Source organism: Arachis hypogaea, chromosome 10, assembly GCF_003086295.3.
Source record: "Arachis hypogaea cultivar Tifrunner chromosome 10, arahy.Tifrunner.gnm2.J5K5, whole genome shotgun sequence".
Classification (NCBI taxonomy): domain Eukaryota; kingdom Viridiplantae; phylum Streptophyta; class Magnoliopsida; order Fabales; family Fabaceae; genus Arachis; species Arachis hypogaea.
Window position 1 is genome coordinate 36,295,283 of NC_092045.1, and position 72,089 is coordinate 36,367,371.

General features: G+C 40.7%; 1 protein-coding gene across 1 annotated transcript; it reads right to left on the reverse strand.

Annotated features, from left to right (window-relative positions):
• Positions 1–21,902: 21,902 nt before the first annotated feature.
• LOC112717503 (uncharacterized) lies at positions 21,903–22,259 on the reverse strand. Its single transcript, XM_025769514.1, has one exon. The coding sequence runs from the start codon at positions 22,257–22,259 to the stop codon at positions 21,903–21,905; it is 357 nt and encodes a 118-aa protein (XP_025625299.1).
• Between the last annotated feature and the right edge of the window lie 49,830 nt (positions 22,260–72,089).

Here is a 72,089-nt window from a genome sequence, read left to right on the forward strand (position 1 = left end):
AACTCTTCCCCGCCTTCGTCCTCGGGTCCTCCTCCCAAGAAGCAGAAGACCTCTCAAGAGCTTGCGGGTTTTAATGATAAGGATTTTGATGCTCTTGGTTGGGTTGAACAGCATATTCTCCCTCAGACTTTTATTTCTACTGATGATGTGTCTATGGAGCACCATTTTCAGTATATGGCGCGGAGCTGTGTCCGGATGGCTAGTCTTCATGCCGCTATTGCCCGGGAGTTCAAGAAATCCCCCCTTGGTGCAACCAGTTCCCGACTTGAGAAGGCTCAGTCTGAGTTCGAGAAGATTAGTGAACTGAAGGCTGCTAGGATTACTGAGCTGGAGGCATCTTTGGAGAAAGAGAAAGCTAAAGCTACCGCGGCTGTGGCGGCAGCAAATGCATCTGAGGAGATGGCGAAGGCGGCGAGGGAGAGTTATACTCGGACATATGCTGAGCTTGTGGAGACAAAGGAGAGGTTGCAATCTGCTCAGGATGATTTTTACGAGCTAGAGGGTCATGTGGCTAAGGGTATGGATGCTATGTTTGAAAATTTGAAGGCTCAGGTCCGGGTTCTTGCTCCTGACCTGGATCTGAGCTTATTCAGTACGGATAACGTTGTTGTGGAGGGAAAGATTGTTCCTGCTCCCAACGAGGATGAGGTTCCGGTGTCTGACCCCAAAGTTCCGGTTGCGAACCCGACTTTACCTTTGGCCGGGGATGGATCTGGTGTGGAGGTTTTAAACCGAGATGACGGTGCCGTCAATGCTGTCCCGATTTCTATGTTTCCTCCGCAGCCTTCTGTCGATGTGGAGTCCGGAAAGGATCTTGATTCTCTGTAATCCTTTTATCTTTTGGTTTTTTGCCCGGCCTGTGGGCTCTTTTTTTTTTTGGATGGTTTCTGTGAATGTTTTGGACACCTTTTTGCTATTAGCTACTTGTAGTAACTTTTTTTAGCTTATTTTGCGGTGTTTGTTCGCGTTTTGACTTTTTGTTCCGCTTTTATGCTTTTTAGTTGTTTTTGGATAACAATCTTTTAGCTAGCGCTTTTTTTGAAACTTTGTTTTACCCTTTCCTTTGATTTCGTTTTTTCGCTTGTACTTTTTAGTTGTTTTTGTATAGCAACTTTTTAGTAAGCGTTTTCGAAATCTTTGTTTTCGCCGTTTTAAGGTTTCTTTCTCGGATCCGGGCTTTTTCTCGGACCTCGGGAGGGGCGGTCGAGTACTTCCTTTTGTTGGGTCTGACCTTGTCGTTGGTCGGCCTTTTAAGTTATTTTTGTAATCTCTTTTTATTTGGCTTTTTGAGCCTTTTCAGAGTTGCTTTATAACTTCTCACATTAATTTGAACCTCGTCGCTTTATCTTTGCCGACCTTGTGTGGTCTCTTGGCAATGATTTTTTGCGTTTTGCCGAGCATAAATTAATGCGCCTTGGCGGGGTACTTTCCAGGATTTGTTTCATCATGAGGAAGAAGAAGGAGAAAGAAAAGAGAAAAATTTGATTAGTATTAAAAAAGAAAGAATATTTACAGAGTGTTTACCCTTGGCTAGGTCGGGTGCCTTTCTTGACCGGGTGTCTCATTAAAAAACCCTTGTAGGAAAAAGAGTACACCTCGGGTTATATTTTTCTAGCTGTAGTATCGTCTTAGATTACAGGCGTGCCAGGCCCTGGGCAGCTCATTGCCTTCTAGGTCGGATACTTTGTAATAGCCTGTTCCTAAGACTTCTGTTACCTTGTAGGGTCCTTTCCAATTTGCAGCTAGCTTTCCTTCTCCCGACTTTTGTGTTCCGATGTCATTTCGGATTAGAATCAGGTCGTGAATGGAGAAGCTTCGCTTTATTACTTTCTGATTGTATCTGAGGGCCGTTCGCCGTTTTAAGGCTTCTTCTCGGATCCGGGCTCTTTCTCAGACCTCGGGGAGGAGGTCGAGTTCTTCCTTTTGTGCCTGCGGGTTACCTTCTTCGTTGTAGAAGATGACTCTGGGTGACCCTTCATCTATTTCGATAGGAATCATTGCCTCCATCCCGTAAGCTAGTCGGAATGGCGATTCTCCCGTTGTAGAGTGTGGAGTTGTCCGATATGCCCATAGTACCTGGGGGAGCTCCTCGGCCCATGCCCCTTTGGCCTCTTGTAGTCTTCATTTTAACCCGGCCAAGATGACTTTATTTGCGGCCTCTGCTTGTCCATTGGCTTGTGGGTGCTCGACTGAGGTGAATTGCTGTTTGATTTTTAGCTCGGCCACCAAGTTCCGAAAACTTGTGTCTGTGAACTGTGTTCCATTGTCTGTGGTGATGGAGTAGGGGACTCCGAACCTTGTGACGATGTTTTTGTATAGGAATTTGCGGCTTTTCTGAGCCGTGATGGTGGCTAAGGGTTCAGCTTCGATCCACTTTGTGAAGTAGTCGACCCCTACTATGAGGTATTTGACTTGCCCCGGTCCTTGGGGGAACGGGCCGAGTAGGTCAAGTCCCCATTTTGCGAAGGGCCATGGTGCGGTGACGCTGATAAGGTCTTCGGGTGGTGCTTTGTGAAAATTGGCGTGTTTTTGGCAGGGGGGCATATTTTCACAAATTTCGTTGCGTCTCTTTGCAGAGCCGGCCAGTAGAACCCGGCTCGGACTACTTTCTTGGATAATGCTCGAGCTCCGAGGTGGTTCCCACACATGCCTCCGTGGACTTCTTCGAGGACGCTCTTTGTTTCTGAGGTCGGGATACACCTAAGGAGGGGGTTTGAGAATCCTCTTCTGTATAATATGTCGTGAATCAGTGTATAATTCTGGGCGTCTTTCGTGAGTCTTCTAGCTTCCTTCCTTTCGGCGGGGAGAGTTCCCGATTTCAGGTAGTTGAGTATGGGGGTCATCCATCCTTGCTGTTGGTTAGATATGTTTAGCGCTTCTTCCTCTCTTAGCACGGAGGGGGATTGTAAGGTTTCCTGGAGGAGACTTCTGTTGTTGCCTCCGGGGTTGGTGCTGGCAAGCTTCGAGAGGGCGTCTGCCCGGGCGTTTTGTTCCCGAGGTATGTGCTGAATCTGTATTTCTGAAAAGTGGCGTAATTGTGCCTGTGTTTGGTCCAGGTATTTTTTCATAGTTGGGTCTTTGGCCTGGTAGCTTCCATTTACCTGTGATGTGACGACCTGGGAGTCGCTAAAGATCGTGATTTTCTGGGCTCCGATCTCTTCGGCTAGCTTTAGACCTGCTAGTAGGGCCTCGTATTCGGCTTGGTTGTTCGAAGCCTGGAACTCGAATTTTAGGGATAGTTCTATCCGCGTTCCTTTGTCGCTTTCGAGTATAACCCCGGCTCCGCTTCCAGTTTTGTTTGAGGACCCGTCGACATACAGGTTCCATGAGAGTGGGGTTCCAGGGGTCTCAGTGTATTCTGCGATGAAGTCGGCTAGATACTGAGATTTTATGGCAGTCCGGGTTTCATAGTGGAGGTCGAACTCGGACAGTTCCACCGCCCATTGCAGTATTCGTCCTGCCAGGTCTGTTTTTTGGAGGATGTGTCTCATGGGTTGGTTTGTCCGGACTTTGATGGTGTGGGCTTGAAAGTAGGGACGGAGCCTCCGAGCTGTGAACACTAGGGCGTAGGCGAATTTTTCTATCTTCTGATAGTTTAATTCGGCCCCTTGTAGTGCCTTGCTTACAAAGTATATGGGGTGTTGTCCTCGGTCATTTTCTCATATTAACGCTGAAGCGACTGCTCGATTTCCAACCGAGAGGTATAGTACGAGTTCTTCCCCTTTTAAAGGTCGGGTTAGGATTGGTGGCTGCCCGAGGAATTCCTTGAATTCTTGAAAGGCGTTTTCGCACTCCGGGGTCCATGAGAAGGGTTTCCCTTTCTTTAGGAGTGAGTAGAGAGGTAGTGACTTTATTGCTGATCCTGCCAAGAATCTTGATAGGGCGGCTAGCCTTCCATTCAGTTGTTGTACTTCTTTGACACACGTCGGGCTCTTCATATTGAGTATCGCTTGGCATTTGTCCGGGTTTGCTTCGATGCCCCTTTGAGTCAGCATGAAGCCTAAGAACTTTCCGGCTTCTGCGGCGAAGGTGCACTTTGTCGGGTTAAGTCTCATGTTGTGTTTTCTAAGGGTGCCGAAGATACTGGTGAGGTCGGTCAGCAAGTTTCTGTCTTCTTGTGTCTTTACCAGCATGTCGTCGACGTACACCTCCAACTGTAGTCCGATGTGCTCTGAGAACACTTTGTTCATTAGCCTCTGGTAGGTTGCCCCTGCGTTCTTCAGCCCGAAGGGCATTACTACGTAGCAGTAGTTTGCCCTTGGGGTTATGAACGAGGTCTTTTCTTGGTCGGGTCCATACATCGGGATTTGATTGTATCCCGAGTATGCGTCCATGAAGGAGAGATATCTATAGCCTGAGGCTGCGTCTACTAAGGCGTCGATGTTTGGTAGTGGATATGGGTCTTTGGGGCAGGCTTTGTTGAGATCCGTGTAATCGACGCACATCCTCCATTTTCCGTTGGGCTTTTTTACCAGGACCACGTTTGCGAGCCATAGGGGGTATTTTACTTCCCTAATGAACCCTGCATCTAGCAGTGCTTGTACTTGTTCTTCTATTGCTTGCATGCGCTCGGGTCCGAGCTTCCGGCGTCTTTGTTGGACAGGTCGGGATCCCGGGTAAACTGATAGCTTATGGCACATCAGGTCGGGGCTTATGCCTGGCATGTCGGAGGCTTTCCAGGCGAAGAGGTCGGAATTCTCCCTTAAGAGGGTTATGAGTTCCTCTTTTAGGCCCGTTTCGAGGTTTGCTCCTATGTTTGTTATTTTTTCAGGTGTGTTCCCGATCTGGACTTTTTCGGTTTCTCCCTCTGGTTGTGGCCGAAGATCTTCTCGGGATTGAACTCGTCCGAGTTCTATTGTGTTGACCTCTTTCCCTTTTAGGCTCAGGCTTTCGTTGTAGCATCGCCGCGCTAGTTTTTGGTCGCCTTTTAGGGTAGCGATTCCTTTTGCGGTAGGGAACTTCATACAGAGGTGTGGGGTCGAGACTATAGCTGCCAGTCTGTTTAGGGTTGGTCGCCCAATGAGGGCATTGTATGCTGAAGTGACGTCGACTATAATGTAGTCGATGCTTAATGTTTTAGATTGCTCGCCTCTTCCAAAGGTAGTGTGTAGCGAGATGTATCCTAAGGGATGGATCGGAGTATCCCCTAGTCCAAATAGGTCGGCGGGATAGGCCTTTAGTTCTTTTTCTTCAAGTCCGAGCTTGTCGAAGGCCGTTTTGAACAGGATATCCGCTGAGCTTTCCTGGTCAATCAGGGTTCGATGTAAATTGGCGTTTACTAGGATAATGGTGATTACCATTGGATCGTCGTGTCCGGGAATTATCCCTTGAGCATCTTCTCGGGTAAATGAGATAATAGGTAATTTGGGCAGGGGACTGTCTTCTCGGACGTGATAGACTTCTTTGAGGTGTCTTTTTCGCGAGGATTTGGATGTTCCTCCGCCTGCAAAACCTCCATTTATCATGTGAACATGTCTTTCAGGGGTTCGCGGGGTTTGTTCGGCCCGATCTTCATTGTCTCCCCGCCTTCTCTTCCTGGTCTCTTCTCCTTTCTCTGCTATGTATCTGTCGAGTTTTCCTTCTCTGGCTAGCTTTTCTATAACATTTTTTAGGTCGTAGCAGTCGTTAGTAGAATGACCGTAGAGCTTGTGATATTCACAGTATTCGGACCGATCTCTCCCCGCTTTCTTGTGTTTTAGCGGTCGGGGCGGTGGGATCTTTTCGGTGTGGCATACTTCTCTGTAGACGTCTACCAGGGAGACTCGGAGGGGGGTGTAGTTGTGGTACTTCCGTGGCTTGTCCGGGTTGGGTTCTTCTTTCTTCTTCTGTTCCCGATCCCGATCTCGGAGTGGGTAGGTTGATTCCTTCCTAGAAGAGTCTCTTAGCTGGGAGGTTTCCTCCATGTTGATATATTTTTCTGCCCGCTCCTGCACCTCGTATAGGGAGGTCGGGTATCGTTTGGATAGGGATTGGCTAAACGGTCCCTCTTTTAGACCGTTTGCTAGTCCCATGATGGCTGCTTCAGTGGGCAAGTGTTGTATGTCCAGGCAGGCTTTGTTGAATCGCTCCATGTATTCTCGGAAAGTTTCTTGGTTACCTTGTTTGATCCCGAGTAGACTGGGGGCATGTTTTGTCTTGTCCTTTTGAATAGAGAATCTTGTTAGGAATTTTTTGGTTAGGTCTTCGAAGCTGGTGATTGATCTTGGTGGCAGTTTGTCGAACCACTTCATGGCTGACTTGGTGAGAGTGGTGGGGAAGGCTTTGCACCGAATCGCGTCGGAGGCGTCGACTAGGTACATTCGGCTTCTGAAGTTGCTGAGGTGATGACTTGGATCGGTGGTGCCGTCGTAGAGGTCCATATCGGGTGGTTTGAAGTTTCGCGGTACCTTCTCCTTCATGATCTCTTGCGTGAAGGGATCGTGGTTGCCCTCGGTGGTGGTGCCGCGTTCTGTCCGGTCTTTCAGGTTGGCCTCTATTTTTCGCAGTTTTTCTTCTAATTCTCTGCGCTTTCGAGCTTCCCTTTTCAGATCTTGTTCAGTTTCTTTCTGCTTTTTTATGTCCTCTTCGAGTTGTTTTAGTCGGTCTTGTTGTGCTCGGACTGCTTCTAGAATTTCCGAGCTCTTCTCTTTTTCGGAATTTTGTGGATCTTTGTTTGGGAGTGATGTTTTTGGGCGATTCTGTTTGTTTCCTCCTGGAGTGCGTGGTGATAGAGGGCTGTCCGGTCGTTCTCCGGTGTCAATTTCGTCCTCTTGTTCAGATGCGGCGTGGTCATTGTTGAGAGGGTCGTCCGCCATGGTAGAGGGATGACTTCCAGGTCCCCGGCAACGGCGCCAATGTTCCGAGGGTTTACCTGAAACGTGCAGCTCGGTCGTCTGGAGAGGCCCGAGGTGGGGGTTCGGTGACCCGAGCTTGATATGCGGAATGGTTGGTGGTTGTACCTGCAATGACACTCCGATGCTTAAGTTAGCATGGGTCCAAGCAGATATGTGTAGATGTGGAATGAATGCCATACCTGGGTGCTCCAGTGTATTTATAGTAGTTGGCCGTGATCTTCCCTGGATAAGATATTCTTATCTTATCTTATCTTTGGGAGTTTTCTCTATCTTTGTGGAACCGCCTTTTCTAGGCCTTTTCGGCCTTTAGGTTTGGGCTGCGTTCCTTTTGATGGGCCTTCCTTGCTCTTTGTCCGAGGTCCGACCTTTAGGTGTGAGCTTTAGGACAAGGTCGGACCTCTTACGAATTTGCCGAGTTGGAGGACCCCGGTCAGGGTATGAACAACTACCAAAATTTTGGCTGGGATTTTAATGCTGCATACCCCATTCATCAAGGACTATCATCCCGTAATTGTCCAACCTATGCACCTCCACAAAATCTTCAAGAATTTACAATAGAAGAACTCTCCAAGAGATATCTCTTCATTGCCGAACTCAGTGAGTTCTTAAGGCAAAAAGTAAGAGAGGTGATTGAAGATATGGAAATCTCAAGGAGAAATCAAGAAGAGCAAATAAGACAATTGGCATAACATTTTGTTGATGAACCAAATAATGTCTTCCCGTGGCCAGGGAAAGAATATCATGCCATCAGTCTAAAGAGTGGAGAAGTGCTTAATGAGGGTGAAAATGAGAAGTTGGTAGAGCAAGAGAAAGAGATCCTTGTACCAAGTGAGCCACCATTCCAAGATGTTCTTGATAAAGAGGATACTCCAACTATCCCACAACACCCAAGTGTTGAAAACAAAAAAGTGAAGGAATTCAACAAAAGCACCAAAGAGAGGATGGTGACCAAGAAAAGAAGGATAATATCCATGAAGACGAGGTCAACCAAAAGCCATCCCACCCCTACCCCAACAAGCAAGTTCACTCAAGCTAACAACAAAAGCAAGCTTGTTGGGAGGCACTCAAAACAGGAGACATCAACTTGCTCTTCCTTCCTCTTGAGGTCATTCCTCTTAACAAACTGGAAGAAGAGGAAGAAAGTTGAGAATAACATGTCAAGCTAATGACATTAAAAGAGCGCTTGTTGGGAGGTAACCCAACCGTAGGTAACATTTTCTTTCTTTACTTAGTTTACTTTCAATAATTTGACATATGATTGCATTCTAAGTTTGGTGTTGTCATGCAACAATTTGATTTTCATTCTTCACTGAGTACTTGCTTCATTCTAAAATGAAAGTGTCATACTAAGTTTGGTGTTGCCACTTACCATGCGTACACCACTTATTAATGCAATCACATTGTCTCTATTTTTACTTCTTGTGCGCTTATTGTATCCTTATCTTTGCTTGCTTGAGCACATGCATTACTCACATTTCATTGTGTAAGACACTCACAACCCATCATAAACCCTATCACCACTATCTATTTGTTGCTTGAGGACAAGCAATCATTATAAGTTTGGTATGGGAAGGGAAAGAATAGGAGGAAAGTGACAACAACAATGAAGATGAACTATAAGGTGGTAAAGTTCCTTTTCCTCTTACTTATTTCCAGCACTTTAAATTTCATGATTGTCTTCTATTTTCTTTGTATGCATGTGTGATTACTTGTTGTGAATAAGCATAGCTTGATTGTTGAATTGTACATGTGCTATGACATTATGACTACCATCTTCAATTTTGTGAGTCAAAGTAATTAAGTATCATGATTATAAGTATTGGGAAGGTAGCATGATTATTGTTGCTCAATTGCATTTGAATTTGTGTAACTGAAGTTTTCATCTAGGACATTTTATCAAATTTTTGAAATCATGAAAACCTTAAAGAAGCAAATGCAAATAAGGCAAGAAAAGAAAAGGGAAAGAATGAGAAAGCTGAAGGCTATGAGTACCATTGACAATTCATTTGTTAAGTACTTGTGGTGTTTATGTATCAAGCAAAAAGTTTGAAAATAAAACATTTAGAGTCAAGGCTAGGCTCAAGTGCAAAGCACTCCCTTAAAGCTCAAGGCTCTGAGCATCAATGATTAGAGAGTAAAGAAAAGAAACAAATGAGCTTAAAGAGTCCTCTAATAAAATGCTTGTGGTGGTTATGTATCAAGTGGTAATACTTGAAAACAAAGCATTTAGAGTCGTAGCTTTCAACACATGGTGCAAAGCACCCAAAAAGTTAAGCTAAGAGAAGAATGAAAAGCTTGTTTCAAGGAAGGAACACAAAGAAAAAGATTTTATAAAATGAGCTAGATAGAAGCATCAATCATTTGAATCTCTTTTGTGATTGTAGCATGCATAAGAAACTAGCCAACCATGAACATAAAAATTGCTACTCTTCTCACCTTGGTTTGCCAAACTTTATTGCATGATTCTTTATTTGCTTGAGGACAAGCAAAGTTTAAGTTTGGTGTTGTGATGACTGCGTATCATGTACCCTTTTTCTTATCTAAAAAGATGATAAAAGAGTATAATCTCATTGAATCAATGCAATTTCAAGAACCAAATGATATATATTATGGTACATTGCTTTGAAATGGGTTTGTGCTAAATTTTAGGTGAAAAGAGTAACAAAAGGGGAAGGAAATAGCAAATAAAACTGGGTGTGTGAAGTTGCGCTTGCCACCTGAAGCTTTAGGCATGGCACGCCAAGCTTTTGCACCAACTCGCAACAATGGGCGTGCCACTTGAAGCTCTGGGCGTGGAATGCCAGGCCAACATTCTAGCAGAGAAGGTTGAAGAATTTTACATGGGCGTGCCAGTTGGAGCTCTGGGCATGGCATGCCAAGCTTTTGAAACCAATTCTCATCAATGGGCGTGCCACTTGATGCTATGGGCATGGCACGCCAAGCTTAAGTTCCAGAGGAGTTATTTTGAGCCCCACTATGGGCATGGCACGCCAAAGCATTGGCATGGCACGCCGGGGCATATGCCAGCCTGACCTTCTCTCACTCAAATGAAGATATCTTGAGCTACAAAACATCAAATGAGGTGCTTCTAGTTCCATTAGAAAGTAGATATCCAGGGATTTCCAACCATATATAACACATTATAATGGACACTGGAATGGAGGAAGATATTGACTCCAAAAACACAAAAAGAAAAATACGTCACTATAGAGTTACCAGCCTGACCTCTTCATCTTCAAAGGAACATAACCTGAGTTGTAGAGATCCAACGATATATAACAATTTATGGTTGGAAAGCGGACATCACGAGCTTTCCAACAATATATAACAATTTATGGTTGACATTAAAACTAGAGGTGCAAAAGGACATTATTCCAGCGGTGCAAAACCTGGGCATGCCACTTGATATCGAAGGCGTGGCACGCCAGCTTTATTTTCATAATGTGCCTGCCACTTGGAATTTGGGCATGGCACACCTATTCTAGTGGCTAGAGAAGAGATTTTAGTGCATCATTGAGGGCGTGGCACGCTAGTTTCACAACATATGTGGCGTGGCATGCCAGAAGTTCAAGTGGCATGCCGGGCTACCTGACAAACTGACCTAGTCACCTTCAAATGAGTATAACTTGAGCTATAGAGATCCAAATGAGTTGATTCCAATGGCATTGAAAAGCTGACATCCAGGGCTTTCCAACCATATATAATATTTTATAGTGAACATTAATTTTGAGGCCCAACCAACTTCATATTTTCAACATTGCAAAGTGGGTCATACCCCAAAGGGCAAAATCAAGTGGGAGTGGCACTTGGAACCACACGCCAACTTCTTCCTGCAACCCCCCAACCTTCAACCAAGCCTACTCCAACTCTCATTCAAGCCATAATTGTCAACCAATCAAGGACATAAGAATCATCTAGAATAGTTTATTTTCATTTCATTGTAATTTGCTTTTAATTTCATTTAAGTTTGTAATTTAAGAGAGCCTATATAAAGGCCTTAGTTTCATAGAATTGGGGAGCTATCTATTAGGCTAGACACATTTGGAGGAGTGAGTCTTCGGACCCTCCTTCCTACCATTCTCTTCTCTTCTTCCATTTTCTTACTTGTAAATATTTTAGTAACTCTTTCCATTGGGAAAGAGAGCTCTATTGTTTTTCAATGGATTGATTGTTTTTATTCTTCTTCTCCTCTTCATCTCTCTTTGATTTACTAGAAGGGATTTCGTTCTTCATTCTAGCATTCAATTATCTTAGAAAAAAGATTGAATGTATTTGGGTTTTAAGAGAACCTTGGAAAAGGAATCATAAAACCATGCTTGAAATCCTTTCTCACACTCGAGTAGGATCTGGATTTTGGTATTTGGATATGGTGACAAATAATTCTCCCTCTACTTGGACCTATGAGGATGTATGGTATAATCAGGGAACAAGCTTCATCTCTTCTCATGAGAAATTAAACTAAGGAATTGGCTATTGATCAAGATTTGAGGGATTGAGTCACCAAGGAATCGGGGCTCAATCAATCATGATTGCCAAGAGGTCAATGAGTTGCATGATTGAAGATGAAATGAAATCAATTAATTTAGAGAATATAATATCTCTTGATCCCAATATTTATTTTATCTTTCTTTCTTTTATTTACTTTGTGGTTATTTACATTTTCTACACTTTACATTTTCAGCACTTTACTTTCTTGTACTTTACTTTCCTTGCCATTTACTTTGTTGCGCTTTATTGCTTTCCTTTACTTTTATGTCATTTACTTTTCTTGTTGCTTATCACTCAAAATTGAATCGTCTAACTAGGATAATTAATCAAGTATCGCTTGCTTAATCCAATTAATCTCTGTAGATACGATCCCACTCCATTGTGGGTTATTACTTGACGACAATTTGGTGTGCTTGCGAAAGAATGGATTCATTATATGTCGGTAGTGAATTCCAGCCATCATGGAGATCCTTAATGCGTTGGTGGGTTGATCTCGGTGGTGCAGATGAGGTAGCAGAGATGCCCGCAGGGATGGTTAGGATAAGGTTACCAGTGTCCGCCGGGGGCTTGAGATATTTCCCTGTTGGAACAACATTTCCCTCAACTGGGACCCTGGCCCTCCGGTCCTTAGTCTCGCGTGAGACACCGGCACCGCTACTAACTCGGTCACCAAAGCGGGGAAGGGTAAGTTGCCCTTGGCATGGAGGCGTCCCATGGCTTGACGGATGAGAGATAGGACGTTAATTGGATTCTTGGTGAGAATGCACCAAATCAATAAGGCTAGCTCGGCAGTGATAGATGACCCGTGTGTGATAGGAAGCACATAATGGGCTAAGATTTTAGCCCATGCCTGAGCTTCCACAGTGAGATATCGTGCATCAATACCCTTGGGCCGGGGTCTCATACTCCCGCGGATCCAAATCTCATCCGGGATGGCAATGACCCGGATAGTGGCATCCCAATCGAAGACAAACTCAAAGTCATCGCGTTGGCGCAAGAGTTGTTGATAACTGTTCATACCCTGACCGAGCTCCTCCAACTCGGTGAAATCCATGAAAGGTCCGACCTCGTCCCAAGGCCCACACCTGAGGTCGGACCTCGGATAGCAAAAGCTAAAGAAGGCCCATCAAAAGGAACGCAGCCCAAAACCTAAAGGCCGAAAAGGCCTAGGAAAGGCGGTTCCACAAAGATAGAGATAAAACTCCCAAAAGATAAAGATAAGATAAGAATATCTTATCCAGGGAAGATCACGGCCAACTATTATAAATACACTGGAGCACCCAGGTATAACTCATACTCTAATTCTACTCAATATCTGCTTGGACCCATGCTAACTTAAGCATCGGAGTGTCATTGCAGGTACAACCACCAACCACTCCACATATCAAGCTCGGGTCCCTGACCCCCACCTCGGGCCTCACCAAGACGTCCGAGCTACTCGTTTCAGGTAACCCTCGGAACATTGGCGCCGTTGCCAGGGACCTGGAAGTCATCCCTTTACCATGACGGACGACCCTCTTGACAATGACCACGCTGCATCAGAGCAAGAGGATGAAGTTGACACCGGAGAACGACCGGACAGCCCTCTATCACCGCGCACTCCAGGAGGAAACAAACAGAATCGCCCAAAGACATCACTCCAAAACAAAGATCCACAAAATCCCGAAAAAGAAAAGAGCTCGGAAATTCTAGAAGCAGTTCGGGCACAACAAAACCGACTGAAACAACTCGAAGAGGATATAAAGAAGCAAAAGGAAACTGAACAAGAGCTGAGAAGAGAGGCTCGAAAGCGCAGAGAACTAGAAGAAAAACTACGGAAAATAGAGGCCAAAGGGGCATGGGCCGAGGAGCTCCCCCAGGTACTATGGGCGTATCGGACAACCCCACACTCTACAACGGGAGAATCACCGTTCCGACTAGCTTACGGGATGGAGGCAATGATTCCTATCGAAATAGACGAAGGGTCACCCAGAGTCATCTTCTACAACGAAGAAGGCAACCCACAGGCACAAAAGGAAGAACTCGACCTCCTCCCCGAGGTCCGAGAAAGAGCCCGAGTCCGAGAATAAGCCTTAAAACGACGAACGGCCCTCAGATACAATCAGAAAGTAATAAAGCGAAGCTTCTCCATTCACGACCTGATTCTAATCCGAAATGACATCGGAACACAAAAGTCGGGAGAAGGAAAGCTAGCCGCAAATTGGAAAGGGCCCTACAAGGTAACAGAAGTCTTAGGGACAGGCTATTACAAAGTATCCGACCTAGAAGGCAATGAGCTGCCCAGGGCCTGGCACGCCTGTAATCTAAGGCGGTACTACAGCTAGAAAAACTTACCCGAGGTGTACTCTTTTTCCCTACAAGGGTTTTTTAATGAGACACCCGGTTAAGTAAGACACCCGACCTAGTCAAAAGGGTAAACACTCTGTAAATATTCTTTCTTTTTTAATACTAATCAAATTTCTCTATTTTCTTTTCCTTTTCCTCATGATGAAACGAATCCTAGAAAGTACCCCACCAAGGCGCATTAATTTATGCTCGGCAAAATGCAAAAAATCATTTGCCAAGAGACCACACAAGGTCGGCAAAGATGAAGCGACGAGGTTCAAATTAATGTGAGAAGTTATAAAGTAACTCTGAAATGGCTCAAAAAGCCAAATAAAAAGAGATTACAAAAATAACTTAAAAGGCCGACCAACAGCAAGGTCGGACCCAACAAAGGGAAAGTTATAAAGTAACTCTGAAATGGCTCAAAAAGCCAAATAAAAAGAGATTACAAAAATAACTCAAAAGGGCCGACCAACGACAAAGTCGGACCCAACCAAAAGGAGGTACTCAAGCGCCCGAGGATCGAGAAAAAGCTCGGATCCAAGAAAGAAGCCTTAAAACGAAAGGGAACCAAGATTTCGAAAAACGCTTACTAAAAAAGTTGCTTTACAAAAAGCAACTAAAAAGTACAAGCGAAAGAACGAAATCAAAGGAAGTTCGGAAAATGCTTACTAAAAAAGTTGCTTTGCAAAAAGCAACTAAAAAGTACAAGCAAAAGAACGAAAGCAAAGGAAGTTTCGAGACGCTAGCTAAAAAGTTGTTATCCAAAAACAACTAAAAAGCACAAAAGCGGAAACAAAAAAGTCAAAACGCGAACAAAAACACCGCATAATAAAGTTACTTCAAGTAGCTAAATAAAGCAAAAGGTGTCCAAAGCGTTCACAGAAACCATCCAAAAACAAAAAAGCCCACAAGCCGGGCAAAACACCAAAAAGATTACAGAGGATCAAGGTCCTTTCCGGACTCCACATCAACAGCAGACTGCGGAGGAAACATAGAGATCGGGACTGCATCGACGGCAACGTCATCCCGGTTTTGGAACCTCCACACCAGACCCATCCCCGACCAAAGGTGAAGTCGGGTTCTCAATCGGAACTTTGGGGTCGGACATCGGAACCTCATCCTCGGTAGGAGCAGGAACAATCTTTCCCTCCACAACAATGTTATCCGTACTGAATAAGCTCAGATCCAGGTCGGGAGCAAGAACCCGGACCTGAGCCCTCAAATTTTCGAACATAGCATCCATACCCTTGGCCACATGACCTTCCAGCTCGTAAAACTCGTCCTGCGCGGATTGCAACTTCTCCTTCGTCTCCACAAGCTCGGCATATAGCCGAGTATAATTCTCTGTAGCCGCCTTCGCCATCTCCTCAGACGTCTTCGCTGCCGCCATATGCACGGTAGCTTTAGTTTTCTCTTTCTCCAAAGAGGCCTCCAGCTCAGTAATCCGGGCAGCCTTCAGTTGACTAATCTTATCAAGCTCGGACTGAGCCTTCTCAAGTCGGGAGCTGGTCGCCCCAAGGGGGGATTTCTTGAACTCCCGGGCAATAGCGGCATGAAGACTAGCCATCCGGACGCAGCTCCGCGCCATATACTGAAAATGATGCTCCATAGACACATCATCAGTAGAAATAAAGGTCTAAGGGAGAATATGCTGTTCAATCCAACCAAGAGCATCAAATTCCTTATCGTTGAAACCGGCAAGCTCCTGAGAGGTCTTCTGCTTCTTGGGAGGAGGACCCGAAAACGGAGGAGGAGAAGAAGTAGCAGGCCCAGAGGTCGGAGGATCCTGACTTACAGCTCGGAACTGGGGAGTCGGAATAGTCTTCGACCGAGTCTGAACACCCCCGGTAGTCTTCTGTGGAGAAGATCGGGCAGAAGCCTCCCCGGCCTCGATATTCCGAGCAGCCACAGACTTCTTCGTCCGACGAAGGAACTTCATGGAATCCGCCTGAGAAGACATCTCTGCAAGAAATAAAGAAAGGGATTACCACAAACAGAAATTCCACCAAAAAACAAGCAAAACCAAAGTACTAAAAAAGATGAATCTCGGAAGAGGTCGGGAACTACCTAACTCGGAACGGAGAAGGCTTGGATCCCCCAACATTTTCTTCGTGTCCAAGTGAGGTGCCCGACCCCATAAACTGCTCACCACACCCACAAAAGCCTGCTCCACCTCATCTAGACTCTCAAAGGTATACTTAGCAGACACTACATTCTCCTGCCAACAAAGAGGAAAAGAAGGCTCCCCACTCTCATCGAGAAAGAAAGGTCGGGCGTCTCCAGTAGCCCGGACCTTGAAATAAAAGTTCTTAAAATCGTGAAAGGACTCATCATACAGGGTACAAAACTTTCTTCCCTGGTTAGCCCTAAAAGAGACCCAAGATACCTTCCCTACACCCGACCCCGGCTTCGTCAACACAAACAAGTAGGAAAAAAGAGAAATAGAGGGAGCAACGCCCAAAAACTGACACAAAAGTTGAAACAGCTTTAAAAATGCCCAAGAATTTGGATGGAGCTGCGTAGGGGCAAGGTTACAAGACCATAACACCTCGGACTCCAGGTCGGTAAAAGGAAGTCGGACACTCAGCTTAGAGAAAAAACAATCATAAGCGTAAAAGAAGAGCTTCTCGGAACTATCTAAGGGCGGGAAGCAAACTCTCTCCTCGGAATCCGGGGCTACTAGTTCATAATCCCTCTCAGACTCTCTATCTTCACATATGCTACATTGCCTACGAAACCTAGCTAAATACTCAGAATCTACCACAGAAGGGACTCTTAGAGGAACAGGATCTACCCAACCAAGACCACTTGGAATCTTGGTCGACATCGCTTGAAGAACCTTTCGAGACATAAAATTCTTGCCTACAAAGAAGAATACAACAGCAAAGCAAAAATCACATAAAAGCAGACAGCAAAAACCCATCCAGCAAAGCAAGAAAACAAAAATCTTTTAGAAGAAAATACAGCAACCCGGAGCAAAATACCAGAGAACAAAAAAGAGTCCCTCCCCCATACAAACAAACAAAGCAATGGCGGCGCCTCTTTTCGGGGCAACCCAGGCATAGAGAAAAGAAACAAACAAAGAGCCACACAAAAGAAACAGAAGCATATGTGCACAAAAAAAGAGATGGGAACAGACCTGGAAGAAAGAAACGAGGACGACGAGCTCCGAAGCAAGGAGAACAGAACGGCGGCGCAGAGGAAACCCCGGAAAAACGCACAGAAAGATTCAGGGAAGAAGAACAAAAGAGAAAAGGAGAAAGCGATGCTCGAAAAAGAGATGGCGAAAACTCAGAAAACAGGAAGGGAACAGAATAAACGAAGAAAAGGAGGAGAGGGGCAAATAAATAGTGCCTTCACCAAAGCCCGAACGGAAATCGAGGAGAAACGGTACAATGCAATAAATGCAGGAACGGCCACCTTTTGAAATTTGAAAAACTACTATGCCCGAGCTCGACCTCTCAAAAAGGACGAACTCGGGCAGGGGCACTGTTCATACCCTGACCGAGCTCCTCCAACTCGGTGAAATCCATGAAAGGTCCGACCTCGTCCCAAGGCCCACACCTGAGGTCGGACCTCGGATAGCAAAAGCTAAAGAAGGCCCATCAAAAGGAACGCAGCCCAAAACCTAAAGGCCGAAAAGGCCTAGGAAAGGCGGTTCCACAAAGATAGAGATAAAACTCCCAAAAGATAAAGATAAGATAAGAATATCTTATCCAGGGAAGATCACGGCCAACTATTATAAATACACTGGAGCACCCAGGTATAACTCATACTCTAATTCTACTCAATATCTGCTTGGACCCATGCTAACTTAAGCATCGGAGTGTCATTGCAGGTACAACCACCAACCACTCCACATATCAAGCTCGGGTCCCTGACCCCCACCTCGGGCCTCACCAAGACGTCCGAGCTACTCGTTTCAGGTAACCCTCGGAACAATAACCATCCATATTCTCCGATATCGGTGGGACATTGAGCACTTGCCGAATAGCCTCCTCGGTCACCGGTACTTGCTTTCGGTGCATGTACATCGACTGAAGGGATGCAAGGTGGAAGTTAGTGTGAAACTCCACCACCCAAGACAAGTTGGCCTCCTGTGGCTTTCTCATGAGAGAAACCCTACTACCGTCGCTCGATGCGGGGTATCACGAACGGAACAACATGAGCCGGAGGTGCAAGAAGAGGCTCCGCGTGATAGTTCCTTTCAATCATCATGGGGTATACGAGCTCACAGTACCGATTGGGAAACTTAGTTGGGTTCCTCGGAGGGTTATCCTTCTCTAGTGCATTGATATTGACGAGACTCCATGGCTTCTTGAGGAAGGGCTTAGCTCTATTGGTGGCTCCGTGAGGTGCCTTCATAGTGACCGGTTTCTTTGGTGCCTTGCCTTTATCCTTTTTGATGATCATCCTGTAAAAGTGGGGAAAGGAAGAAGCGTTAAGCTCAAGGAAGCACCTAAAATGGTAATCATGCAAGTGAAGAAGTGGGCCATAAGAGAATAAGTGTCTTAAGTACATGGCAGATGCAACATGTAATGAAGACAACAATGAACACAATGGCAAGTCACTAGCATGTAATGTAAAAGTGATATAAGCATGCAATTAAATAGCACGAGAAGCATATAATCAAACATCAAGGATCAAGAAGCAAGTTTTAAGGAATGAGCATGTAAAATGAAGGATGAGGGATGGGCTGAAGGCATATAGGAGTGTGCAAGTGAGTGAGAAAAAGCACTAGTGGAAAAGCATGAAGTCAAATTTGAAACAAAAACTCATATGTGCCATTCATCAAACACTTGGTGTGCATCCTGATGAGAGTAATATTGTGTGGTCTAGAATTTCACAATTGAAATGTCATTGCAAGTATAGTTTCTAAACTAACAATAGTCCTTTCATACAAACATTTGTTTGTCACAAGTAACAAACCCCTAAAATTATAAACACAAGTATTCAAACCTTGAGTCGTTCTCCCTAGGAATTGCAATAAAGTGTCTTGCTATTGGTTATGAGTTATGTTTGGGGTTTTGATAAGAGACATGAAAGATAAATGGCAAAGAAGTAAACTAATAGCTAAAAGGTCTTGGCAAGGGTTGGTGGTCAAGGATCTCTATCCTAATCACTAACCACAATATGAGAATTGGCAAGGATCAACCCCATTAAATCATCCTCTAACTAGTAAAGGAAAGTTAAATGAGCTATATCAATTCAAGTCCATAGGTTCTAGCTCTCCACTAATTGAATTAATGAGAACTAGAGTCAATGGCTCCCAATCATCAATTACTTGGACATTAGCAACTCAAGAATTCCTAAGTTACCTCTCCAAGCTAAGAGCATAAAATTCTACTCTAAAATCCATCCAAGAATTTTATCAAACACTTTGAAGGTATAAAGGAAAAGCATAGTAAATCAACAACAAGAATAAAATCTAACAACAACTAATTGCAAAGAATTAACAACAACAATCAAAGAAAATAAGATCTACATGAATTACCTCAAATGGCATTAAAGGAAAATAGAAGAAGGAAGAGTGCATCAACAATAAAGTAAATAATTACAAGAATGAAATACAAAATTAGAGAGAGGAAGAGCAGAGAAACAAGAAATTGTAAAGAAAAAGTAAATCTAAGCATGAATTAAACCTAGATCTAAGATGAGATTAACATAATCCTAAGCCTAATCCTAATCCTAGAGAGAAAAGAGAGATTCTCTCTCTAAAACTAACTTTTCCTCCAAAACTAAACTAAACTAATGGTAAATAACATCAGAAATGAGTTTGATTGGGCCCAAAATGCTCCAGAAATCGCTGGCCACGAGTTGCACTTTAGTGAGTCACGTGCAACATCGGTGTGTATGTGAACAGTGCACGTACGTATCCCTAGACGCGTGGCAACTATCGCAAATCTTTTATCATTTTGAAGCCCCAGATGTTAGCTTTCCAACGCAACTGGAACCTCTTCATTTGGACCTCTGTAGCTCAAGTTACGGTCGATTAAGTGTGAAGAGGTCGGGCATGACAACTTTTCAATTCCTTCATTTCTTCATGAGTTCTCCATTTCTACATGCTTTTTCTTCATTCCCTCAATCCAATCTTTGCCTCCTAAACCTGAAATCACTTAGCAAATACATCAGGGCATCTAATGGAATCAAGGTGAATTAAATTTAGCTATTTTAAGACCTACAAAGCATGTTTTCACTCCTAAGCACAATTAAAGGAGAATTTACAAAACCATGCTATTTCATTGGATACGTGGGAGAAAAGTTGACAAAACCCTCTAAATTCAACACAAGATAAACCCTAAAAATGAGGTTTATCACATCCCTTAATTAATGAACAAATGGGGGAAATGGAACAATGTAGCATCCCACAGAGCATTAGCAATCATCATAGAGCACCACATATGGCAAGAAAATCAAATACGACAAGTTAACCCACTAAAGCAAGGGAAATCTTGACCCACGACACCCATGAAAGTAGTGAAAGGAAAGAAAAACAAACAAGTAACTAAGCATTAACAAGAAATTAACTAAGAAAGAAAGCAAGAAATGCAACTAAAGAAAGAAAGAGAAAGAAGTAAAACCGAGAAAAAGGGGAGGTAAGAGTACCTTGAGAGGGAGAGGATGGTGATGGGGAATGTGAGTGGGAGAGGAGAAGAAAAGTGGAGAAGGAAGGGGAGAGATGAGTGTGGGACCGCCGGAAGTGGTGGTTGCCAGATGTGGTGGCCACCGGAGATACGGCGGAGAAGGTTGATAATGGTGGTAGAGGAAGTGGAGAATGTAAGAGTTGAAGAAGAAGATGGAAATAAGAGAAGAGGGGGTGGAGAGTTTTGAAACTAGGCGCGCTATGATGTGTTTACGTCGAAAGATCGACGCGCACGCGCGGTGGGCGGAAAGACCCATTGATGGGGAAGCGTTGGCCGTGCAGACACGCAGAAAGCAAGAGAGGGATAGACACGGACGCGTGAGGTGCGCGCACGCGTGAGTCTGGTTGTGCTGGTGGCACAATGCTGGCCCAAAACTTGCTCAACTCTCGGGAGAAATGTATCAAGAATTGGCAGCAGCAGGGGCAACGTGTTCGCGCACGGTGCGTGTGCGTGCGGATTAGTTTGAAGCAGAGGGGCATGCAAGTGGCAGGTATGCCTGCGCATCGGTGAAGGCGTGCGACTAGCATAAGGTTGGCGCAATGGTTGCACAACTCTTGGGAGAGTTGTACCAAGATTGCGAGTGAGGCAATCGGTGCGGACACGTCATGGACGCTCACGCGTCGATCCGCAAAATAGCAGAAGGGCGCGGATGCGCAAGGTGCACGCACGCACGAGCAAGGTTAGGCGCAAGGCATAATGTTCGCCCAAATTTTGCCTAACTCTCGGGAGGAATGTGCTAAGGATACAGGCAGCACCATTGACGCGTGCGCGCCAGGTGCGTGCACGCGTGGATTTGTATGCAGAGTTATTGACGCGTGCGCACCAGGTCTGCACACGCGTGAAAGGGTTAGGCATGGGGCTTAGAGCTGGCTCAAGTGTCGCATGACTTTCTACATGAATGTACCACAGGCTGCAAAGGCCATCAACGCGGATGCGTCTAACACGCGCTCACGCAGATCCCCGCCCCCCTTTTTTTTTGGGTGGTCATGAAGACAAGCATTTCTATCATAAATCAGTGGCCAAGCAAGCCAAAAGGGTCAAAAACACCCAAAACTCTATGCAATACCTAAAAATGGGGAGTTTTTTGCCACACAATCCATCCACCTACTCAAATCAATGCAAGTTTCCATGAATAACTTATCTAAAACAACCAAAATCAAATTCTATCCAAACAATTCTATAGCTAAGCAGCCACAATCAATAAAGAGTTGAAGAATTATATACAAGGGAGATAAAAAGGTAGATCTCACCATGGTGGGGTGTTTTTTACCTAGCACTTTTGTTTAACATCCTTAAGTTGGACGGTCACTTGCTCAATTCTCTCTATTATGAGGTGCATCTTCCAAAAGGAATATCTCAAGTTCCTTGTTGCAGTTCATTTGTTCACCATGATACAACTTTAGGCGGTGCCCATTTACCTTGAAGATGTCGGAGCTCGAAGGATGGCACAAATGGTAGACTCTGTACGGTTCCGCTTTCTCTCCCCGATAGGGTCCTTCCCATCTTGACCTAAGTTTTCGGGGCAACAATCTTAGTCTTGAATTGTAGAGATGTACTAGTTCTCCGGCGCTAAATTCCCTTATCCTTATGTTCTTGTCATGTAGGACTTTCATCCTTTCCTTGTAAAGTCGAGAGAGCTCTCATAGGCTTCTAATCTCAAACATTCCAATTCCTCCAACTGTAGCTTTCTCTTAGTTCCGGCCCTTCCTAAGCTTGGATTGCATTCCTTGATGGCCCAATATGCCTTATGCTCTACTTCCACTGGTAAGTGGCAAGCTTTGCCATATACCAACCAAAAGGGGCTCATGCCAATTGGCGTCTTGTAGGCCGTTTGGTAAGCCCATAGTGCATCCGAAAGCTTGGCACTCCAATCTTTTCTACTAGGTTTCACAATCTTTTCCAAAATGTGCTTTATCTTCTGATTGGAAACTTCGGCTTGGCCGTTCATTTGTGAGTGATATGCCATGGCTACTTTATGTATGATGCCATATTTCTTGATGAGTCCGTCCATTCTTTTGTTGCAAAAATTTGAACCTTGGTCACTCACAATTGCTCGTGGTGACCCAAAGTGACAAATTATATTATTCCTCACAAAAGAAAGGACTATATTAGCATCATCCCTCCGGGTGGGTATTGCTTCCACCCATTTGGACACATAATCAACGCTAAGTAGAATGTAGAGAAAGCCATTAGAGTTTGAAAATGGTCCCATAAAGTCAATGCCCCACACATAAAAAATTTCACAAAATAGCATGGTTTGTTGAGGCATTTCATTCTTCTTGGAGATATTACCAAATCTAATACATTGAGAATAAATTGACAAAAGAGAGCGGAATCCTTGAAAAGAGTTGGACACTAAAATCCACAATCTAGGATTTTTCTTCCGTCCTTTGGGGTCTATAATGACCACCTCCCTCGGAGGAGTGGCAAGATTCCAAGATTAATTGGAATTTGATTTGTGGAATGCACCGCCGAATTACTTGATCCGCACCACATCTCCAAAGGTATGGGTCATCCCACACATAGTATTTGGATTCGCTTTTTAGCTTATCCTTTTGGTACTTGGGAAGATTAGGAGGGAAGGTGCGTGATACCAAGTAATTGGCTATTGGCGCATACCAAGGAATGACTTCCGAGATTGATTGCACGCCGTCAAAGGGAAAAGAATCATCAATAGGAGTGGTATTGCCCTTGGTGTGTTCAAGGCGACTTAAGTGATCCGCCACAAGATTTTGCGAACCACTCCTATCCTTAATTTTCAAGTCAAATTCTTGCAACAGTAAAACTCATCTAATCAATCTCGCTTTCGATTCCTTTTTAGCCAACAAGTATTTTAATGCCGCATGATCCGAGTACACTACCACCTTGGAGCCAAGTAAGTAGGCTCGGAACTTATCCAAAGCAAAAACAATACTCAATAGCTCTTTCTCGGTAGTAGTGTAATTGGATTGTGCTCCATCCAATGTTTTTTATGCATAGGCTACGATATATGGACTCTTACCTTCACGTTGTGCTAACGTGGCTCCCACCGCATAGTTTGAATCATCACACAATATTTCGAACGGCCGACTTCAATCCGGCCCTCTCACGATGGGAGCTTGGGTCAATGCAACCTTGAGCATGTCAAAAGCCATCATGCATTCTTCACTTAGGTCAAATTCAACGTCTTTTTACAACAATCTTGATAGTGGCAAGGCTACCTTACCAAAGTCCTTTATAAATCTTCAGTAAAAACCTGCATGTTTGAGGAACGAACGGACTTCCCTCTTGGAGGAGGGGTAAGACAAACTAGATATAACATTGATCTTTGCTGGATCTACTGAGATACAATCTTTGGAAACAATATGTCCTAAAACAATGCCTTGCCTAACCATAAAATGACACTTCTCAAAATTTAAGACAAGGTTTGCTTTAGTGCATCTTTCCAAAACTTTCTCATGGTTATCAAAGAAATGATCAAAAGAGTCCCCATAGACACTAAAGTCATCCATGAATACTTCGATGCATTGCTCTAGATAGTCCGCAAATATGCTCATCATGCACCTTTGGAAAGTCACCGGTGCATTGCATAAGCCAAAAGGCATATGGTTATAGGCATAAGTTCCAAAGAGGCAAGTAATTGTTGTTTTTTCTTGGTCTTCTAAAGCTATATGTATTTGGAAGTACCCCGAATAGCCATCTAGAAAACAGTAGTGAGATTTACCGGATAACCGATCAAGCATTTGATCGATGAACGGTAGTGGAAAATGATCCTTTCTAGTAGCCGTGTTCAACCGTTGGTAATCAATGCACACCCGCCAAGCATTTTGCACCCGTGTGGCTATAAGTTTCCCGCTTTCATTCTTGATGATGGTCACCCCAAACTTCTTTGGCACAACTTGGACGGGACTTACCCATTCACTATCTGAAATGGGGTAGATGCTGTCCGCTTCTAATAACTGGGTTTTTTCACAACCTCCAAAATTGTAGGATTTACTCTTCTTTGAGGTTGTCGAACGGGTCTAGCTCCTTCCTCTAGGAATATCCGGTGCTCACACACTTGGGGGCTTATGCCCACTAAATCCGCCACGCTCCAACCTATGGCCCTTTTATTCTTCCTCAAAACATGGAGCAACTTCTCTTCTTGTTGAGGACTGAGTTCCCTTGCAACAATCAGTGGGAACTTGTGGGCTTCATCAAGGTAGGAGTATTTTAGGTGGGACGGTAGAGGCTTCAATTCAACATTTTGCTCTTGACTTGATACTTGAACTTCCGATTGGGGTGGGATGTTTTCTTCATTTGACTCTTCAATCATATTCCTCTCATATAGATTTGCATAATGCACATCGGCCACAATGTTGTCAATTAAGTCACATCAGAATATGGAATGATTCTCTGGTGGGTTCCTCATTGCTTCATCTAGGCTAAAACTCATGACTCTTCCATCGATCTCAAATGAATAAGTTCCCGAGTGGGCATCCAATTTGAATCTAAAGGTCCTCAAAAATGGCCTCCCAAGTAGTATGGATGATTGGTGCACAAAATTGTGATCATCAATGGCGCCATCAACATGGTATGCTCAATTGCAATCTCAACTCTTTATCACAACTTCGCACAACTAACCAGCAAGTGCACTGGGTCGTCCAAGTAATAAACCTTACGTGAGTAAGGGTCGATCCCACGGAGATTATTGGTATGAAGCAAGCTATGGTCATCTTGTAAATCTCAGTCAGGCAGATTCAAATGGTTATAGATGATTTATGAATAAAGCATAAAATAAAGATAGAGATACTTATGCAATTCATTGGTGAGAATTTCAGATAAGCGTATGGAGATGCTTTGTCCCTTCCGTCTCTCTGCTTTCCTACTGTCTTCATCCAATCATTCTTACTCCTTTCCATGGAAAGCTGTATGTTGGGCATCACCGTTGTCAATGGCTATAGTCTTGTCCTCTCAGTGAAAATGTTCAACGCGCTCTGTCATAGCACGGCTATTCAGTTGTCGGTTCTCGATCATGTCAGAATAGAATCCAGTGATTCTTTTGTGTCTGTCACTAACGCCCCACAATCGCGAGTTTGAAGCTCGTCACGGTCATTCAATCCTTGAATCCTACTCAGAATACCACAGACAAGGTTTAGACCTTCTGGATTCTCTTGAATTCCGCCATCAATTCTAGCTTATACCACGAAGATTCTAATTAAGGAACCCAAGAGATATCCACTCAATCTATGGTAGAACGGAGGTGGTTGTCAGGCATGCGTTCATAGGTGAGAATGATGATGAGTGTCACGGATCATCACATTCATCAAGTTGAGGAACAAGTGATATCTTATAACAAGAATAAGCTGAATTGAATAGAAGAACAATAGTAATTGCATTAATACTCGAGGTACAGCAGAGCTCCTCACCTTAATCTATGGTGTGTAGAAACTTCACCGTGGAAAATACATAAGAACAAGGTCTAGGCATGGACGAGAGGCCAGCCCCCAATAATCTAAGAACTAGACGTCCAAAGATGATCCTAAGATCTAAAGTGATCAAAAGATGTATAATACAATAGCAAAAGGTCCTATTTGTAGAGAACTAGTAGCTTAGGGTTTACAAAGATGAGTAAATGACATAAAAATTCACTTCTGGGCCCACTTGGTGTGTGCTTGGGCTGAGCATTGAAGCTTTCATGTGTAGAGGCTCTTCTTGGAGTTAAACTCCAGCTTTTATGCCAGTTTGGGCGTTTAACTCCCATTCTTGTGCCAGTTCTGGCGTTTTACGCCAGAATTCTTAAGCTGACTTGGAACACCTGTTTGGGCCATTAAATCTCGAAAAAAGTATAAACTATTAAACATTGCTAGAAAGCCCAGGATGTCTACTTTCCAAAGCAATTGAGAGCGCGCCAATTGGGCTTCTGTAGCTCCAGAAAATCCACTTCGAGTGCAGGGAGGTCAGAATCCAACAGCATCTGCAGTCCTTTTCAACCTCTGAATTAGATTTTTGCTCAGGTCCCTCAATTTCAGCCAGAAAATACCTAAAATCATAGAAAAACACACAAACTCATAGTAAATTCTAGAAAAGTGAATTTTAACTAAAAACTAATAAAAATATAATAAAAACTAACTAAAACATACTAAAAACAATGCCAAAAAGCGTATAAATTATCCGCTCATCACAACACCAAACTTAAATTATTGCTTGTCCCCAAGCAACTGAAAATCAAATAAGATAAAAAGAAGAGAATATGCAATGAATTCCTAAAACATCTTTGAAGATTAGTATTAATTAGATGAGCGAGGCTTTTAGCTTTTTGCCTCTGAACAGTTTTGGCATCTCACTCTATCCTTTGAAATTCAGAATAATTGGCTTCTATAGGAACTCAGAATCCAGATAGCGTTATTGATTCTCCTAGTTAAGTATGTTGATTCTTGCACACAGCTACTTTATGAGTCTTGGCCGTGGCCCAAAGCACTCTGTCTTCCAGTATTACCACCGGATACATACATGCCACAGACACATAACTGGGTGAACCTTTTCAGATTGTGACTCAGCTTTGCTAGAGTCCCCAATTAGAGGTGTCCAGGGTTCTTAATCACGACTTTATTATTATTTTTTCTTTCTTTTTCTTTTTCCTCTCTTTTTTTTTTGCACATAATCTCCTTTTTTCTTTTTTTTTTTGAATTCACTGCTTTTTCTTGCTTCAAGAATCATTTTTATGATTTTTCAGATCCTCAGTAACATGTCTCCTTTTTCATCATTCTTTCAAGAGCCAACATTCATGAACAACAAATTCAAAAGACATATGCACTGTTCAAGCATACATTCAGAAGTCAAAGTATTGCCACCACATCAAAATAATTAATCTATTATAAAATTCAAAATTCATGCAATTCTTCTCTTTTCCAATTAAGAACATTTTTCATTTAAGAAAGGTGATGGATTCATAGGATATTCATAACTTTAAGGCATAGACACTAAGACACTAATGATCACAGGACACAAACATAGATGATGAACATAAGCATAAAAATTCGAAAAACAGGAAAATAAAGAACAAGGAAGTTAAAGAACGGGTCCACCTTAGTGATGGTGGCTTGTTCTTCCTCATGAAGATCTTATGGAGTGCTTGAGCTCCTCAATGTCTCTTTCTTGTCTTTGTTGCTCCTCTCTCATGATTCTTTGATCTTCTCTAATTTCATGGAGGAGAATGGAATGTTCTTGGTGCTCCACCCTTAGTTGTCCCATGTTGGAACTCAATTCTCCTAGGGAGGTGTTGATTTGCTCCCAATCGTTTTGTGGAGGAAAGTGCATCCCTTGAGGTATCTCAGGGATTTCATGGTGAGTGGGATCTCTTGTTTGCTCCATCCTCTTCTTAGTGATGGGCTTGTCTTCATCAATGAGGATGTCTCCCTCTATGTCAATTCCAACTGAATAACAGAGGTGACAAATGAGATGAGGGAAAGCTAACCTTGCCAAGGTAGAGGACTTGTCCGCCACCTTATAAAGTTCTTGGGATATAACCTCATGAACTTCTACTTTCTCTCCAATCATGATGCTATGAATTATGATAGCCCGGTCTATAGTAACTTCAGACCGGTTGCAAGTGGGAATGATTGAGCGTTGGATAAACTCCAACCGTCCTCTAGCCACGGGATTAAGGACATGCCTTCTCAGTTGAACCGGCTTCCCTCTTGAATCTCTCTTCCATTGAGCGCCCTCTTCACAAATGTGTATGAGGACTTGGTCCAACCTTTGATCAAAGTTGACCCTTCTAGTGTAAGGGTGTTCATCTCCTTGCATCATGGGCAAGTTGAATGCCAACCTTATATTTTCCGGACTAAAATCCAAGCATTTCCCCCAAACCATTATAAGCCAATTCTTTGGGTCCGGGTTCACACTTTGATCATGGTTCTTGGTGATCCATGCATTGGCATAGAACTCTTGAACCATTAAGATTCCGACTTGTTGAATGAGGTTGGTAAGAACTTCCCAACCTCTTCTTCGGATCTCATGTCGGATCTCCGGATATTCACTCTTTTGTGGTTTGAAAAGGACGTCAGGGATCACCTTCTTCATGGCCACAACTTCATGGAAGTGGTCTTGATGCACCCTTGAGATGAATCTCTCCATCTCCCATGACTCGGAGGTAAAAGCTTTTGCCTTCCCTTTCCTCTTTCTAGAGGTTTCTCTGGCCTTAGATGTCATAAATGGTTATGGAAAAAAAAAAAGCAATGCTTTTACCACACCAAACTTAGAAGGTTTGCTCGTCCTCGAGCAAAAGAAGAAAGAAGAGAGTAAAAGAAGAAGAAATATAGGAGATAAAGGTGGCTTTGTGGTTCGGCCAAGGGGGAGAAGTAGTATTTTGGTTGTGTAAAAATGAAGGAGTGAAGATGGGTTTATATAGGGGTGGAGAGAGGGGTAGGGTTTGGTCATGTGAGAGTGGGTTGGGAGGGCAAGTGGTTTGAATTTGAATGGTGAGGTAGGTGAGGTTTTATGAAGGATGGATGTGAGTGGTGAGGAGAATAGTGGGATTTGATAGGTGAGGGATTTTTGGGGAAGAGGTGTTGAGGTGATTGGTGAATGGGTGAAGAAGAGAGAGAGTGGTGGGGTAGGTGGGGATCCTGTGGGGTCCATAGATCCTGAGGTGTCAAGGAAAATTCATCCCTGCACCAAGTGGCGAGCAAAAATGCTCTTTATGCCAATTCTGGCATTAAACGCCGGGCTGGTGCCTATTTATAGCGTTTAACGCCAGCTTCTTGCCCTTTCCTGGCGTTTAACGCCAGTCTGGTGCCCCTTTTCTGGCGTTAAACGCCCAGAATGGTGCCAGACTGGGTGTTAAATGCCCATTTGCTGCCCTTACTGGCGTTTAAACGCCAGCAGGATTTTCCTCCAGGGTGTGCTGTTTTTCTTTCTGTTTTTCATTCTGTTTTTGCTTTTTTTTTCAATTGATTTTGTGACTTCCCATGATCATCAACCTGTAGAAAACATAAAATAACAAAGGAAAAATAGATAAATATAACATTGGGTTGCCTCCCAACAAGCGCTTCTTTAATGTCAGTAGCTTGACAGTGGGCTCTCATGGAGCCTCACAGATACTCAGAGCAATGTTGGAACCTCTCAACACCAAACTCAGAGTTTGAATGTGGGGGGTTCAACACCAAACCTAGAAGTTGGTTGTGGCCTCCCAACACCAAACTTAGAGTTTGACTGTGGGGGCTCTGTTTGACTCTGTTTTGAGAGAAACTCTTCATGCTTCCTCTCCATGGTTGCAGAGGGATATCCTTGAGCCTTAAACACAAAGGATTCTTCATTCACTTGAATGATCAATTCTCCTCTGTCAACATCAATCATAGCCTTTGTTGTGGCTAGGAAGGGTCTGCCAAGGATGATGGATTCATCCATGCACTTCCCAGTCTCTAGGACTATGAAATTAGCAGGGATGTAATGGTCTTCAACCTTTACCAGAACATCCTCTACAAGTCCATAAGCTTATTTTCTTGAATTGTCTGCCATCTCTAGTGAGATTCTTGCAGCTTGCACCTCAAAGATCCCTAGCTTCTCCATTACAGAGAGAGGCATGAGGTTTATGCTTGACCCTAGGTCACACAGAGCCTTCTTGAAGGTCATAGTGCCTACTATACAAGGTATTGAGAACTTCCTAGGGTATTGTCTCTTTTGAGGTAATCTCTGCCTAGTCAAGTCATCCAATTCTTTGGTGAGCAAAGGGGGTTCATCCTCCCAAGTCTCATTACCAAATAACTTGTCATTTAGCTTCATGATTGCTCCAAGGTATTTAGCAACTTGCTCTTCAGTGAAATCTTCGTCCTCTTCAGAGGAAGAATACTCATCAGAGCTCATGAATGGTAGAAGTAAATCCAATGGAATCACTATGGTCTCAGTGTGAGCCTCAGATTCCCATGGTTCCTCATTAGGGAACTCATTGGAGGCCAGTGGATGTCCATTGAGGCCTTCCTCAGTGGCGCTCACTGCCTCTTTCTCCTCTTCAAGTTCAGCAATGTTGATGGCCTTGCACTCTCCTTTTGGATTCTCTTCTGTATTGCTTGGAAGAGTACTAGGAGGGAGTTCAGTAACTTTCTTACTCAGCTGACCCACTTGTGCCTCCAAGTTTCTAATGGAGGATCTTGTTTCAGTCATGAAACTTTGAGTGGTTTTGATTAGATCAGATACCATGGTTGCTAAGTCAGAGTGGCTTTGCTTAGAATTCTTTGTCTGTTGCTGAGAAGATGATGGAAAAGGCTTGCCACTGCTAAACCTGTTTCTTCCACCATTATTGTTGTTGAAACCTTGTTGAGGTCTCTGTTGATCCTTCCATGAGAGATTTGGGTGATTCCTCCATGAAGGATTATAGGTGTTTCCATAGGATTCTCCCATGTAATTCACCTCTTCCATTGAAGGGTTCTCAGGTTCATAAGCTTCTTCTTCAGATGAAGAATCCTTAGTACTGCCTGGTGCAGCTTGCATTCCAGACAGACTTCGAAAAAACATATTGACTTTCTGAGTCAATATTTTGTTCTGAGCCAATATGGCATTCGGAGTATCAATCTCAAGAACTCCTTTCTTCTGATTCGTCCCATTGTTCACAGGATTCCTTTCAGAAGTGTACATGAATTGGTTATTGCAACCATTTCAATGAGTTCTTGAGCTTCTGCAGGCGTCTTCTTTAGATAAAGAGATCCTCCAGCAGAGCTATCCAATGACATCTTGGATAGTTCAGACAGACCATCATAGAAGATACCTATGATGCTCCATTCAGAAAGCATGTCAGAAGGACACTTTCTGATCAATTGTTTGTATCTTTCCCAAGCTTCATAGTGGGATTCACCTTCCTTCTGTCTGAAGGTTTGGACTTCCACTCTAAGCTTACTCAATTTTTGAGGTGGAAAGAACTTTGCAAAGAAGGAATTGACTAGCTTTTCCCAAGAGTTCAGGCTTTCTTTAGGTTGTGAGTCTTGAGAGAGATGCTTCTCCCATAGAAGTCGGGAGTATGTGCAGTAAAGTCACCCAGCACCTTCCTTGCATTGTTGGCATTATTGTTGTTTTCGGCTGCCATGTCTTCTTCTTTGAAGAATTCTGCTAGGTCCTCTACAGAGAGTTGTGCTTTAACTTCTCTTAGTTTTTGCTTCAAGGTCCTTTCAGGTTCAGGGTCAGCCTCAACAAGAATGCTTTTGTCTTTGCTCCTGCTCATATAAAAGAGAAGAAAACAAGAAAATATGGAATCCTCTATGTCACAGTATAGAGATTCCTTGAGGTGTCAGAGGAATAGAAGGAGGAGGTAGAAGAATTAGGATGTGAGAAGAAGGGAAGAATTTTCGAAAATAAGTTAAAAAGATTTTAAAAATATTTTGAAAAATTGAAGAATGATTTTTGAAAAATATGATTGGGAAAGAAATAAAGAGATTTTTGAAAAAGATTTTGAAATTAGAAATCAAAAAGATATTATTTGAAAACTATCTTGAAAAAGATGTGATTAAAAAGATATGATTGAAAAGATATGATTTGAAAAACAATTTAAAAAGATTTGATTTTTAAAATCAATGACTTGGCTAACAAGAAAAGATTGATTCAAACATTAAACCTTTCTCAACAGAAAAGGCAACATACTTGAAATGTTGAATCAAATCATTAATTGTTAGCAAGTATTTTTGAAATTGGAAAGAAATTGATTTTGAAAATATATGATTGAAAAGATATGATTTGAAAAAGATTTGATTTTGAAAAATTATGAAAACTTAAAAAAAATTTGAATTGAAAACAAAATCTTCCCTCTTGTGCCATCCTGGCGTTAAAGGCCCATAATGGTATACATTCTGGCGTTTAATGCCCAAAATGCTACCCTTTTGGGCGTTAAACACCCAGCCAGGTGCCCTGGCTGGCGTTTAAATGCCAGTTTTCCTTCTTTACTGGGCGTTTTGAACGCCCAGCTTTTTCTGTGTAATTCCTCTACTGTATGTTCTGAATCTTCAATTCTCTGCATTATTGACTTGAAAAGACACAAATTAAAAATTTTTTTGGATTTTTAATGATGAGGAAAAATCAAAATGCAACTAAAATCAAATGAATAATGCATGCAAGACACCAAACTTAGAAGTTTGTATACTACTGACACTAACAAATTGAGAATGCATATGAGAAACAACAAAACACTCAAGACAAGAGAATTTAAAGATCAGAGCAAGTAAATCATCAAGAACAACTTGAAGGTCAATGAAGACACATGATAAATGCAAGAAGAACAGAAAGATGCAATTGACACCAAACTTAAAATGAGACACTAGACTCAAACAAGAAATATTTTTTGGTTTTTATGATTTTGAAAATTTTTTTTTTAAAATTATATGGAGAAGAAAATAAAGAGATTCAAAATTTTTAATAAGAATTCCATGAATCATGCAATGTTAGTCTAAAGGAATTAGACATGGCTAGCCAAGCTTCAGCAGGACATTGCATTCAAGAGCTAAATTGATGAAGATCAATCAGCTTTGGTGATGATAAGAACATCACCTTGAAACACTAGAATTCATTCTTAAAAATTCTGAAAAATACCTAGTCTAAGCAACAAGATGAACCGTCAGTTGTCCAAACTCAAACAATCCCCGCCAACGGCGCCAAAAACTTGGTGCACAAAATTGTGATCATCAATGGTGCCATCAACATGGTACGCTCAATTTCAATCTCAACTCTTTATCACAACTTCGCTCAACTAACCAGCAAGTGCATTGGGTCATCCAAGTAATAAACCTTACGCGAGTAAGGGTCGATCCCACAGAGATTGTTGGTATGAAGCAAGCTATGGTCATCTTGTAAATCTCAGTCAGGAAGATTCAAATGGTTATAGATGATTTATGAATAAAGCATAAAATAAAGATAGAGATACTTATGCAATTCATTGGTGAGAATTTTAGATAAGCGTATGGAGATGCTTTGTCCCTTCCGTCTCTCTGCTTTCTTACTGTCTTCATCCAATCCTTCTTACTCCTTTCCATGGCAAGCTGTATGTTGGGCATCACCATTGTCAATGGCTACAGTCCCGTCCTTTCAGTGAAAATGTTCAACGCGCTCTGTCACAGCACGGCTATTCAGCTGTCAGTTCTCGATCATGTCGGAATAGAATCCAGTGATTCATTTGCGTCTGTCACTAACGCCCCACAATCGCGAGTTTGAAGCTCGTCACAGTCATTCAATCCTTGAATCATACTCAGAATACCACAGACAAGGTTTATACCTTTTGGATTCTCTTGAATGCCGCCATCAATTCTAGCTTATACCACGAAGATTCTGATTAAGGAACCCAAGAGATATCCACTCAATCTATGGTAGAACGGAGGTGGTTGTCAGGCACGCGTTCATAGGTGAGAATGATGATGAGTGTCACGGATCATCACATTCATCAAGTTGAGGAACAAGTGATATCTTAGAACAAGAATAAGCTGAATTGAATAGAGGTAAAATAGTAATTGCATTAATACTCGAGGTACAGCAGAGCTCCACACCTTAATCTATGGTTTGTAGAAACTCCACCGTTGAAAATACATAAGAACAAGGTCTAGGCATGGCCGAGAGGCCAGCCCCCAATAATCTAAGAACTAGACGTCCAAAGATGATCCTAAGATATAAAGTGATCAAAAGATGTATAATACAATAGCAAAAGGTCTTATTTGTAGAGAACTAGTAGCTTAGGGTTTACAAAGATGAGTAAATGACATAAAAATCCACTTTCGGGCCCACTTGGTGTGTGCTTGGACTGAGCATTGAAGCTTTTATGTGTAGAGGCTCTTCTTGGAGTTAAACGCCAGCTTTTGTGCCAGTTTCGGCGTTTAACTCCCATTCTTGTGCCAGTTTCGGTGTTTTACGCCAAAATTCTTGAGCTGACTTGGAACGCCTGTTTGGGCCATCAGGTCTCGGGCAAAGTATGAACTATTATACATTTCTGGAAAGCCCAGTATGTCTACTTTCCAACGCAATTGAGAGTGCACCAATTGGGCTTCTGTAGCTCCATAAAATCTACTTCGAGTGCAGGGAGGTCAGAATCCAACAGCATCTGCAGTCATTTCCAGCCTCTGAATCAGATTTTTACTCAGGTCCCTAATTTCAGCCAGAAAATACTTGAAATCATAGAAAAACAAACAAACTCATTGTAAAGTCCAGAAAAGTGAATTTTAATTAAAAACTAATAAAAATATAATAAAAACTAACTAAAACATACTAAAAACATACTAAAAACAATGCCAAAACGCATATAAATTATCCGCTCATCAATGATGTCCTTTCAGATCCACTTGGTGGCATCTCAATAATGTGAAAATCAATGGGGAATATCAAACCCTTTATGTTTACCTATACATCTTCCGCAATACCCGTCATTGTTATTATGCTTTTATCCGCTAAGATAAACCTAGCCGCCGACCGCTTCAATGATGGTAGCGTCAATAGATGATAAACGGAAAGAGGCATAATACTAATGCATGCACCAAGATCACACATACAATCAATGAATTGAACACCATCTATGGTACAGGTAACCATGCACAGGCACGGATCACCACATTTTTCCGGTAATGCTCCCATCAAAGCCGAAATAGAACTCCCCAATGGAATTGTTTCTAACTTATGAATTCTATCTTTGTTCATACACACGTCCTTAAGAAACTTAGAATATTTAGGTGCTTGGTGGATGGCATCAAAGAGAGGGATAGTTTCCTCAACTTTCTTGAACATTTCTACCATCTTGGGGTCAAGTTCTATACGCTTCTTAGCCTTCCTTGCTAGTGTTGGAAATGGGATTGGTTGAGCACTTTCATCTTCTACAACCTTCTGATCATTGGAGGCTTCACTTCTTGGTTGAGGAGCTTCATCTTCAACTATCTCTTGTGCCTCGTCTTCCTCTTCAACTTCTTCTATCTCAATTTCCTTCTCCTCTTGAGTGACTATTATGGGGCTTGGTTCCTTTGGCCTCCTCTGTTGTAATTTGGTTCCGGACCTCAAGGTAATGGCATTGATGCCACCCTTGGGGTTGGGTAGAGGTTGAAAGGGAATGACGCTAGAACTTGGGGCTTGAGGCATGGAGGTGAATGGTGGCTCTAAGCGAGCTTCAAGGGCTTGAAGGGTGGATGTAAGACCAATGACGCTAGAGGTAAGTGTGTTTTAAAGTTCTCTTTGTCCTTGGAGGAAGTGGAAGGATAAATGATTTGAGGGGCTTGTTGTTGATTGGGTTGAGGTGATTGTCTTTGATGTGGTGGTTGGTAGTTTTGATAGTTTCTTCCTTGGTTTTGTTGAGGGTATGGTTGGCATTGTGAGTATCGGTTTTGTGAATTATTATTGTTCCATCTTTGGTTGCCTCCATTGTCTCTACCTCCTTGTTGGTAATTATCACGCCACCCTTGGTTGCCATTATTTCTCCAACCTTGGTTATAATTGCTACCTCCTAAATTGGGATACCCTTAGTTGAAGTTGCCGCCTTGTTGGTAAGGACCTTGACTTGGGCGGTCATAGAAATTGTGGGTAGCCACTAGGGTATTATCTTCTTGGAGGTTGGGGCACTCATCCGTGTAATGCGAGTAACAAGAGCAAATCCCACACACACGTTGGGGCACCAATTGTTGACTTGGTTGAGATTGAGGTTGAGGTTGATATTGATGTTGAGGTTGTTGTTGGCCAAGTTGGAGTTGCTTAAGAATGCGTGTCATCTCACCCAAGGACTTTGCAAGGGCGGCAGTCTCACTACTATAAGATACTTCATTTACGGTCTTTGGATGGTAGGTCCTCCGTCTAGCATGGTGAGTGGACTCGGCCAAGTCGGTAATGAGTTGCCATGCCTCCTCTGCCATCCTATACTTTGACAAAGAACCATTGCTTGAGGCATCCAATAGTGTCTTGTCTTGTGATCTCATTCATTGACACACATAGCTAAGCAAAACTCGAGTATCAATCATGTGGTTAGGATATGAGTCTAGAAGTTTGCGAAACCGCTCCCAATACTCGTATAGAGTTTCCGTATCGTCTTGGACAATGCATGAGATCTCTTTTCTTAGCTTGTCCATCACTTCCACGGGCAAGAATTTACCTAGGAACTCCCTTCTAAGCAAGTCCCAATCGGAAACAACCTCACTAGGTAAAGTGTAGAACCACTCCTTGGCTCTTCCCTCAAGAGAGAATGGGAAGGCAAACAACCATATAGCAACCTCATCAGATCCTTCCCGCCTAGTTGTTGAGCACACACCATGAAAGTCCTTGAGGTGTCTAATAGGATCTTGTGCGGGAAGGCCGTGAAACTTAGGTAGGAGATTGATCAACGCGGTCTTTAGCTCAAAGTTTGCATTCAAGTTGGGGTGAAGCACATAAAGAGGTTGGAGAACAAAGTCCGGTGCACCCGCTTCCTTGAGAGTGACTATCCTTGGAGCGGCCATAATGTCGGCACCTAGATCAAAAGAAGAATTATTAATAGTATCAACGGAAGAGTATATAGTGCCTTCCTCGAATGACGATTCGGAATTGACCTCGGATATAGTTGGTGAATTGGTAAAAACCTTTTCACCTTCCTCAAAGGCTAATCGCCTCCGAGCTTGCCTAACGTGAACTAAAGTTCTTTCAATTTTTGGATCAAAAGGGGCTAAGCTTGGATCCGGTAGTGAACGCGTCATACAAGGAAGGGAATGTAGAAGTCAAGACAACAATTGAACTACATAAAGACTAATCCTAACTATCAATCAAACAAATAAACAATCAAGAGAGAATGTAAGTATTCACAATATGTACATATTCACACTAATCAATATCATGGCGCACTTAAATAATTCCCCGGCAACAACGCCATTTTGATGTTAGAACTTTGCTATGTCGATATAGAAGCATCAATAAATCTGACCGTGAGTATAGTCTAACCGACATGCAAAATTCACACCAAATAATTCTACAATCTATAACCGAGAGTGTGAGTCCTGAGTCGTCTTCCCTAGGAATTGCCTTAGAATGTACATCATTGATTAGGAAGTTCTTGGTGGTTTTGACAGTTGGTGTAAGAAATTGAGCTAACAAAATGAACAACAATCAATTATGGTAGAAGCCGTGGCCAAGGGTGAGCATTGGAAGTTCCATTACTATAACCCCCATCAATTGTATCAAAAATCAATCATTACTTCACTTAGTCAACTCCTAAGCATGGAGGAAGATTTAGTGATGATAATTAACTTGAATCACAAGTCCTAGCCTAACCTCAAGGGAGTCTAGATTGAGTGACACACAAGTCAATTAGCAAATCTCAATTGAGGATTAACAATTGATGTTGACTATTCAAGTATCTCCAACAACTCAACCCTTAAGCCAAGTAAGAAGAATTTACTCCATAACTAGGATTGGCATTTTCTCAAACAATTGGTGAGCAATAGTAAGAAACATTAGGAAATTAAGAAAAAAGGAAGTGAACTTAAGATGTCTATTTCAATCAATCATCAACAATCAAACAACTAAATGTAATTCATCAATTCATTGATTAAAATTAAACTACAAAGTCATAAGATCTAAGATTCAAAGCAATTGAAGTAAAAGAACATTAATTGGGAAGAGAGAAGTAGAATTACAACTTGAATTAAAGTGGAAAATGGAGTAACAATGGATCTCACCAAAGGAACTTAGGAGAAATTGAAGTAGAAAGAGCAAACCCTAGAGAGAAGTTAGAGCTTCTCTTTCTAGAAATGTAACTAACTTCCAAAAATATCTAGAATGAGTGTGCAATGAGTGAATGCCCCTTGATCTCTCAAGCCTTGGTCTTCTTAAGCTTGTTCCTGCCAAAGTTCTGCTCTAAAACAGGGTTTGTAACCCCCTGAAATTGCTAGTCACGTTTTCTCCTTAAAATCACGTGCGCATATTGTGTGCGTACGCGCCCCTGAAGCATCACAATCCACGCGCAGGCGTCAAGTGTGCGCGCGCATCCATGAGGATTTGGCTTAGCTGTGTAAATGCACCGGCTCAAGAATTTGCCTTCCTCGCGCCAATTTTGTAGCGCACATCCGCGCGTACATGCAAGGTACACGCGCGCCAGTGCTCAAGCTCTAATGCTCCCATTTTCCATGCTTCTTCCCTTTTTGCATGCTTCCTTCCCTCCTTCTAGGCCACCCTTGCCCTACAAGCTCTGAATCACTTAACAAATGGATCATGGCATCGAGTGGTAATAGAGGGGGATTAAAATGTGTCTAAATTAGTGTAAAAGAAGCATGTTTCCATTTCTAAAGCAAAGTTGGGAAAGGAACATAAACTCATGCATTTTTATATGGATAAGTGTGGAAGATCATTGATAAATCTCCAAAAATTCATGCAAGATAAACCCTAAAAACGGGGTTTATCATGCCTCTGCCCTGTCCCAGCGCCACCGCGAGCTCAACCGGGCCGCCACCGTCTCTGGGTGGCACTGCTGCTGTCTTCCCCCTTCCATCTCCCAATTTGGTTTTACTACCCCCAGGTCCCCTGCCTCATCATTCCTCCCCTGTTTTACTTTCTTTTCAATTAATTTTGTTGTTATTTAGTTAGATTAGCGATTAATTCTGTTTGTTAGGTTAGATAGGAATGTATGTGGTTAGGTAGTTAGGAAGTGGTTGGATGATCTTATGCCTAATAAGTGCTCTGTTCCTGTTACCTAAATGGCTTAATATTGTGTGTTTGTTGCATAATGTTGGTGTGATGTTCTATGCCTTCTTGTCACTGCTGTTTTGACTTCTGCTTCATATGGATTCTGTCATATGCTCTATTTTTGCTGCTATTTACTCCCGGGAACATCCAATTTACTGCCGGAATGCTGCCCGAATTTCTGGAATTAAACTGTTTTTAAACTTGCTACCTAGAATTGAACATAATATTTTTGAAAAATGAGATTCACTTGACTTCCCATGTTCAATCCTTAGGTCTTTGGTTGGCATTTCTGTGTTTACTTTATTTCCCGTGATATGCATTGAATCTTCACATGCTTTCACTTTTCAAGTTAAATCAAATGCCTTTTGACTCATCCTTAGCTTCCATTTGATCTTAACTTGCATTTTCGTGAATATGGTTCATTCTTTTACAATGATTGGTGCATTCCACTAGTGTAATCCCTTTTGAAATTGTCTTCAAATTACCTTTGACTACATTAGTGCATTTTTCAATCTTTCAACACCAATTATTGCGCACCTAGTGACCATGTGCATTGTTCATGACCTGCTTTCTATTATATGCTTTTATGAAAATTTTATATTTCATCGTCAATGTCTACATCTTCCTTATGAATGTGAGTGTGCTTGTTATCCTTGTTTCTACATTTATCTTGATTAAGCAAATAACCGTCATACCACTAAGTTTTGAACTAACTTTCTAACTTCTAACTTGCTTAACATGCTGATTTTTTTTTCTTTTTGGTTTTCAACTAACGCTTTTACCATTCTTTTGGGTATGATGCTTATTGAGCTTAATAAACAAGCATTGTGCAACTATCGCAAGAATTCTTGGTTAATGGCTTTGTTTTGATTTCTAATTTTTGTTGCCTACTTTCCAAGATCTCTTTTTCTTTTAACTCACTTCCTGCATATGTCAATCCTTACTTTCTATTCCTCTACTTGGCTTAATTGTTTATATCCTGCAATATCTATTTTTTAGGATGGCTGATAGAGGGAAAGCCAAGGTTACCACTAGAAAAAGGAAGAAACCTCAATGAAAAGGACAAAGAAACCTCTACTTTCTATTTCTCCTTTCGCCAATTATGCTAAGAACCCACTCAATGAAAAGGACAAAGAGAACCAGTAGCTACCTGCCACTGACACAGACAGGTTTCCTAACCTGTACTATGAGCTCCGCTTCTCGACCTATCAGAAGAAAAACTTCAACATAGAGATGAAATTGGCCATTCCTTCCGACCTTAGGCAATCCATTGAGACCTGTATTGAGGGACTAGGTCTAGGTTTTGTTGATAGGGAGCTGGGTAGGATAAACACATCATCGGTCAAAATTTTACTATAATTTCTTCAGAGCGACACTTAATTCGGTTTCCCTACGAAGTGGCCAAATATTGGTTACAAAGGCTGCTATTGAGGATGCACTCCATTGTCTGCCTAAGACCGGTGCCACAGATGCCTATGAGCAGGCGGAGGTGGAGATGCATTGTATGACTTTTGATTATGAGGCTTTGAGATTTGTTATTGCCCCCTAGATGCCCCTTGGGTGATGGATGCCGATAATAAGAAACCCAAGGGGATACTGTTTGCTCATCTATCGAGAGAGGCTAGGACATGGCAACAGATCTTTGCTACTTATGTCATGCCTACAACCCATTTTACTGAGATTCCGGTGGACATGCTCGTCATGATCGGTTGTGTTATGGAGGGGAAGAAGGTATACTTTTCCCGATTGATCAGGAGATATATGTGGCAAACACATGTCCGTGGCATACTTCTATTTCCCACTTTGGTCACCAGGATGGCTGAGCTAGCCGGTGCCCCTTGGAGGGTGGATGACGTGTCACCACTACCCCCAGACGACGGCAAGGAGGATTTTATTCCGTGGGGGACATGGGTGAACGAGAAGCCCCCATCTCGGCGTGCATTTAGAGCTCAAGCCAGAGCAGCAGTAGCAGCTGGACCTTCTTCTTCTCCAGCTGCAGCAAGACCTTCAGCTGCAGGAGGACCCTTAGTACCAGCAGCATCCTTAGCACCACCACCAGCATTCCAGCCGACTTATCTATTGGTACAGCGTTTCTTCCACTTCATGGAGCGTAGTGAGCACCGCATTATGCAAAACCTTGATAGAGTAGATCAGATGTTTATGGCACTGGGCATTGAGTTACCCCTTTTTCCTGACCCTTCTTCATCCGAGGAGGAGCAGGCTCAGCCAGAGGCACCTTCGCAGACACAGGCTACCCCTGAGGCACAGTAGCCACCTGAGGAGCCACAGCCCTAGCCTGAGACCCAGTAGCCAAATGCGACTGTTGACCCCCATTCCGAGCCCGAGTAGTAGCATCGAGGACGATGCTTCCTTCTAAGTGTGGGGAGGTCACTGTCGTCGCCGTCGGTGGAGTTATCATTTTAGGTGAACATTTTTGGACATTATCTCCTAGTTTATGTTATTTTGCTCTATTTTGCACTTTTTGGATTATTGTACATACTAGTATTGTGGATACTTTTATTTTAGTTGTTGCATACTTTTATTTTAGTTGATGTATTTTACACCTTAGAATGGATGCATTTCATATTTCTAGTTGGATTTTCTTTATATAGTTGTTTTAGCTTTTTGGTTGTGATTAGAAAAATATTTCAGATTGATGGAACCTAGTTGACCCTTTTTACACAAGAAATTGGTTTTGATTGAAAATAAAAAAGGGATAAACTAAGGAACTTTTTGATTTCTCAATCACAACATTGTATTTAGAATAAGCCTAGTCAAAACAATGAAATTTTCCAAAGAATTTATCCATAGGTCACCACCCCAATTGATTGAAAATTTTTTGTAAAACTTGCTTGAATTTTATATTTTGTGAAGCATGTTTTGAGCTAAGAACACAAGCTTGTGAGATTTGAGCCTAATGGTGTGGTTACATCTCATAACCACTTATTTTTCCTTCTTGTGTGCAATTGTTCTCTCTCTATGATTGTGATCCTTGATTTGTTTAATTCTATATGTCTATTATTCCTTAAATTCATGCACTTATATGATTGAGGCCATTATTTTATCAGCTCACTTATCCAAATAGCCTACCTTTTATCTTCCATTGTTAACCAATTTTGAACCTATGCTTAACCCAATTATTCCTTATTTTAGCACATTACAAGCCTAAAGCGAAAAATAATGAAAGTACCTTGTTTGGATCTTTGGTTAGCCTAGGTTGGTGAGAGTGTTTATTATTCAAGTTGGGGAGATTCGGGAACATTGGTTGGGATAAAAGGGTGTTTGTATTTCTACATTTGGCAATTGGGTGCATGGTCATGTATTGATTAAATGTATAGACCTTATGCATTGATGTTCTTGCATATAGTTTGAGAAAAAAATGAGAAAAAAATATATATATATAAAAGAAAAGAAAAAAATGGAAAAAGAAGAAAAAGGAAGAAAAACAATAACAAAGGGGACAAAATGCCCCAAAATAAAGCCCAATGAGAGTCAATGCATAAGTGTTGTGAAATAGAAAGAACATGGATGAGTATGTAAAGAAGTGAAAGATGGGTAGTTAGGTTAGTTTTGAATTTGTATAGGTCATTATATAGGTTAGGTGGAAAAGTTTAAGCTCATCAAAGATTCAAATTTCAAGCTCACTTAACCATATATGATCCTACCTTGACCCTAACCCCATTACAACCTTTGAGAAAGTCCTCATGATATTTATATGCATGCATTGAGTAAGTGTTGATTGTTAGATGAAGAACAAATTTTGGAAAGCATGATTAGGGGAGAATTAAGTGAATCAACCCCTAAACACATGAGTGACTAGAGCGGATACACATCCGGTGAGGGTTCGATTGCTCAATTACATGTGATCACCATAATCATTCTTATTCTTGCAAGTTTGTAAATCTTTTTGGTAATTCAATGCAATTGTGGGATTGGTTTGGTTTAGCTCCTATTGCTTTTGTCCTTATGCTTGCATATATTCCCTTGGAAGTTGAATTTTTTTTACCAAGCATTTGCACTCATATAGATAGTTGCATTTAGATAGGTTGCATATAGTTTAGTTGCAATGCATAAATGTCATACCCCTTGTTTCCTTCTTGGTTTAGCAAGAGGACATGCTATGGTTTAAGTGTGGGGAGGTTGATAAACCCCATTTTTAGGGTTTATCTTGTGTTAAACCTAGAGCATTTTGCTAACCTTTTCTCACATTTATTCAATGAAATAGCATAGTTTTGTGATTTCTTCACAATTTGTACTTAAATGCAAAAACATGCTTTTGGACCCTTGATTTGATAATTTTAATCTTCCTTTGATTCCACTAGATGTCTTGATGTGTTTGCTAGTGATTTCAGATTGAAAAGGGCTAGGAATGGATCAACGGAGTGAAGAGAAAGCATGCCAAGTGGAGAAATCATGAAAAGCCAAAGATTTGTGATGCACCCATGGATACTCACCCCCACTAGACGCATACGAGTGGATCACAAAAACCCCATGGACGGGGACGCGTGTTGTACGCGTATGCGTCGGTGCTGGCATGTAAGTTTTAAGTGAAATCGTGCCCATCAAATTCACAGAGGCTGTGGGGCCCAGTTTGGAACCAACTTTAGTGCCAAAATGCTTTAAATGACCAAGGATTGAAGAAAAAGGGGATGCCATTCATTATACACACATTAGGAGTTTAGATATAGTTCTAGTCAGTTTTCTAGAATTAGGATTAGGTTTAGGTTAGAATTTCTTATATCTAGGTTTTAATCTTGGCTTTCATCTACTTCTACTTTTCAATTCTATGTTGCTACATCTTGTTCTTCTATTCTCTAGTTGCAATTTCCATTTTGTTTCTATGCTTTGTAAGTTGATCTACTCTTGTTCTTCTTATTTTCTTTTGATGCAATTTGAGGTAATTCATGTTAATTGTGTTTCCTTGATTGTTGTTGTTAATCTTTTGCAATTAATTGTTGTTAGATTTCATTCTTGTTGTCAATTTACTATGCTTTCCCTTTATGCCTTTCAAGTGTTTGATAAAATGCTTAGAAGGATGTTAAAGTAGAATTTTATGTTCTTGGCTTGAGATGGCAACTTAGGAACTCTTGAGTTACTAATGTCCAAGTGATTGATGATTGGTAGCCATTGACTCTAACTTTCACTAATTCAATTAGTGGATACTTAGGACCTATGGACTTGGATTAATATAGCTCATTTGACCTTTCTTTACTAGTTAAAGGATGATTTAATGGGATTGATCCTTGCAATTATCATGTTGTGATTAGTGATAGGGATAGAGATCCTTGACCACCAAACTTTGCTAAGACCTCTTTATCATTTGATTTCCATTGCAATTTACTTTTCATGTTTCTCGTCAAAAAACCCAAAATATACAACGCATAACCAATAACAAGAACACTACCCTGCAATTCCTTTGAGAGACAACCCGAGGTTTAAATACTTCAGTTATTAGATTTATTAGGGGTTTGTTAGTTGTAACAAACAAATTTTTGTATGAAAGGATTATTATTGGTTTAGAAACTATACTAGAAACGAGAATTTATTTGTGAATTTTATTCCACACAAAAATTCAATCGTCACTTGTTTTGATTAGTTGTAGTTCCTTTAAGTCTTGTAATTTTTAATGTTTACTTTTATTACCTTCTATGTGTTTGTTGAATTGCTTCTTTTAGTTATGAGTTAGATTTTTCTCCTCTTGGCCTAGGTTGAGTAATTGGTGATACTTGAATTATCAAACTCTTTTGTTGATTAATAATTATAAGTTGCTAATTGATTTGAATTCCGCTAAAGCTAGTCTTGATTTAGGAGTTGACTAGGACTTGAGGAATCAAATTGATTTATCCACTTGACTTTTCTCCATAGTTAGAGGTTGACTAAGTGGGAGCAATGGACAATTCTTGTCACAATTAAGGAGGATAATGAGGATAGAACTTCCAATTCTCATTCCTTTCGAAGAGCTTTCTTAATTGTTAGTTTGTTTCCTTTGCCATTTACATTTCTTGATTCTTATCTCAAAAACCCCAAAATATACTTCATAGCCATTAATAAGAACATTTTATTGCAATTCCTAGGGAGAACGACCCGAGGTTTGAATACATCAGTTATTATTTTTAGGGGTTTGTACTTGTGACAAACAATTTTTTGTATGAAAGGATTGTTTGTTGGTTTAGAAACTATACTTGCAATGAGATTTTATTGTGAAATTCTAAACCATCAATTTTTCGTTCATCAAAATGGCGCTATTGCCGGGGAAATTGCAATTGTGTGCCTTATTATTGGTTATTGTATATATGTGAATATTGTGAATATGTTTGACCTTTGCTTCTTTGTTAGTTTTTGGTAGTTGTAGGAGTTTGTCTCCTTTGTTTGTTACTAGTTTTGTTTTTATTTTCTCTTGCTACTATGAATTCTCACTTTGGCTATGAGTTTGGTTCTAACTATGTTGTAGGAGAGGGAGCTACAATGAAGACATGCATCGAGGATTGGATAATCAAAGGTGGGAGGAGCCATATCTATATGATCAATCCTATTGGCAACAACCTCCACCAATACACTATGAACAAGAGCCATCCTATGATGCGCACCAATCAAATGGCTATGGTGAATCTCCTTGTGACTATCAAGAACCACCACCATATGCTTATGAACCTTACCCTCAACATACTCCTCAATCATACTCACAAGCCTCTTTTTACCAAACCCCTTCATATGACCCTAACCATTACCCACCATGCCAACAACCATATGAGCCATATGAACCACATATAGAACCACCATCATTCCAACCTCAACAATTCCAAGAACCGCCTCCTTCATACTATTACCAAGATAAACCATCTCCAATGTATGCAAATTTTCACTCACAAGACGAAGTTTACTCTCAACCACAATTATCCATGGAAGAATATTCATGTCCATCGGTCCAAGAGCAATATAATCCTACTTATGAAATAGATTGCCTCAAGGAAATAATGGACCGGCTTCAAGAAACCATCCATCAAAAGATAGACTTAGGGGATTCATGTCCCGAGCAAAACATGTTCAAGGATGATTGTGGAGGAGCAACCGTGGAGTGTGTTGTGCAATAAGTGGAAATTGTCGAGAGTGTTGAATGACCATAACCCTACCAAGAAAAATCACATTCCTATCATGAACCCTTTCTCCAAAATAATGAACCCTCCTACCCACCCCAAGCCCCAATTGATGATTCTCTCACTTTGCTACTTTAAGGACAAAGAGAAATGCAAAGGGAGGCACTAGAATCCATAGCCGCCTTGAATGAGGTGGCAAATCGATTCGCCTCCCAATACTTGAGCACTCAAGGAACTCCTTTGGCCACATGTGGAGAATTAGTTGCAGAGCATAGCATGAAGGAGAGATTGAAAACTCTGGTGGAAAATGAGGATTATTGCTTTGTGTTGGAATAATTAGAGGAACCTATGATTGACGAAAACAAGGAAGAAGTGGTTGAAGATTTAGGAGATGCGGAGTCTCCATGGGAACCTAGAGTTGAAGAAGATCCCTCCAACAAGATTGAAGTTGATGTTAAAGATGAAAGTGCACAACCCCCAAGGCATATGCCATATGAAGACTTGGACGGGATAGAGCAAGAATTGAGTTCCCTTGGAATTGAAGATCAAGCATCAAATCTTCTTGGTGAAGAAGATAAAATTGATGAACAAAGGGTTGAAATTGAGAAATCTTATGAGGAGGTGGATGTCCTTAAAAAAGGAGGATGAAATACGCTTTGTCGATATCCTTGGAAGCTTCTTTGCCTAGGTTGTCATCTAATCCTACATTTGAGTGGGTGAAACCCACCTCCATTAGCTTTATTATCCCACTCAAATATGGCTTGCTTGAAATGGATGGTCAACTTAGAGAACTTTGTGGGATGAAGCGTAAGAGAAGGATGTTTCGTGGTTGGCATTGCAAATCAAGGCTCATTTTGGTTGATACTTCAAAGGTTAAATACAAGGGTTAGACTAGTGCTCAATTAAGTGGGTCTAGAAGAATGTTTGGTCACTTCATCGAGAATTCATCTTGCTTGCCACCCGGATGGTCTAATGAGAATCAACTTGAAGACGGGTGTAGAAATAAGATATGGGATCCCGTCATACATGAGGATCAACTTTGGGAGCCCTCAGCTTGCATGGAACCCCATCAAAGCTTGGAGCTATTAATTTTGAAGAATGGAGATTATTGGAAACTCAAGCATTGGTGGATGTCCCAAGATGAATTTAAGCACAAGCCACCTTGATGATGAGCTCCCCATAAGTCTAACTTAAGGACAATAAACAAAAGTGCTAGGTGGGAGACACCCCACCATGGTAAAATCCTTTCATTTTCTTTTTGTACATCTTGGTAAAATTAGTTAATTTCATGTTTTGTTTAGTTAGTTGAGTCTAATTGGTAGTTTGGTATGTTAAATAAGGTTTTATGCTGTTTTGGTAGCTGTTTGGAGTTTTGGAACGCTTGGTTTGGTACTAGAACATGGAGCACCAACCCATGCGTACGCGCGCCCCAAGCATTTTTGCCAATCCATGCGATCGCGTCTGCCACGTATACGCGTGGATCCAGAAGTTTCACCCCTCCATACCTTTACTCGAGAGTTGTGCCTGAAGTGTGCCAGACATGTGCCTGAAGCACAAGTCAACCGACGCAGTGGGTGCCTCACGCTAATGTGATGAATGAGATTTGCTCGATGGTCTAGAATTCCTCTCATAGAAATAAGGACTTCGTTGTAACCATAGTTCTAAACCAACAAACAATTCCCACATCAAAAATTTGAGTTGTCACAAGTACAAACCCCAAATAAGAATTAACCAAAGTATTTCAACTCCGGGTCGTCTCACAAGGAATCGCAATGAAATGCTCAATTATTGGCTCTGAGGATGTAAGGGGGTTTGATTTTATATTTTTGCAAGAAAATAAAATAACAAGAAAGTAAAATGACAAGAACTAATAAAAAAAAGGAAAAGAGCTGTTGGCTTGACATAGGTAATTGAGATCACCATCCTTGTCTACAAACCATAGATAATTATGAGGAACCAAGCTCATTAAGTTTACTTCTATGCTTGAATTATATCAAATGGCTTAATCAACATCAATCCATAGGTTCTAACCTATCTACTAATTAGATTAGTAGTGGGTTAGTGTCAATGGTTATCAAATTGATCACCAAGGTTTCTCAAATCACCAATTTAATGAGACCAAATGACTCAAGGTCACTCAATTCCCTTAGCCTAGGCCAAGAGTAAAAAAAACTACTCAAAAACTAAAGGAAACATTTTATCAAACAGCTAGTGTACAAGAAAAGTAAACATCACAAAATGCAAGAATTAACAAAACCCATAACTATTATAAACAAGAAATCAATAATAGCAAGCAAGATCAACATAAAAGAAACATAGAAACATGAAATTGCATTAAAAGGAATCTGGATTCAACAATTGTTCATCAACATAAAAGTAACAAAATAAGGGAAATGAACAAGTAAAACTAGAAGAGCAAAGATGTAATACAAGAAATTAAGAAGGAAAACTAAATCAAGACAAGAATTGAAAATTGGATTTCAGAAAATCAAACCTAAACTACCCTAAATTCTAGAGAGAATGGAGAGCTTCTCTCTCTAGGATTCTACCCTAAGACATGATGAAAACTCCACTATGACTACTTGGTTCATTCCCCTCTACAATCCTTGGGTTCAATAGCATCAGAAATGAGTTGGGTTGGGCCCAAAATGAGCTACAAATCGCTGGCCACGATTTCACTTTAGTGAATCACGCTGCTCCATTGGTGTGCATGCATACAGTGCACGTGCACAACCCTAAACGTGTAGCAACTATGGTAAATTTTATATAATTTTGAAGCCCCAGATGTTAGCTTTCTAACACAATTTGAACCGCCTCATTTGGACCTCTGTAGCTCAAGTAATGATTGATTGAAAGCAAAGAGGTCAGGCTTGACAGCTTTACGGTTCCTTCATTTCTTCATGAGTTCTCCCACTTTGCATGCTTCTCTCCTCACTTCTTCCATCTAATACTTGCCTTATGAACCTGAAATCACTCAAAAAACACATCAAGGCATCGAATGGAATTAAAGTGAATTAAATTTAGCTATTTTAAGGCCTAAAAAGCATGTTTTCACATTTAAGCACAAATCAAGGGAGAATTGCAAAATCATGCTATTTTCATTGAATAAATATGGGAAAAGTGATAAAATACCACAAATTAAGCACAAGATAGACAACAAAATTAGGGTTTATCAAATCGTTCCACATTTAAACCAAGCATCTCCTCCTGCTAAGAATAAAGAAGGACAAGAAAAGGGGTATGAACATTTATTCAATGCAAATAAACTATATGCACCTATCTATATGAATGCAACTAAAGGCAAAATGATTCTACCTACTTGGTCAAAAGCAAATCAATCTCCAAGAACACATATGCACATGTAGGGCTAAGTAGTATGATGATTCATGAATCCTACCAATTTAAATATCAAAATAAAGCACAAATAGACTTGTAAGAAGAAAAGCTCATGAAAGTCGGGAACAAGGAATTGAGCATCGAACCCTCACCGGAAGTGTATCCGCTCTAGTCACTCAAGTGTATAGGGTCAATCACTCAATTCTCTTATACTCATGCTTTCCAAGATTTGTTTATCATCTAACAATCAACAATTATTCAATGCATGCATACATTCATCATGAGGACTTATTCATAGGTTGTAATGGGGCTAGGGTAAAGGTAAGGATGCATATGGTCAAGTGAGCTTGAAATTTGAATCTTTGATTAGTCTAAGCTCTCACCAAACACATATATCAACCTATACAATTCTAATACACAACCTAGCTACCTATGATTCCCACTTTTTCACATACTCATGCATTCTTTTTAATTCACATTCCATATGCATTGTTATTGTTACTTTACTTTGGGGCATTTTTGTCCCCTTTTTATTACGTTTTTTTTCCATATATTCTTGTTTCTTTTATATATATATATATATATATATATATATATATATATATATATATATATATATTTCACATTCGTTATTTTTTCAAAAGTATATACAAATGTATCAATGCATATATGGTTTTACATATTTAATGCATAAGTATGTACCCAATTCCCAAAATTTTTAGCAAAAATAAAAATTACACTTTTACCTCAACCAATGTCCCAAGTTTCCCATACCCAAACGATACACACTCTCACTAGCCTAAGCTAATCAAAGATCCAAATTAAGGGATATTTATTGTTTTTCACTTAGGGGTAGTGATGTGCTAAAATTAAGAACGAAAGGGATTAAGTAGGCTCAAATTGGCTAACAATGGTTGATGAAAGGTAGGCTATTTGGGTAAGTGAGCTAAATGAAATAATGGCCTCAATCATATAAATGCATGTATACATGGAATAATGGACATAAAGAATCAAACAAATCAAAGATCACAATCATAGAAAGAGAACAATGCACACAAGAATGGAAATAAGTGGTTATAAGATGTAACCACACAATTTGGCTCAAAACTCACATGCTTGTGTTCTTAGCTCAAAAACCATGTTCCAAAATAAATTCTTCAAGCAAGTTCAACAGAAAAAATTTTTTCGAATTGGTAGGGTGCCCTAAAACAATTTTCCTTGGAAAAGAAATCATCACCCTAACCAAGTAGTCCTAACATAAAAAGAAGTGGTAAAATATGTACAAATTCTAACTAAAATGCAACCTATCATGCAATGCAACAACTAACGAGCAAAGGAAATCAAGAATTGGTGTTGAAAGAAAGAAATTGTTACCCATGGAGATCGGTCGGACGACCTCCCCACACTTAGAAATTTGTACTGTACTTGGTGCATACAAAGAAGAGCAAGGTGGACGGGTTGCTACAATTAAGGAGCTCCTTCAAAACGTTGTTTGGGTGAACTTGTTTGTTGCCCCCATTTAGAAGCTTTTCCATCCCTTTCCTTCTTGGTGTCCAACCTAAAAGGAGAGAGAAAGAAAGGAAATTAAGCCTACAACAAATATATCAAAGCAATAAAACATAGGAAGGGGCTAATGCCAAATAAGAGTAGGTTTCTCACTACATGTTAGCTACGCATGCAAGTGAGAAAACAATATAGGCAAATGGCATATCAATTAATACTTGATGCAAGAGGAAAGTCAAAGCATAAGTGAATAACATGAAGAGCATGTCGAGCATCAAGTTCAAACAACAATTAACACAAACAAGATTAGTGATAAGCATGAGAGCATTTGGTCTCATCCTAACTCACTGATGATGAGGTATAAAAATAAGGGATCATGAGTCAGGAAGGACTAAAGCACTAATCTTGTGTGTAGAGCAAATATTACAATTAATGCCAAACAAGTCACGAAGCACCAAGATTAACCAAGAAATTCTCAACAATTGAGTAAAAGAATTCAACACCAATATTAAAATAAGAAACTTAGAAAATAAAAGGGAAAACAAGTTACAAAAAATAAAATTAAAATTCAATGAATGAAAACATGGAAATGCAATAAAAGAAGATGGAAGAAAAGAGATATTTTTTTTCAGTATTTTATTTATTATTATTTTATATAATTTTTTTAAAATTTATTTTTTTATTTTTAAAAGAAAAAAATTTCCAAGAGAGGAAGAAGAAAAAAAAGTAGAAAGAAAGAAGAAGAAAAGAAGAAAGAAGGAGAAAGGAGAAATAAGAAAAACAGGGTGCAAATCCGCGCATATGCGCCATGCGTGCTTATGCGCGGATGTGGCAGGGACAATCGGCGCGTACGCGCCATCCGTGCTTACGCGCGGATGTGGCAGGGACAATCGGCGCGTACGCACCCTGCGTGCTTACGCGCAGATCGCCTGGCACAAAGTAGGCATAAAGTGGGCATAACTCTTGGGTTTTAGTACTAGGAGTTGTGAAACCACGTCAACGCACGCGCGCACAGCGCGCTTGCGCGCCGATGCCCACTTTTATTTTTTTTTCAAAAACAGGTCACTCTCCTAATCTCTAATCATTCTAAGACAATCACAAATCATATTTAACAACAAATCTTTTTAGTTTTTGAAAAATTTTTAAATACACTACGAACAAAACTTACACTTCAAGCAACCTACTTAATGAACAATCTAAACTAATCAAGACACACTACTACAACCTATCATCGAAACAAAATGCATAAGAGTATAGAAAAGAAGAAAACTACCTATAATGGCAACTCCAATCACTTATTAACCAAATCTAAAAGAGAGTGGAAAGAGTTTACCATGGTGGGGTGTCTCCCACCTAGCACTTTTAGTTTAAGTCCTTAAGTTGGACATTTGGAAGGCTCCTTGTTATGGTGGCTTATGCTTGTACTCATCTTAAAACTTCCACCAATGCTTGGACTTCAAGTAAGCTCCAAAATTCAAAATCAATGGCACCAAGCTTTGATGAAGTTCCACACAAGTTAAGGGCTTCCAAAATTGTTCTTCATATATTCCCGGATCCCAAATCTTTTTTTTTTTGCACCCATCTTCTAATTGATCTTGATGAGCGGATAATTTATATGCTTTTTGGCATTGTTTTTATCATGTTTTTAGTATGATTTAGTTGGTTTTTAGTATATAATTATTAGTTTTTATGCAAAAATCACATTTCTGGACTTTACTATGAGTTTGTGTGTTTTTTTGTGATTTCAGGTATTTTCTGGCTGAAATTGAGGGACCTGAGCAAAAATCTGATTCAGAGGCTAAAAAGGACTGAAGATGTTGTTGGATTCTGACCTTCCTACACTGGAAGTGGATTTTCTGGAGCTACAGAAGCCCAATTGGCACGCTATCAATTAAGTTGGAAAGTATACATCTTGGGCTTTCCAAAAATGTATAATAGTTCATACTTTGCTCGAGATTTGAGGAACCAATGGAATCTGAGGCTCATACAAAGACCATAGAGATTCCATTGAATCTACTTCTGCCATTCATGAGCTCTGACGAATATCCTTCCTCTGAAGGGGATGAAGATGTTACTGAAGAGCAAGTTGCTAAGTACCTTAGAGCAATCATGAAGCTGAATGCCAAGTGATTTGGTAATGAGACTTGGGAGGATGAACCTCCATTGCTCATTAATGAACTAAACGCCTTAGCTCAGGTGAGGATACCTCAAAAGAAACAGGATCTCGAAAGGTTCTTAATACCTTGTACCATAGGCACCATGACCTTTGAGAAGGCTCTATGTGACCTGGGGTCAGGCATCAACCTCATGCCAATCTCTATAATGGAAAAACTGGGAATCTTTGAGGTACAAGCTGCAAGAATCTCACTAGGGATGGCAGACAAATCCATGAAATAGGGAAGAATAAGGATGAATCCATCATCCTTGGCAGACCCTTCCTAGCCACAGCAAAAGCTGTGATTGATGTTGACAGAGGAGAGTTGGTCCTTCAAGTGAATGAGGCCTACCCTGTATTTAAGGCTCAATGATCTCCTTCTGTACACATGAAGAAGAAGCATGAAAAGCTTCTCTCAATATAGAGTCAAACAGAGCCTCCACATTCAAACTCTAAGTTTGGTGTTGGGAGGTGATGAGCGGATAATTTATACACTTTTTGGCATTGTTTTTAGTATATTTTTAGTATGTTTTAGTTAGTTTTTATTATATTTTTATTAGTTTTTAGGCAAAAATCATATTTCTGGACTTTGCTATGAGTTTGTGTGTTTTTCTATGATTTCAGGTATTTTCTGGCTGAAATTGAGGGAGCTGAGCAAAAATCTGATTCAGGCTGAAAAAGGACTGCTGATGTTGTAGGATTCTGACCTCCCTGCACTCGGAATGGATTTTTTGGAGCTAAAGGAGTCCAATTGCCGCGCTCTTAATTGGGTTGGAAACTAGACATCCAGGGCTTTTCAGCAATATATAATAGTCCATACTTTGCGTGAAGATAGATGATGTAAACTGGCGTTTTCATGTTGCATCTGGCGTTCAGCGCTAGAAACAGGTTGCAAGTTGGAGTTGAACGCCAGAAACAGGTTACAACCTGGCATTTAACTCCAAAAACAGCCCAGTCATGTGAGAAGCTCAAGTCTCATCCCCAGCACACACCAAGTGGGCCCCAAAAGTGGATTTCTGCACCATCTATCTTAGTTTACTCATTTTCTGTAAACCTAGGTTACTAGTTTAGTATTTAAACAACTTTTAGAGACTTATTTCGTATCTCATGACATTTTTAGATCTAAACTTTATACCTTTTGATGGCATGAGTCTCTAAACTCCATTGTTGGGGGTGATGAGCTATGCAGTGTCTCGATGAATTAATGCAATGATTTCTGTTTTCCATTCAAACACGCTTGTTTCTATCTAAGATGCTGATTCGTACTTAACTGTGATGGATGTGATGATCCGTGACACTCATCACCATTCTCACCCCATGAACGTGTGCCTAACAAACACCTCCGTTCTACATTAGATTGAATGAGTATCTCTTAGATTCCTTAATCAGAATCTTCATGGTATAAGCTAGAACATTTTGGCAGCCACTCTTGAGGATTCGGAAAGTCTAAACCTTGTCTGTGGTATTCCGAGTAGGATTCAAGGATTGAATGGCTGTGACAAGCTTCAAACTCACGATTGTTGGGCGTGATGACAAACTCAAAAGAATCAATGGATTCTATTCCGACATGATCGAGAACCAACAGATGATTAGCTGTGCTGTGACAGAGCATTTGGACCATTTTCACTGAGAGGATGGGAAGTAGCCATTGACAACGGTGATGCCCTACATACAGCTTGCCATGGAAAGAGCCTTGTATGTTTGAAAGTGAGGAAGCATTATGTTACTGGAATTCAGAAGACAAAGCATCTCCAAAACTCCAACATATTCTCCATTACTGCATAATAAGTATTTATTTCACGCTCTTTTACTTTTTACAATTAAAACTAAAAATCATTATTGATATTATATCCTTACTAAGAGTTACAAGATAACCATAACTTGCTTCAAGCCAACAATCTCCGTGGGATCGACCTTTACTCACGTAAGGTATTACTTGGACGACCCAGTGCACTTGCTGGTTAATTGTGTGAATTTGTGAAGAATTGTGATTTCCAATTTTGTGCACCAGAGGTCACGTGCGAGCTACGACGTGTACGCATGGGTCACGCGTACGCATTGCTTGACATTTTACCATCCATGCGTACGCGTTGCTATGCGACTTCATATCAACGCGTGTACGTTTGTTGCGCGTACGTGTCGATGTGTGCACTCCAAATCCTTGTTTTTCCATGAGTTCTCCACTTTTCATAATTTTTTCTTCACTCCTTTGATCCATTCCTAGTCCTTTTCATCTTGAGTTCACTAACAAACACATCAAAGCATCTAGTAGAATCAAAGGTGAATTAAAACTAGCAAATTAAAGGCCTAAAAAGCATGTTTTTATACTTAAGCACAAATTAAGAGAGAATTACAAAACCATGTTATTTCATTGAATAAATGTGAGAAAAGGTTGATAAAATCCCCTAAATTAAGCACAAGATAAACCACAAATTTGGGTTTATCATGTGTATGAAGATAGTGTCCAAAGACTCCCCCCAGAATTTTGTGGCTAAATGATTAAACTAAGGCCTATTTATAAGCTATCCTAAATTTAAAATTAAAATAAAATTGACATTAAATTACAATCAAATGAAAATTAACTTCTTCTAGATGATTTCTGTGGCTTTGATTGGTTGTTTATTGTCGGCTTGCTTACATGAATTTTGAATGGACTTTGAGTGAGAAAGTGGACCAAATTGGGGAGGCTTGGGCGTTATTATGACAAGGCGCTTCTATTTCCTGGTGTTGGTAAAACATCACAAATTGGGGATGAAAAGCTGGTGTCGCACGTACGCATGCCTTGTGCGTACGCGTGAATTTCCATTTTTGCTCAGTTGCCCATACGCATGAGGCGTGTCTATACGTGACTGCACAAGTTTACTTTCTTCAGAATGCATCGCCATCATTACTTGACAAGTCGCCTTGCATTTTGGGCATTGCCAACGCTAACTCTCATACCTACAGGAGCAACTCCTTGTGACATGGGCGTTGTTTCACTTGGGCGTTCCTTGTTTTGGGCATTACTGACACCCATTTCAGCATGCTCTAGGGCTTCATTCTTCATTTGTGGGGCCATTGAATTATGCGCTTTGTAACTGGGTGTAAACAATGCCCAATTGCCTAGTTCTAGGGGTGTCTAGTATGACAAGAGCTTCCAAATTTTATTGGGCGTTATTTGGAATGGGCTCTTCATAATTGGGCGTTACCAATGCCCAACTGTCGAGCTTCACTTGCTTCCCTTGGAGTTGGCATTACCAACACGTGCTTCATCTATTCCATTCCTTTGCTTCCATTTCTTGGAGGCACTTCATTGTTAGGCGTTAGTGATGCCATTTCATGCGTTGCTTCCTTTGGTCCACACTATTTCCTTTTTGGCGTAATTCTTTAAATGCCTTGCTTGCTTTGATCATTTAATTAATGCCTCATGCATGCATTAGTTAAGCATTTTGATTATTGCATCCTTCATATAATAACACCTCATGCATCATATGGCTTGCATAATCATATGCTTCACTTGATTCATTGGCGCCCCTTTGGAAGGCACCACTTCTCCTTGGCGTTAACAATGCCCTTGAGGGTGTTCATGCTTCAAGGGCCATGCTTTCAAAAGCGTGGTCTAAGGTTCGAAAGTGTATCCTAAGCTTTAAAGCGTGCCAAAATTTTCTCTTTTATTCTTTTTAACTTGTTTTGTACTTTTTGCTTCTTTTTCTATTATTTTCTACAAAATTTATCATATCAAAAGGATCAAAATAATATACAACTTAAGTATAAAAACACTCAACAATTGAGCATTATGAATCAATTTTTCATATGAAAAATCATAGAAAAACACCACATGATGTGCACACTTCAGATCAACAAAAAATAAAACTCTTCAGTTCATGGGATTTTCCCGAGATTAACACACAACAATTCGTGGGTTATTCCTGTAATCAATTATTATCAATTCATGGGTTTTTCCCACATATAAAATAAATAACAATTCCTAGGTTTCCCCGAGGCCAATGATTGCTTAGTTTGTGGGTATTTTCCCGTAGTTAAATGACTAACAATTCATACGGTTTTCCCTCCTTTTAACATTTTTCATTATCTTTTCTAAATCTTAACAATTCATTTCCAGTTATCAAGTTTCAAATTCATCAATTAAATATCTAAAGTGTAGTTCATAAAATTCTTTTTAATTAAATCCTTATATTATATTAAAATTCTGCATAACCTACCCTAAAAAGGACTTAAGCCACCCTTGTGGGTTTCCTCTTTCTCAACAATTCACCAACCTTTTATCAGCAATTATCACAACAACAGATTCTCAATAATCATCTCATCATAATTCAGTTTAACGACTAACATCCTATAATCAATTAAAATCAAAATTTCCATCAATCATTCTTTAAAAGTAAACCAGTCCAGCTTAAAAAATTCATAACTAATTTCCCAAAAATTAGCCTTTAACCTCATACAATTTCGTTCATTATCGAGTTACTTATTCTTCCCCAAAGTTACTGTTTTATTTTAAAATTCAGATTTCAAGAAAATCAATTTAGTAATCAAACTTTAATCCTTTAACAGTTCTCAAACCCAATTATAGTTAATCATAAATCAGCATTAATGGCCATCACGACGTCATCAAGCAAACAATTCAATAGATACCGATTTGGCATAATAAACTAAAATAAGAACTTTCAGTAATTCCTAAATAATTAGAAAACCAGTAACAATCACAACCTCAAACCAAAATAAATCTCATCAGTTAATTACTCACAACAAGGAAACCAGTCACAATCACAACCATAACCCAAACTCAATTCATCGATTATTAAAATGACAATTTTTCAATAATTAATCATCATGTTTTAATTTAATAAGAAATATTAAATTAATCACCATCCACAGTCACAATTCAACCAATTCTCATCACAATTTCATTTTATCACATTCAATCATATTCACAATCACCAACAATCTCATTTCATCAATTCTAATCAATTAGTCACATAAAACATTTATAAATTATATGCAGTTACTCACTACACTTTGATAGCATTCATAAATTAAAACGATTAATTTCAAAATAAATTCCCTACCTTAATTAGCCGAACAAACAGGAATTAGATATGATGAACCCCTTTTTCTTAATCCGTGTAACGGCAACAACATTTCTAATCACTCCCCATTAGCAGTAGCAGCAGCACTGGAGCAGGGAGGAGGTAGGACAGCTCCGTTACTAGTGTAACCAAAAGCAGAGGCAGAACAGAAGACAATGGTGAGTCGAGACAGGGACGATTTAGATCAGAACCAGAACAACAATGATGACTTGCATCATTTACCCCTTTTACCTATGCAAAAGGACCATAAAAAGAGAACATATTCATTATTTCAATGCAATTTCATGAGCCAAATGATAAGTATTATGATACATTACTTTGAAATGGATTTGTGCTGCGTTTCAGGTGAAAAGTGCAACAAAAAGGGAAGAAAATAACAAAACAGAGTTGGGCGTGTGAAACTGGTGTGCCACTTGGAGCAAATGCCATGAAAGTACATGGGCGTGGAACGCCAGGAGCTAGGCATGGCACGCTGGTACAATTTTCCAGAGAGCAATGCTAGCAGCCATAAGAGGGGCGTGGAATGCCAAGATGGACGTGGCACGCCAGGACCATCAACCATTACTTGGGCGTGCCACCTGAAGACCCGGGCATCGCACGCCATTGGCTAAAAAAGGCCAAGTGAAGCTGGGCATGCCACTTGATGTCGAAGGCGTGGCACGCCAGCTCCCAACCATCACTTGGGCGTGCCACTAGAAGACATAGGTGTGGCACGCCAATGCTAGAGAAGGCCAAACAAAGTTGGGCGTGCCACTTGATGTCGAAGGCGTGGCACGCCAGCCCTCAACCATCACATGGGCGTGCTACTTGAGCATCTAGGCGTGGCACGCCATTGCTAGAAAAGGGCAAGAAAGGCCAGGTGTGCCACTTGAGATCAAAGGCGTGGCACGCCAAGCTCTCATCTTCACTTAGGCGTGCCACTTGAATGCTGGGCGTGGCACGCCAGCTACTGGAATAAAGAGGAACTATGGGTGTGGCATGCCATTTATATTTTCCAAAAAGGGAGATAGGAGGCCAACCATATAGGCATGCCACTTGGTGTCGAAGGCGTGGCACGCCAGCTATTATTCTTTACTTAGGCATTCATAGAATAGTTGTTGGTGATAGTGCATTGGAGGGGGTTGTTGCCAAGAGGGTTGATCAAATCCTTGTGGCTCCTCCCATCTTTGATTCTTCTATCCTTGATGCCCGTTCTCATTATAGTTTCCATTCCTTACAACAACATTGGAACCAAACTCGAAGCCAGAGGGGTGAAAATTCATAGTAGCAAAAGAAAATAAAAACAAAAATTAATGAAAATAAACTCCTAAAAATAGAAACACTAACAAAGAAATGAAAAAGCAAATATTTACAATAACCATTAATAAGGCACACGTTTGCAATTCCCCGGCAATTGCGCCATTTTGACGAACAGATTAATTGATGGTAAATAATTTCACAAAAATAATCGCGTTGTAAGTATAGTTCCTAAACCAACAGAGAATCCTTTCGTACAAAAGTTTTGGTCGTCACTAAAGCAACAAAACCCAATAAAATTTATAACCGAAGTATTGAAACCTCGGGTCGTCTCTCAAGGAATTGTAGGGAGGTATGATTTATTATTGGTTATGGAAAAAGGTATATTTTTGGGTTTTTTGAAATAGGGAACAAGGAAATAAATTAGCAATAAAGTAAATTAATTATTATGAAAACCATTGCAAGGTATAAGAACTGGAAATCCCATCCGAGTTATCCTTATCAGGTGTGATGAAAATTGTTTATTGCTCCCACTTAGTCAACTTTTACTAAATAAAGGAAAGTCAAGTGGACTAACTAATTTGGTTCCTCAAGTCCTAGTCAACTCCTAAGGAAAGACTAGCTTTAGAGGGATCCAAATCAACCAGCAAACTTCAAATATCAATCAATAGCTGAGTTTGATAACTCAAGTGTCACCAATTACTCTACCAAAGCAAAGGGAAGAGAAAAATCCAAATTATTTATATCCTAAATAAAAGAAAGCAATCATAAATCTGAAATACCTCAAATTATATTAAATAAGAAAATCAATCCTAACATGGAATTCATAAACCAATATTAAAAAACTAAAATAATAGAATAAATAAAAGTAGAAGAGAAATTAAAGTAAAGGAACATTGAACCTGGAATGAAGAAGAAATCCTAATCCTAAAAGAAATCCTAAATCCTAAATCCTAAGAGAGAGGAGAGAGCCTCTCTCTCTAAAAACTACATCTAAAACCTAAAATCTGAATAATGAATGTTGTGTCGATCTCTCCTCATGAATGGATGTATTCCCCCACTTTATAGCCTCTAATATGTGTTTTCCTTGTCACGTGTATGCGTCACTCGTGCTTTGCGCTAGGCATGCGTCCGCGTTGTCCACGCGTGCGCGTCGCTTGGGCTCTGCGTAAGTCACGCGTCCGCGTCGTCCATGCATGCGCGTCGCTGCCATTTCCTTCAAAACTTCATTTTCGCGTGTTCCTTCCACTTTTGTATGTTTCCTTTCTGTTCCCTAGGCCATTCCTGCCCTATAAATCCTGAAAGTACTCAACACATGGATCACGGAATCGAATGATAATAAAGGGTAATTAAAATTAATAATTTTATGGTCCAGGAAACATATTTTCACATATATTAAGGAGTAAGGAAGGAATTGTAAAACCATGCAATTTATATGAATAAGTGAGCAAAGACTTGATAGAAACCAGTCAATTGAGCATAATATAAATCATAAAATAGTGGTTTATCAGGCGTGCCACTTGAGCCTCAGGCGTGGCACGCCAGCATCACCAACCAACAAGAAGAAGACCTAGGCGTGCCACTTGAGTTCTGGGCATGGCACGCCAATGAAAGAACCAAGCACACAAATGGGCATGGCACGCTAGACCCTGGGCATGCCACGCTGGTTCAACTTTCCAGAAAGTGGAAGAGGAAGACAAAGACCTGGGCGTGCCACTTGGGATCGAAGGCGTGGCACGCCAGGCTAACAAAAACCCAAGAAACGCCTGGGCGTGCCACTTGGGCTCGAAGGCGTGACACGCCAGGCTAACCAAAGCTTGAGAAGACCCTGGGCGTGCCACTTGAGAGCTGGGCATGACGTGCCAAGCCTAATTGGAGGCTGGGCGTGGCACGCCACTGAAGCCCCCGTCACACGCTAGCCACTGAAGGCCACGTTTATTGAGTTTTCTTTCCCTCCAATTGTAATTTTCTTTTCCTCTTTATATTTTTTTTATTCCAGCACTAGGAGTAGTATAAATAACCCCTGAGAGTATTGAGAAAGGGGTTGGGTAGTAGTTTTTTAAAGTGGAGTTAGATTTACTTTCACATGATCACTTCCATCTCTTGTACGTTTCTCTAAGCTATGAGTAGCTAAAATCCCTCTCATTGGGAGAGGGAACTCTGTTGTACTTGATGGATTAATGATAGTGAATTTCTTCTTCTCTTCATCTTCACTTTGATTTGCTAGAAGGAATTTCGTTTTAATGCTTGTGTTCAATCGTCTTGGGAAAGAGATTGAATGCAAAATGGGTTTCATGGAAACCTTGGAAAAGGTAACATGAAACCATGCTTAAAATCCCTTCTCACATATGAGTATATCTGGGTTTTGGTGATTGGATACAGTGACATAAAATCCACCCTCTATTCTGGATCTACAAAGATGTGTGGTATAATCAGGGACCAAGCATATCTCTCTTCATGAGAAATTAGACCAAGGAATTGGTTGATTATCAAGATTTGAGAGATTGAGTCACCAAGGTATTAGGGCTCAACCAATCTTGATTGCCAAGAGGTCAATGAGTTGCGTGATTGAAGAAGAGATGAGCTAGATTTAATACAAAGAGAACAATATCTCCCAATCTCAATGAATCCTGCTATTTTTATCTTCCACATTCTTTATAGCTTTCTTTACAATTCTGTCAATCCCCATTCCCATTTACAATTAAGTCTTTTGTGATTCTACACTTTACGTTATTGCCATTTCCTTTTATGCACTTTACTGCTTCTTTTTACTTTTGAGTTATTTAATTTCCTGTTCATTTACAATTCCGCAATCCTACTATATATTGCTCAACTTAACTAATTCATCAATTGATTAAAATTGCTCAAATCTACCAATCTCTGTGGATACGATCCCACTCCACTGTGGTTTATTACTTGACGATAATTTTGGTGTGCTTGCCAAAAGAACGAGTTCATAATCAAAATTTTGAGGGCTGTGAATTCCAGACATCAAGTTTTATGGTGCCGTTGTCGGGGATTGGTTTGAATTTGACAATTACTAAATTGATTGGGGAGCTAGATTAAGCATTTTAATTACCTTGTTAATTCCTTTTCAGTTTTTTTTCTCTGCTCTTATTTTGTTTTGTTTTTGCTTTAATCATTTCAGTTACTCACTGTTCATATTTCCAGCCTTCTTACTGCCATATTAACTGTTTGATCAATTGCATCAACCATGCTAACCACTAACTTCAACAAGAGTTTTCACTTCACTTGTCCTCTGCTGGCTATTTGTTGAATGTATGACAGGTAGAAAGGAAAACTTCATCCTCCTTTGATAGTGAACCTTAGAGGACCTTCCTTAGGTTAAGGAGGGAAGCAAGAGGCGAAGGCATAGTTAGAGAGGAAGTAGCGGAGGAGGATCTGGGAGCTACTATGGAGGAAGAGGTGCATAACCATGTTGGAGAGGAAGCTGGCAATCATGTTGGGCAAGAGAGGAGAGTCTTAGGCTCCTACATCAACCCAAATCCAGGAAACTGTGGCAGCAGCATTCTGAAGCCAAGAATACATGCTAACAACATTGAGTTGAAACCTCAACTCATCACACTTGTCCAGAATAATTGTTCATATGGAGGGGGTGCCTAAGACGACCCAAACCAACATCTCACTACATTCTTGAGGATATGCGACACTGTAAAATCCAATGGTGTACACCCTAACACCTACAAGCTACTCTTGTTCCCTTCTCACTCAGAGATAAAGTAGCAAAATGGTTGGAGGCATTCCCCAAGGAGAGCTTGACCACTTGGGATGAAGTAGTGAACAAGTTTCTAGCAAGATTCTACCCACCACAGAGAGTCAATAGATTGAGGACTGAGGTGCAAACCTTCAGGCAGCAAGATGGTAAAACACTTTATAAGGCCTGGGAGAGGTTCAAAGACTTGACAAGGAAGTTCCCTCTAGATATGTTCAACGAATGGGTTCAACTACACATCTTCTATGAAGGGCTATCATATGAAGCAAAGAAAGTTGTGGACCACTCTTCAGGGGGTTCACTCAACAAGAAGAAAACCATCAAAGAAGCCATAGATGTCATTGAGACTGTAGACGAAAATGAATACTTCTATGCTTCAAAAAGAGCTCAAAAGAGAGGAGTGTTGGAACTCAACTCTATGGACACCTTGTTAGCACAAAACAAGGCAATCGCAACACAATTAGCAGCCTTAACAAAGAAGGTGGAGGCAAGCCAAGTCTCAGTTGTCCAAGCTCAAGCACCACCACAAGAAGAAGATGCATCAGAAGTTGAATGTGAATGGGAGCAGGCAAATTATGTAAACAACCCATCTAGACCAGTATATGATTCAAACTCTAAAACATACAACCCAGGATGGAAGAACCACCCGAATTTTAGGCGGGAAAACCAACAAGACCACAAACCCTATCACTCCAATCATCACAACAACCATAATACCAACCACCAATCAAGAAACAACAGACCCTACCACAGCTCACAAAACACATCACATCACCCCACACAGCAGACACACAATAGCCACCACCAAGATACATCAACCCCCACCATGCAACTATGTGAAACCAGCAATAGTTTCTCAAAATTAGAGGCAGCCATAGCACAATTGTCAACACAACTGACCAGAACTATCTCTACTATTCTGGAAAGACAGCTACAAGCTGACAGAAAAATAGATGCTAACCAGGAAGAGGCCGGATCCAACATAAAGAATCAAGGGGCAGCGATTTCAAAGTTGAAGGCACAATTAGGGAGCTTATCTAAGCAAATATCTATGTCCATACATACCTTTTCTAGTGACACCGTGGCTAACCCCAGGGGAGAGTGCAAGGCCATAAAACTAAGAAGTGGAAAGGTTGTAGAAGAAACAACCCCAAGCCAAAGCCACCAAGAAGAAGAAATTGCAAAGGAACATAAAATCAAGAAGGAAGAAAATACCTCTGCACCATCCTCACCAAAGCAAGTCTTGAAGCCTTATGTGCCACAAGCACCCTATACACAAAGGCTGAGGAAGGATGAGAAAGACAGCCAATTCTCTAGATTTTTAGAAATCTTCAAGAAGCTCCAAATCATCATACCCTTTGCTGAGGCACTAGAGCAAACGCCATTCTATGCTAAGTTTTTGAAGGAGCTCATGAAAAGGAAGAGGAATTGGGGAGAGAAAGAGACTGTAGTGCTCACTGAGGAATGTAGTGTCATAATACAAAAGAAGCTTCCCCAGAAACTGAAAGATCCTGGGAGCTTCCAAATCCCCTGTATCATTGGGAATATGAACATTGAGAAGGCATTATATGATCTCGAAGCTAGCATAAACCTCATGTCTTTGGCCATGATGAAAATAATGAGAATAGAGGAAGCCAAGCCAACAAGAATGGCACTCCAATTAGCTGACAGAACGTTTAAATTCTCCCATGGTGTGGTGGAAGATTTATTGTTGAAAGTGGGGGAATTCATCTTCCTAGCTGATTTTGTTGTGCTTGACATGGAGGAAGAAGTCAAGACATCAATCATCCTAGGAAGGCCATTCCTAGCTACTGCTAGAGCCATAATTGATGTTCAAAAAGGGGAGCTAGTCTTGAGATTACATGAAGCAAAGATGGTTTTCAATGTCATCAAGGAAATGAGCTACCCCAAGGAAGCCATTAGTGAATGCATGATGGTGGATACCATTGAGAACATGGTTCAAAGAGTCATAGAGGAAGAACAATATGAAGAAACCCAAGAGCAAGATCAACAAGTCTCATGTGGTGAGCTACCACTGGAGGCTATGGATAAATCAATCATGATGGATAAGCCAAGCAAGAGGAAATTGAAGGCACCAAAGTTGGAACTGAAGATTCTACCCCCAAGTTTGAAATATTCTTACTTGGGTGATAACAATACATACCCAGTGATCATTAGCTCAAACTTGAATGAGGAATAAGAAGAGGAGTTAATCCAAGTACTGAAACAACATAAGGATGCTATAGGTTGGACACTTGCGGATCTAGAGGGAATCAGTCCTTCAATGTGTATGCACAAGATCCTACTTGATGAAGGTGCAAAGCCCTCAAGACAGCAACAGAGAAGGCTGAACCCAACAATGAATGAGGTAGTCCAAAAGTAGGTGTTGAAACTATGGAAAGCAGGGGTGATTTACCCTATCTCAGATAGCCCTTGGGTAAGCCCTGTCCAAGTGATTCCTAAGAAAAGAGGGATCACTGTTGTACCAAATGAAAAGAATGAACTAATACCTACAAGAACAGTGACCGGATGGCACATGTGCATTGACTATAGAAAACTTAATGAAGCCACCCGAAAAGACGACTTTCCTCTACCTTTCATGGACCAAATGCTTGAAAGACTAGCAGGACATGAATATTACTGCTTCCTGGATGGCTACTCTGGCTACAACCAAATAGTTGTAGACCCAAAGGATTAGGAGAAAACCACTTTTCCTTGTCCCTATAGAGTCTTTGCTTATAGGAGAATGCCCTTTGGATTGTGCAATGCACCTGCAACATTCCAAAGGTACATGCTTTCAAAATTTTTATACATGATTGAGAAGTTCATAGAAGTGTTTATGGGTGACTTCTTTGTGTTTTGGGATTCATATTCTGATTGCCTACATCATCTTACCATGGTGCTAAAGAGATGCCAAGAAACTAACCTAGTTTTAAACTGGGAGAAGTGCCATTTCATGGTAACTAGAGGGGTGGTTCTTGTCATAAGATCTCTAAACAGGGCATAGAAGTAGACAAGGCAAAGGTGGAAGTACTTGAGAAGTTGCCTCCACCTTGCAATGTCAAGGCAATTAGAAGATTTTTGGGACATGCTGGGTTTTATAGGAGGTTTATAAAAGATTTTTCAAAGATTGCCAAATCTCTCAGCAACCTACTTGCTCAAATACCCCCTTTGTTTTTGATATAGAATGTATGTTAGCCTTTGATGAACTTAAAAATAGACTTTCCTCTGCACCTATTATAGCACCACCTAGCTGGGATCTACCCTTTGAATTAATGTGTGATGCATCTGATTTTACTGTTGGTGCTGTTCTAGGACAAAGGAAAGACAAGCTAGTGCATGTTATTTACTATGCTAGCAAAGTCCTCAAATGAGAATCAAAGGAACTACACCACTACAGAGAAGGAACTTTTAGCCATAGTCTTTGCTTTTGATAAGTTTAGATCATATCTTATTGGCTCAAAAGTTACTATTTTCACTGATCATGCAGCCCTCAAATATCTGTTGACCAAGCAAGAATCCAAGCCTAGGTTGATAAGGTGGGTCTTGCTACTTCAAGAATTCAACATAGAGATAAAAGATAGAAGTAGGGCAGAGAACAAGGTGGCTGATCATTTATCAAGAATCCCACATGACGAGGATGAAGCACAACAACTTTAAGTGAATGAAAGTTTCACTGATGAGCAGCTAATGATGATTCAAGAAAGCCATTCGTTTGCTGATATAGCCAACTTCAAGGCTATTGCGGAGTTGCCCACCAACATTAACAAATACATGAAGAGGAAGCTACTCAATGATGCTAAACACTACATTTGGGATGAGTTGTACTTGTTCAAAAAGGGTGTTGATGGAATTTTGAGGAGATGTATTTCACAAGAAGAAGGGTAAGAAGTGTTGTGGCAATGCCATGGATCTGCATATGGAGGCCATTTTAGTGGAGAAAGAACAGCAGTAAAGGTGCTCCAATGTGGATTCTTTTGGCCAACAGTATTCAAAGATGCTAAGGAATTGGTGTCAATTTGCAATGAATGCCAAAGAGTTGGCAATCTACCCAAGAAAAATGAGATGCCACATCAGTTTATCCTAGAACATGAGTTGTTTGATGTTTGAGGAATTGACTTCATGGGTTCTTTCCCTACCTTATACTCAAACAAGTACATTCTAGTGGTAGTGGACTATGTATCTAAGTGGGTGGAGGCCATTATAGCACCAACAAACGATAACAAGGTAGTCATGAACTTCCTTAGGAGGAACATCTTATTAGTGATGGAGGGAGCCATTTCTGCAACAGACCATTGAAAGCCCTCCTCTTGAGATATGGAGTGAAACATAAGGTTGCAACACCTTATCACCCTCAAACAAGTGGGCAGACAGAGGTATCCAATAGAGAGCTAAAGCGGATCCTAGAGAAAACTGTGAGAGCTTCAAGAAAGGACTGGTCAAAGAAGCTGGACGACGCTATTTGGGCATATAGGATAGCCTTCAAAACACCAATAGGGATGACCCCATATCAGCTGGTGTATGGGAAGGCATGTCACCTACCCCTTGAGCTTGAACACAAAGCATTTTGGGCACTCAAGCTACTAAATTTTGGTAGTAATGCTGCTAGGGAGAAAAAAATATTGCAACTGCAAGAATTAGAAGAACTCAGATCTCAAGCATATGAAAGTGCCAAAATCTATAAGGAAAAAGCTAAGAGGTGGCATGATCAAAAGATAGCAACAAGAGAGTTTGTAGAAGGTCAAAAGGTGCTACTATACAACTCAAGACTCAAATTCTTCCCAGGAAAACTTAAGTCTCGATGGTCAGGACCTTTTACCATCCTTAAATTATCCCTCTATAGTCATGTAGAGCTCATGAAGGACAAAACTCAGAGAACTCTCACTGTAAATGGCCATAAACTCAAACATTACTTGGGAGACTCTTTTGAGGAGCATAGAGTGAGCTATAACCTCAACTAAAGATGGAGGAATGTTAAGCTAATGATATTAAAGAAGCGCTGGTTGGGAGGCACCCCAACACTCTATATCCTTTTAATTTCTTACTTTCTAGAAGTAGCTTTAGAATTTCCAATTTAGATAGTTTAAGTACCAGTTTAATACTTTTGTTTCTCTTGCTTTCTACGAGTAGATTGTAAGTGATAGATTAGGTAGTTTAAATATCAGTTCCAATGTTTGATAGCTAGTAATTCATCAATCTTTTTCCTTTTTCTGAAAATGCAAATTGATGAACACACATTCTGATTATGAGTGATTAGGCCGGGAAATAGCTAAAAAGCTAAGTTTGGTGTGGCCACTAACCCATTTAATCTAGGCTTACAACCCTTTGAATGAATTAATTTTGAGAGTAAGCCCAGAGATTAAGTTTGGTGTGGCCACCACCATACGATGTCCACATAGCGAGCCCAATGATGCAAGGGCATCTTAGGCTAGTTTCACTGGCCTTTTTCTTTGTTTTAATAGGTTTTATGCACTTTTCATGAGTTGTAAGTAAGCAAATTGGGTAGAAACTCATGCATACCTAGATTCATCCAACTATGATTAATTTGATGCAATTTCATGAGAATTATGATATAATTACTTGTGTGCTAAGAATGATGAGAATTCTCATGACTTTAGCAAGGCTTTGATTCATATATTGGTTAATGACAGGTGAAGGAAGGCATGGAGAGAAGTTGAAGAAGGAGCATGGAAAAGATGAAAAAGAAGCAACGTTGGTGGCCAAGTTGGACCACCAACGTTGCCTCGAACGTTGGAAGGAAAGCAAAGCAATTCTCTGCATAATTTCTGGTGCTCACATTGGAGGGAACGTTGGACATCCAACGTTACTGCCAACATTGTAAAGAAATGAGCTTTCTGGAGATTCCGAAAAATTGCAGCGACGCGTACGCGTAGATTCGGATTTTTGACAATCCACGCACACGCGTAGCTGACGCATACGCGTGGATAGGCAACGTTGGACCCCAAACGCTACCTCAAATGTTGAAAGCCAACATGCACGATTGTGACTACAAAGTTGTGATTTTAAAAACGTGCAACGACGCGTACGCGTCCATGGTGTGTACACGTGACCTTAACTTTTGAGAATCCACGCGCACGCGTGGATACGCATTTTCACCCCATGGGAGCAAACGCGTTAGGTACGTATACGCTTGGGTAAGGAGAACATTGGCCCACCAACGTTGAGTCAAATGCCAATGACAGCAAAGTACTTGGTTTTTCTGGTTGTTCTTCTGAAAGGCGTTTGAGTCAACGTTGGCCATCAAACGTTGACTCCAACGTGAACCATTAGAATGTGCAATTCAAACAGATCTCTTCTTAATATCAAGGGAAACCAATTGGAGCCAAATTTTTTAACACAACTCTATCAAGGCCAAAATTCCAATTCAGAGATTGAAGAGCAATGGAAGAAAGTGTATAAATAGCTTAGAATTTAAGTTAGAAGAGGACTTTTACTTTTACTTTATTTTTTGGAATTTTTTGGTGGAATTGAGTTTTCGGTAATTCTTCAAATAGGGGCAATGTATCTTTCAATTTCATTTTCCATTTTGAGAGCTATGGACAACTAAACTCCTTTCATTGGGTTAGGGAGCTCTATTGTAATTCAATGGATCAATAGTAGTTTTCTTATTCTTCTTCTTTCTTTTCTCTTGATTTTTGTGAGAAAGCTTTCGATCTTAATTCAATTGGATAGTTGTCTTGAGAGAGAAGATATCTGATAAACCCCATTTTTAGGGTTTATCTTGTGTTGAATTTAGAGTATTTTGTCAACCTTTTCTCACACTTATCCAATGAAATAGAATGGTTTTGTAAATTCTCCCTTAATTGTGCTTAAGAGTGAAAACATGCTTTTTAGGACTTAAAATAGCTAAATTTAATTCACCTTGATTCCATTAGATTCCTTGATGTGTTTGCTAAGTGATTTCAGGTTTAGGAGGCAAAGATTGGATCAATGGAATGAAGAGAAAGCATGTAGAAATGGAGAACTCATGAAGAAATGAAGGAATTGCAAAGGCTGTCAAACTGACCTCTTTGCACTTATTCGTTCATAACATGAGCTACTGAGGTCCAAATGAGGCGGTTTCAATTGCGTTAGAAAGCTAACATCCGGGGCTTCGAGATGATATAAGATTTTTCATGGTTGCCATGCGTATAAGGATGCATATGCGCACTGTATGTATACGTGTTGATGGCTGCAGGTGATTCAGTTAATGAAACTCGTGGTCAGCGATTTTAGAAGCCTTGTGGGCCCAATCCAACTCATTGCTGATGCTATTTAAGCTAGAGATTGAAGGGAAATCAACATACTTTTGATCTAGTTATCATTAGTTTATTTTAGTTTAGTTTTGGAGGGAAAGTTAGTTTCTAGAGAGAGAAGCTCTCTCTTCTCTCTAGAATTAGGATTAGGTTAGATCTAGATTAGGAATTGTTAGATCTAGGTTAATTCTCCTTCTTCTACATCTCTTCTCTCTAGTTTAGCATTTAATTCTTGTAGTTCTCTACTTTATGTTGATGCACTTTTGTTCTTCCATTTTCCTTTTTATGCAATTCATGTTTTGATTTCCTTTATTGTTCATTTGAATTGTTGTTGTTTAATTCCTTGCAATTGAGTAGTGTAGATTTACTTTCCTTGCTTGCAATTTTACTATGCTTTCCTTTTGTGCCTTCCAAGTATTTGATGAAATGCTTGGAGGAGTGTTAGAGTAGAATTTTATGTTCTTGGCTTGGAGAGGTAACCTAGGAACTCTTGAGTTACTAATGTCCATGTAATTGATGATTGGGAGACATTGACTCTAGTTCTCACTAATTGAATTAGTGGAGAGTTAGGACTTATGGACTAGGATTGATATAGCTCATTTGACTTTCTTTTACTACTAGTTAGAGGATGACTTAATAGGATTGATCCTTGCCAATTCTCATGTTGTGGTTTGTGATAGGGATAGAGATCCTTGACCACCAACACTTGACAAGACCTTTTTAGCCATTAGTTTATTTCCTTTACCATTTACTTTTCATGTTTCTTATCCAAAACCCCAAAAACATACCTCATAACCAATAACAAGACACTTTATTGTAATTCCTAGGGAGAATGACCCGAGGTTTAAATACTTCAGTTTATAATTTTAGGGGTTTGTTACTTGTGACAAATAAATGTTAGTATGAAAGGATTATTGTTGGTTTAGAGACTATACTTTACAACGAGGATTCATTAGTGAATTTCTAAACTGTCAAAAATCCAATCATCACTATCCATAATTGGAATTCTTCAGATCCCTGAGAGAGGGATGAATAATTCATGCTAGAATTGCTTTCTCACATTGGATTAGATTGGGAGTTGGATGGATATTGTGACATTTAATCCTACCAATACTTTGATCTATGAATTTCTGTGGTATAATCAGTGAGCGAACTTCAACTCTTCCCATGAGCAATTAAATCAAGACATTGGGCAATTGTTCATGCTTAGAGATATTGGTGAGTTAAGACATTGGGATCTAATTATCTAAGATTGCCAAGCAATGTCAATGAATGCATTGATTGAGGAAGAGATGAAAATGATTTAATCTGGAGAGTTCAATATTTCCCAAAACCCAATGAATCCCCATCTCTAATATGCCCATTCTTTTATATTCTGCTCTTTAATTTCATGCTAATTCCCCATTCCCATTTAATTTCATGCAATTTAAGTTTCTGTCATTTAATTTCTTGCAATTTATTTTTTGCACATTTAATTTCTTGCGATTTAAGTTTCCCACCAAATTTACTTTTTGCAATTCTCAACAAAATCTGATTTTGTTCAACTAGTACAATTCACCAATAAACATTGATCGACCAACCAGTCCCTGTGGGATTTGACCACATTCTACTGTGAGTTTTTACTGGATGACAATTCGGTACACTTGCCGGTAGGAAATTGTTGAGAGACAGTTTTTGAGTGAACCAAGTTTATGGTGCCGTTGCCGAGGACTGGTTTTGTAATTACAATTATTAAACTGGGGGATAACTAGATTGAGCACTTTTCTTTTCTTTTGAATTTTAATTTCAGT

Excerpts from the sequence above, each read along its gene's own strand:
- LOC112717503 (XM_025769514.1), bottom strand. The coding sequence starts at position 22,259 with ATGGCATATCACTCACAAATGAACGGCCAAGCCGAAGTTTCCAATCAG.